At 47.8% G+C, this 71,343-nt stretch overlaps 1 protein-coding gene across 1 annotated transcript; it reads left to right on the top strand.

Annotated features, from left to right (window-relative positions):
* Positions 1-38,561: 38,561 nt before the first annotated feature.
* On the top strand, positions 38,562-69,242 carry LOC130478975 (neuroblast differentiation-associated protein AHNAK-like). Its single transcript, XM_056851239.1, has 13 exons — positions 38,562-38,609; positions 40,817-40,912; positions 42,378-42,440; positions 43,589-43,730; positions 46,190-46,371; positions 48,734-49,118; positions 49,755-53,405; positions 53,532-57,743; positions 57,870-59,189; positions 59,316-63,196; positions 63,299-64,250; positions 64,614-64,715; positions 65,514-69,242. Exons 3-13 carry the CDS (start codon positions 42,426-42,428, stop codon positions 69,215-69,217), a joined length of 18,546 nt encoding a protein of 6,181 aa, XP_056707217.1. The 5' UTR covers positions 38,562-38,609; positions 40,817-40,912; positions 42,378-42,425; the 3' UTR covers positions 69,218-69,242.
* Positions 69,243-71,343: the final 2,101 nt, after the last annotated feature.

Genomic DNA, 71,343 nt, shown 5'->3' with positions numbered 1-71,343 from the left:
TTCACTGGGTTCTGACTGGAGGAACTCCAGTTCCATTCCATTCTTAATTGGATTGCCTGGTGTTGGATTGCCAACTCCAGGTTCGAAAATTCCTGGACATTTGGGGGTGGAGAATTTGGGGGTTAGGGAGGAAAGGGACCTCCAGAGTATAATACCATACCGTCCACTCTCCAAAACAGCTATTTTCTCCAGGAGAACTGATCTCCGTAGTTTGGATATGAGGTGTAATTCCAGGGGATCCACAGGCCTCACCTGGAGGTTGGCAACCTTATGTTGGGAGCAAAGATCGTTTCAGGCTATTGGAATGAAGAAATAATTTTTAAAAGTACTCGATCATACTCCCTTTCAGAATATATAAAAGTCAGCAGTTACTCTGGTGCCTCCTATGTAGGGTTGCCAACTGACCGGAAAAAACCTGCTCATCCTGCGGTTGAGCCTTTAACAAGCTTGATCTGCATTCTGTGGAAATGAGCAAGTGAAAATTGTCAAGGCATAGACATTATGCACTGCTAATGGCTGCAGATCAAACCGCTCTTAAAGGCCCAGTTATAGGGGCCAGTTTGATAACTTGATTCCCATGGGAAATCCCATACTTGGCATTGTAAGCGTGTTAGTTGCCATATTCAGCAGCTCATAGCTTGCTTCCCATTATCAACAGGCGGCTGTGATCAGGAAGAACTAGCTGGGAAAGCAGACCTAGGAGAACAGTTGATTACATTTTGCATCGTGACTCTACCTCCTGACTCCTGAACTGGCTGTTCTTTACAACACCCCTCCCATGTTCTGACCTAGATATAAGGAATGATGGATCTTTAGTCTCATTTATACCCGATGAAGGGAGTTTTTGACTCACGAAAACTTATACCCTGGAAGTTTATGTTGGTCTTTAAGGTGCTACTCGACTCGGGCATTGTGCTACTGTGGCAGACTAACACGGCTACTCACCTGAGGCAATCAGGTAGTCATGATAGTGATTGGGTAAAATAGGTAATGTGAACTCACTCCAAAACTGTAATTGGGGAATGGTGCATATTGAACTCAGTGGCAGTTACTTCTGAATAGGTATCCACCTTGGGTTGCATGGTTGCAGTTCTGTGCGCCCTTACCTGGGAGTTAGCCCTTCTATTGAACACAGCAAGCCCCTCTGAGCAAGAAGGATTGTGCCTGGGCTACAAATCTAGACCCTATGGTGGGCAACTCATTAGCCCTGTATTATCCCTCCCTCCCTCTCTTCCTTCCTTCCTTCCTTCCTTCCTTCCTTCCTTCCTTCCTTCCTTCCTTCCTTCCTTCCTGGTTGGATTCTCCACTCCTCCACATGAGCGGCAGAAGCTAATTTGGTGAACTGGATTTGTTTTCCCACTCCTACACATGAAGCCAGCTGGGTGACCTTGGGCTAGTCACATTCTCTCAGCCCCACTTGCCTCACAGGGTGTCTGTTGTGGGGAGGGGAAGGGAAGGTGATTGTAAGCCGGTTTGATTCTCCCTTAAGTGGTCGAGAAAGTCGGCATATAAAAACCAACTCTTCCTCCTCCTCTTCTTCTTCCTCCCTCCCTCCCTTCCATTCCTTTTTACCTCAGCATTCTCCCCAGTGAGGAATGGAAATGACTTCCATTGCTTTCCTCCCATTTTGTCCTCACAGCAACCCTGCAAGGTAGGCTAGGCTGGGAATGCGTGATCAGCCCAAGGTCACCCAGTAAGCTTCCATGGCAGATTCGAATCTGGTCTTCCAGATTCTAGTTTTACCCTCCAGCCACCACATCACACTGGCTGATATGTGTAGAGAGAACAAGCGCAAGTATGCTAGCTGTGCCCGGGATCTCTGGCTGTGCCTCCTCCTGTGCACAGTCGCGCATTGTCATGCATGCAGGGCTGCTGTGGGAGGTGTATAATACCTAGAGAAGGCAGGCAGAGAAAGATTTGCTCTATCGTACAGATCGGCACGCTGCCCCCAATCCATTGCATGTTTACCCAAAAGGATGCGCCTGTGAGCAAGTACACATAAGACTCAAGACTCAAACATTGGCCAAACCAGTGTCATTACACATGGTCTGTTCTAGTCATATGATGCAGCGTGAGTTTTATTTAAAGGGGCACATGGACACATAAACCTTTGTTATTCCTGCCTCCACTGCATCCCCTTGAAGTCCTTCTTTCCCCCTCCCCCTGGACTGTGATACTGGACAAGAGCCAGGCTTGGAGAAAAATACCCAAGGGGAGTGAATGTATTGGAAAGCAGCAAGGGAAGGGGAGAGGATTCAGCAATCCTTTTCACCCTGAATCGCACCCTCCTTCCCTTTTAAAAATTTGATTGGTGCAGATCGGCATCTGAAGACATGGGTCAGCCACTGTGGCATGTGGCTTGAGCCTGAGACATAAGCTGTGTAATCAGGACCTTGTGATAGACATGTCATCATGTACAGTTCTGTAATAAGCATAATAAGGTTAAGAAGTATATCACAGGATCAGAGCTCTTGGCAACTCGGCAGAAGAGAACGCCAGATTTGTATTCAATTTGTGCACAATAACTTCCTATTCAAGGAAGTCCCGGATTCAGATCCCTGGTGTCTGCATTTTCAGAGATCTCAGGTGGTGGGCATTGAGAAAGACCTTGCCTAGAGACTTTGGAGAAGCACTACCAGTCACAGCAGGTAATATGCAGATAGATTGGTTTTGATCTATAGGCTGCTGTTTACTGTGATGAATTGTGGCTCAGTGGAAGAACTGAGGTTTCCAAGCAGCTGGAGGGTTGTGGGTGGGGACATGGTGGGTGATGCTTGCTGCTGCACTATGTCACTTTCGGTAAGGCATAGGGTTGCTCTAGGAATCGCTGGAAACTCTATGGTAAAAACCATAGAGTTCCTGGCAATTTCTAAAGCTGCCCTATGTTACTTCCAGGTTTTTAAAAGAACTGATGTTGCTCCCCACATGGCTGGAGCTGGGGGCAGGGAATCCACCCCCACTGGGAGCTTCGGAGTCTTAGGAAGAATGCATGCAGATGTTCAGTGATAGAGCATCCGCTTTGCATGCAGAAGGTCCCTGGTTCAATCCCTGTAGTTAAGAGATACCAAGTAGCAGCTGTTTGAGACAGACCTTTCTCTGTCTGAGTTACTCATTTCCCTTCCTTTATCCCTTAGCTCCTTGATCCATTGACCTTGAGCAGCGTACATCTAATGTTTGAGGGGTATAAGGACTAAAATAACTCTTGCCACTGACAACGTAGCCTTGGGATCCCTGTCACTTAATAAAAAGGCATTATGTCAGACACAGAGGCATCAGACTTATATGTTAAGAGGGGAGAGATATAACGTGATCGAAGTTCCTCATAAAAGCGGCATTCCAAGAGGGCATGAGCTAATGAATCAATCGAGCCAGAAGAGCAAGGACAGGTCCTGTCTGGGGTCTGAGTTACTCAAGAGCCACTGCCAGTTAGAGTAGACTTTCCTGGGCTAGGTAAACTCACGGTCTCATGGTATAAGACAGCTTCTTATCTTCATAAGCATCCTATGAAATATGAAAATCTACAGCACACTTATATTGTCACGATATTTGGGGGACTGTATTCCAAACCTGCCCTGACCTGGATGGCCCAAACTAGCCTGATCTCGTCAGATCTCAGAAGCTAAGCAGGGTCAGCCTTGGTTAGTATTTGGATGGGAGACCACCAGGGAATACCAGGGTTGCTGTGCAGAGGAAGGCGCTGGCAAAACCACCTCTGTTAGTCTCTTGCCATGAAAACCCCAAAAGGGGTCACCATAAATCAGCTGTGACTTGATGGCACTTTACACACACACATTCCAAACCTAGAATCTTCTTCCACATCTGGATTCATTATTTTTTTGCCCTGCCTGGAATTCTGCAACAACAAAAAATGCATCCCAAAATGAAAAATTCTGGGGTTTGAGGTTTCCCCACTATTACAATTTTATAGCTGTACACATATAAACATGTGAAGCTGCCTTGTACTGAGTCAGACTCTTAGTCGATCAGTATTGCCTGCTCAAGCTGGCAGCGTCTCTCCAGGATCTCAGGTCTCAGTCTTTCATATCACCTACTGCCAGACTGATTTTCTTACTAGACTTGTCCAGGATTGAACATGGGACCATTCTCAGCTTTGTATTTGTGAGTGTAATTCTTCTTCTTTATTATTATATTCTTTTTGCATGTTGTAATTTTCAGGAGGAAAGAGATGTTCGGTGGAGGCCTAAAGGGGGAAACTGGATCTCTGCTAAAGAGTTTAGGTGGGGACCGGTTTGGAGAAGCAACAGGCGGGCAGGCGGCTTAACCCTTCCCCATCAATTTCTTCACTTTCTCCAGCTGCTTTTCCCTTGTCACACTAGCCCTGTTTGCAAGTCACAGTGAACACAGGTACAATCTGGATACAGTGCACACTTGTGCACACTTGTGCACAGCTGATCGTGTGATGCACGCCCCACGTTTATCCAGGTGCCGGTCCCTGGTTTCAGTTGCAAATTGAACACACGTTGACTGTTTCTTACCAACAGATGAAGGGACTTCAATGCCATAGAGTCCAATTGCCAAAGTGGCCATTTTCTCAAGGGGAACTGATCTCTATCGGCTAGAGATGAGTTGTGATAGCAGGAGATCTCCAGCTACTACCTGGAGGTTGGTGACCCTAGGTTGCCAGGACTTCCACTATGACAGAAATGTACCTTTCAGCCCTCCTTTTTGCCTGTTGCCAGTGGGAGTGGTTGCAGGAGAATTTTTTTTTTAATCTAGCATTGCTTATGCCATGACATCACTTCAGGGAGACACCTGGAAATGGCATCATATTGCTCAAGGAATCACTGAAAATGCTATAGTATAACCATAGAGCTTCCAGTGATTCCTAGAGCAACATGATGTCACTTCTGGCTGGAGATCAGTTGTAATAGCAGGAGATCTCCAGCTAGTACCTGGAGGTTGGCAACCCTATTGGCTGCCTTGATTTTGATTGTAGACTTATGCAGACAGCATGCCTAGATATTAGGAAGAATTTTCTAACAGAGCAGTTCCTCAGTGGAACAGGCATCCTCGGGAGGTGGTAAGCTCTCCTTCCTTGGAGGTTTTTAAGAAGAGGCTAGATGGCCATCTGTCAGCAATGCTGATTCTATGACCTTAGGCAGATGTGGAGAGGGAGGGAAACTTGGCCATCTTCTGGGCATGGAGCAGGAGTCACTGGGGGTGTGGTGGGGAGGTAGTTGTGAATGTCCTGCACTGTGCAGGGGGTTGGACTAGATGATCTCGGTGGTCCCTTCCAACTCTATGATTCTATGATTCTAAGCTCTCCCCTAATCGGTTCCTGCACTTCTTTGCAAAGTTATTTCGGCCTTCTCGTTTTAATCATGGGCTAAGGCAGTGGGACTCAGGAGCTGATAGAAAGCCAGCCAGCTCTGCTTTGATGTGCCCGTTTTGACTATTTTTGGTGCCGCGCTTTCATAAAGTAAACTTGGCTCTTTGGTGGGGAGCCTTACATCGATCTCCAGCGAAAGCGTGTAAAAGATGAGCTCGGCCCCTACTTAAAAGCCGCCGTGGAGAGGACCGCATTCCACGCTGCAGCATGACTCTTTTTCATATGAAACGCAGCAAGGTTTGGCTGCCTGGGAGGGGCGTCGCCCCAGTTTCTCTTTTGCGCATTATTCTGGGCTCTGGAGATGGAGTATATTTTAAGTTCTATGATTAATCGTCTCGTTAGGGCAATGTTTATTCCCAGCGATGAGGTCAACGTGCCTCTGTGTCTTCTTGGCCGGACTTTGGGGTAATAACCACAACGAGATCCAGAAACCAGTGAATGATAAAGCTAAAATATATCTGATCAGCACAATCACGTTGGGCAGGACTCTGCAGCTTCTGATTCACTAATGTCAAACTGTGGGCCTTCCCATTGTTTGAAAACCTCTGCTATCCTGTTAGTAGGGTTGCCAACCTCCAGGCACTAGCTGGAGGTCTCCTGCTATTACAACTGATCTCCAGCCAATAGAGTTCAGTTCAACTGGAGAAAACGACCACTTTGGCAATTGGACTCTATGGCATTGAAGACCCTCCCCTCCTCAAATCCCGCCCTCCTCAAGCTCTGCCCCCAAAATCTCCCACTGGTGGCGAAGAGGGACCTGGCAGCCCTGTCTCCAGCCGATAGAGGTCAGTTGCCCTGGAGAAAATGGCCGCTTTGGCAATTGGACTCTATGGCATTGAAGCCCCTCCCCAGGCCTTGCCCTCCCCAGGCCCCGCCCCCAAAACCTCCCACTGGTGATGAAGAGGGACCTGGCAACCCTACCCGTGTATGGCTTCGATAAACAAGGAATATGGTGTAGTGATTGGCGTGTCAGAGTATGAACTGAGAAACCTAGGTTCAAATGCCTATAATGTGGGATAAGGCTGCTGCAGTCGTCTTGTTTGTGGGCTTCCTAGAGGCACTTAGCTGGCCACTGTTTGAACAGACTGCTGGACTTGATGGACCTTGGTCTGATCCAGCATGGCCTTTTTTATGTTCTTAGGTTAAATCCCCGTTCTGCCACAAAGCCGCTCTCTCTCAGCCTTGCCTACCTCACAGGGTTGTTGTGAGGATCAAATGGGAAGGGAGAGCCACATAGGCTGCCCTGAGCTCCTTGGAAGAAAGGTGGGTTTAAATTTAGGTTGCCGGCTCCAGATAGGGGAATTCCTGGAGATTTGGGGGTGGAGCCTGGTAAGGGGAGGGACCTCAGCAGGGTATGATGTCATAGAGTCCACCCATCAGAGCAGCCATTTTCTCCAGGGGAACTGATCTCTGTCACGTAGAGATCAGTTGTAATTTCGGGAGATCTCCAGGCCCCAAATGGAGGTTGGCAACCACAGTTTAAATGTGGTGCCTTCCACGGAGATAGATCACGATGAGTGGCCGTGTTAGTCTGCGAATAGCAGTAGAAAAGAGCAAGAGTCCAGTAGTACCTCAAAGACGAACAAAATTTCCGGCAGGGTACGAGCTTTTGTGAGTCCGAGCTCACTCCCATCTTTTCAAACCTCCCTGGGAGAACCAATCTAGCCTTACACAAAATTGACATAGGAGAGGCCAAACCCATAGCCTTATCTCCTTACAGGACGACTGGCCCTAATGTTACAAACATTGCCAAGGAGCTTAAAGAAATGTTAGACCTTGGACTGATAGTCCCTTCTGAAGGTCCTTGGGCATCTCCGGTTATCCTAGTACCTGAGCCGTGGCTCACGAAAGCTCATACCCTGCCAGAAATTCTGTTCGTCTTTAAGGCTGTACTGGACTCTTGCTCTTTTCTGTAGTTTAAACGTATTAGCTAGGCAGATAGAAGATGCAGAGCCCTGGTTTAGGGTTATTTCATGAAGCTGCAAGGAGCCTAATGTGTAGAGTTGCCAACCTCCAGGTAATAGCCGGAGATCAAAAGAATTTCCATGTAGACATTAGGAAGAATTTTCTAACAGTTAGAGCAGTTCCTCAGTGGAACAGGCTAGGGCTGTTGAAAAAAAAAATTCGGTATAGTTCGGCTTCGTCAAAATTCGGCCCGTTTCTATTCGGGCCGTGCCGAAGTCCGAACTCCCCAGCTTCGTATCCCCGGAAATTCGGGGGAATCCGGAGTTCGGGGGGAAATTCGGCCCCTGCGCGCCTTCAGGGGGATTCCCTGAAGCGCGGGGGCCCTTTAAACAAGCCCCTCTGCACTGTCTGTGCAGGCAGCGCAGAGGGTTTCCAGACCCCCCCCCAGCCCTGCCGGGACTCCCGGCAGGGCTGGGGGGGGGCTTTAAATAGATCTGTGCCTCCCGGCCGGGAGGCACAGATCTATTTAAAGGGCCCGCCGCTGGCCTCCAGGGAAGCTCCCTGGAGGCGCGTGGTGGGTCTTCAAACAGATCTGCGCCTCCCAGCCGGGAGGCACAGATCTATTTGAAGCCCCCCCCCAGCCCTGCCGGGAGACCCCCCCCAGCCCAGCTGGGACTCCTGGCAGGGCTGGCGGGGGGCTGGCAGGACCCTCTGCGCAGAGGGTTTCCAGACCCCCCCAAACTCTGGGGAAGGGGGTGGGGGGTTGCCAATCCCCTCTGCCCAGCCAGCGTTGGCTGGGCACAGGGGTTTCCAGACCCCCCCCGTCCGCCGGGACTCTCGAGAAGGGGGTGGGGGTTGCCAATCCCCCTGCCCAGCCAGCGTTGGCTGGGCACAGGGGTTTCCAGACCCCCCGCCCCGTCCGCCGGGACTCTGGGGAAGGGGGTGGGGGTTGCCAATCCCCTCTGCCCACCCGGAGAACATGCCAATAAACCGGGTAAATTATTAGCGTGGCAGCTTAAACATAAAGAGAGGAAATTACCAATATTAAAAATAAAGAGGGAGGGTAAAATAACAACAGATAAACAAAAAATTATGGAAACCTTTATAGATTATTACTCAAAACTTTATAGACAAAGTGCTGTTTCAGAGAGGGAAATAGAGATATATTTAAATCAATTTGAATAGCAGGAGATCTGGAGCTAGTACCTGGAGGTTGGCGACCCTAACAATGAGGCATATTATGGCCTAGGGTTGCCAGTCCCCCAGTGGGTGTGGGAGATCCCCCTACGGCTCCCATTTCCCACCACCGCTTTGAGCTCTCAGAGAAAAATTTTTAAAATAGCTGTCGTGCTTATGATGTGACGTCACTTCCAGGTAATGCCCAGAAGGGATGTCTCACCTCTCTAAGAATTACTGTCCCTCTCCACCCTCTCCAAGAATTTCCCAACCCAAAGTTGACAGCCCTAGCACTCGGGCCAAGAAGACTGCCTTCCTCTTAGTTAGCATGGTTTCCTTTATAGGGTTGCCAACGTCCAAGTGGGGACTGCAGTTCTCTCTGAATTTCAACCAGTCTCCAGATTGCAGAGATCAGCTCCTCTGGAAAAAAAAACCCAGCAGCTAGACTCTACGGTATCCCATCCCTGCTGAACTCTCTCCCTTCCCCAAATGCCACAATCCTCAAAGCTCCACTCCCAAATCTCCAGGAATTTTCCCACCTGGAGTTGGCAACCCCATTCCTTTTGGATTGCGCAGTGCAAAGAAACAAAACGCCTTGCAAAATGTTTTCTCAAAGCTCTGGCAGGGTCCAAGGAAGCCTGTGTGAAATGAATGGTTGCCGGCTAAGGTTACCAACCCTGGCTTGGGAAATTCCTGGAGAATTGGGGGTGGAGCCTGGTGAGGGTGGGGTTTTGGAAGGGGAGGGACCTCAGCGGGGTATAATGCCATATAGCCTGCCCCCCCCCCAAAAAAAAACAGCCATTTTCTCCAGGGGCACCTATCTCTGTCGTCTGGCGAAGAGTTGTAATTCTGAGAGATCTCTGGGAGCCACCTGGAGGTTGGCAACCCTCCTGTTGGGACAGATTTGAGGCCATTCTGAAAAGAAGATGATCAGAACTTGTCATCAACCCTAAAAGGAAAGCAACAAGAGGCGGAGAGGATTTCTTAATCTCTCCATAAATGTTAAAGATGAGGGGAGAACGTCATGCGGGAAGAGAGATGAAACGCTACTGTTCCCTTCAAATATTAACTCTGCTCTTGATGCGGTTGAATGGCGGCCCTCTCCGCACCATTTAACCTCAGTGGTGTTTGGTGACGCCTTTATTGTTCAACACCGAGCTCTGACAATAACTGTAAGCCTCACATCCGTATTACTTTTTTAAAAAAATGCCGTTTGACCTGTTCCGGTCCGCCTCACTCGACCGGGCAGGCAGTAGCTGCATGAAATCTGCCCTGTGTGGCTGCAGCCCTGGAAAGCTCCTCTTGAGCAGTCAGCCCTGCATTTAATACCTGTCATACAGCCGGTCCCTATTTACCAGAGACAGCCCAAAGACTTTTTAAAAAGGGGTGGTGGGCAATCCTGCGGCATTTTATAGACTAAGTGTGGCTTATGAAGAAGTAAGTCCCGCTTTATTCCATGGGAATTACTTCCAGGTCAGTGCACGTAGGATTGCAGTTTGAGCTCAGGGTAGAGTTGCCAACAACCTGGAGAAAAAAATGTGGAACTCCCTGCCCCAGGATGTGGTGATGGCTGCCATCTTGGAAGGCTTTAGTGGAGTGGACATGTTCGTGGAGGAGAGGGCTATCCATGGCTACTAGTCAAAATGGATACTGGTCATGATGCATCCCTATCCTCTCCAGGATCAGAGGAGCATGCCTATTATATTAGGTGCTGTGGAACACAGGCAGGACAATGCTGCTGCAGTCTTATTTGTGGGCTTCCTAGAGGCACCTGGTTGGCCACTGTGTAAACAGGCTGCTGGACTTGATGGACCTCGGTCTGATCCAGCATGGTCTTCCTTATATTCTTATGTGGGCCAGGTTTAGGGAGGGATCTCAGCAGGGTATAATGCCATAGAATCCACCCTCCAAGCAGCCGTTTCCTCCAGAGGAACTGATCTCTGTCATCGAGATCAGTTATGATTCTGGGAGATCTCCAGGCCCCACCTGGAGGTTGGCAACCCTACTTCAGGAACGGATGCCGTGCGTTCCCTGGCCTGGTCTCCTCCTCCCTTACCTTCTCCTCGCCACCTGTCACCCGTGTGGGAATGCCGTTGTTTTCTAGGGTGGTTTTTTCCCCAGCGCTGTCAGCTCCGGGCCAGAACTCGTATCATTATCGTCCCACCGCAGCAACATCCAGCTACGCAACTGGAAAGTGTGTGAGGTCTGAATGCGTCCTTTGTTAACGCCAAGCCTCAGCGAGGGAGCGCTGCCGAATGGTTTCATACATGCTGTGCATGTATAAGATACCTGATTCACATCGCAGAATGTGGCCAGAGGCATTTTTAGCTGAGGAGGGCGGTCTGAGACATCTGGGAAGAGTTTCTGTTCTGTAGTGAAGCCCAGGCGGGGAGCGGGGGGAGGTTGGGAAAGTGCTCAGACTTTCGGGGTTACCGCATTATGTATTCCCAGCGATGTATTAAGAGTTTGAAAATGATATAAAAAACATCGCTTTAAAAGGGTTTTTGGATGCCACGGCTAAAAAATGGTTGGAAGACGTCTTCACAGCTAAAGGGGCCAAACAAAGTGCGAACGGTATTTTTTATAACAGTTTCAAACTCTTAATACATTGGTGGGAATACATAGAAAGTGCGAACAGTATTTTTTATAACATTTCCAAACTCTTGATACATCGCTGAGAATACCTAGTGCGGTAACAGTGGGGGTTACCGCACTTTGTAAAGGGGCCAAACAAAGTGCGAACGGTATTTTTTATAACAGTTTCAAACTCTTAATACATTGGTGGGAATACACAGAAAGTGCGAACAGTATTTTTTATAACATTTCCAAACTCTTGATACATCGCTGGGAATACCTAGTGCGGTAACAGTGGGGGTTACCGCACTTTGTATTCCCAGCGATGTATTAAGAGTTTGAAAATGTTATAAAAAAAATCGCTTTAAAGGGGTTTTTGGATACCACGGCTTATAAATGGTTGGAAGACGTCTTCACAGCTAATGGGGCCAAACAAAGTGCGAACAGTATTTTTTATAACGTTTTCAAACCATTAATCCATCGCTGGGAATACATAGAAAGTGTGAACAGTATTTTTTATAACATTTTCAAACTCTTAATACATCGTTGGGAATACAGGTGCGGTAACAGTCCCTGTTTATCTAAACTATACCCATGTTCTGTGGCCTTTTTCAATTTTCAGCGATGAGCTGGAAAGCTAGAAATGTGGGGATTCCAGCCTTCAGGTAGGCCTGAAGATCCCTTGGAATTACCGCTGATCTTCAGAGGACAGAGATCAATTCCCCTGGAGAAATGTATAGCCCAGGATGTTAGAGTTGTATGTGTCCCCCCGCCCCAATTTGTCTATATTAGATTTTTTTTTTCCTCAGCCGCTCTGAGTCTCTGATGAGGAGAAAAGCAGGATAGCAATGCTTAAATAAATAAATAAATGGCTTCTCTTGCTAAAAGCGTTAGGCTGAAGGGACCACAGGTCTGACTTGCTTTCAGGGCCACTACCTTGTGGTCCACATGAGAATGCATCAACAGCTGCCACCATGGTTGGGAAACTCTTGCATGAGTATGTATGTAATATGGGCGCTGTGCTTAGGGGTAGTGTTGTGGTAACTTGGGGAAAGGCTGTATGTGCTTGTGAGAATCATGGCTGCTGAGCATATAGCCCCCAGTTAGGATTGCCAAGCCTGGGCCTGGCAATCCCAGGATCTTATGGGGGTGGGGCATGGGGAGGGGGAGCATCACGGTGATGTCAAGGCCCGGAAGTGACGTCACCATGTTGTGTGGCACTCTAGGAACTCTCCCAGTCTCTATGGTAAAGACTGTAGAGATTGGGGGAATTTCTAGAATGATGCAGACGTGGCAACCAGAAGTGACCCCTCCTTTTTTGTGCCCCCCCTTTTTTCTCTTGCTGCAAGAGCAAGCAGAGCGGAGGAGAACCTGCAGGGGCAGGACGTTGTCCCCCACAGGCAACCTCTCAAGCCAACCCCAGGGGAGATGCTGCCACCATGAACATGAGCAATTCTAAGTTGCAAGCGCATCATTCTTCTGCTCACTTCTGAGGCGCATTTAGGAAGCCATTGCAACATGGGAACATCCCACTTCTTAGGGTTGCCAACTCTGCTTTGGGAAATTCCTGGAGATTTGGGGAGGTGGAGTTTGGGGAGGGGAGGGACCTCGTCAGGGTATAATGCCATAGAGCAGTGGTCCCCAAACTTTTCGGGCCACCACCCTCTTGGTTGCCCCTACCCTATCCAGCAACACAGTTGAAAGGGCCCACCTCTAGCACCCCGCTGCTGCCCACTGCCATAGTCTACCCTCCAAAGCTGCTGTTCCTCCATGGGAATGGACCTCTGTAGTCTGGAGATTAGCTGTGATTCTGGGAGATCTTCAGGCCCCACTTGAAAGATGGCACCCCTACACTTCTAGCTTTCCAGCTCATTGCTGAAATCGACATAGGCCATGGAACTTTGGCATAGTTTAGATAAAGTCCGGGCACTTCCCAAAACATGTACATGTTTATCAGGAGCGCTGGGATACGAAAAAACCTTTCAGTACTTCAAAGGAGCCAACTTTTCCGTGTGATTGCCAGTACTTCCTGTCTCTAGCAGCCGTGTATTTCCTGCTGCTAATATCAGTCCAAAGCAGACAGAACAAAGATAGGCAGATAAGTCCGCCATGCCATTTTTTTGCGCAGGGTTTTTTGAAAGAAAGGCAAGGTTAGAGTGCCCGCCATTGTTCCGTGTAGCCCAGGGGAAAGGGGGTTGGTTTATTATTTTAACTGAACCGTTTCCATTATGCTAGAGAGGCTAACTTCAGTCATTGAACGGGACTTCCGAGAGTTCCTCGGAAATTGTGTCGGCACCAATGTTTCACACCTGCGTGAATGTAAACCACGGAGCTGTAATTGTGCAAGGAAAATGTGTAACTGATACTGGTGAGGGGCCTGGAGACCAAGTCCTATGAGGAAAGGTTGAAGGAGCTGGGGGGTATGTTTAGCCTGAAGAGGAGAAGTCTGAGAGGGGATATGATAACCATCTTCAAGTACTTGAAGGGCTGTCATAGAGAGGAGGGTGCCGAGTTGTTTTCTTTTGCCCCAGAAGGTCGGACCAGAACCAACGGGTTGAAATTAAATCAGAAGAGTTTCCGTCTAGACCACTGGTTCCCAACCAGGGGTCCATGGACCCCCAGGGGTCCACGAGAACTAAATTAAGGTCTGCGAAACAAAGTTATAAACCCATAATAAATTAATATTTTCAATTAAAAGTTCTCTATTATAAAAATATATATTCAAATATTATTCTAAGTTTAATGTTTCACTGACAGTTATGATTAAAGTTTATTTTCAAATTCTCAGAATTTTTATTTTGAACCTTGGGGTCCCTGCACCGAACAAAAAAGTCCTAGTGGTCCCTGGTCCAAAAAAGTTTGGGAACCACTGGTCTAGACATTAGGAAGTGGTTAGAGCTTTTCCTCAGTGGAACAGGCTTCCTCGGGAGGTGGTAAGCGCTCCTTCCCTGGAGGTTTTTAAGAGGCTAGATGGCTATCTGTCAGCAATGCTGATTCTATGACCTTAAGCAGATGATGAGAGGGAGGGCGCCTTGGCCATCTTCTGGGCATGGAGTAGGGGTCGCTGGGTGTGTGTGGGGGGAGCTAGTTATTAATTTCCTGCATTGTGCAGGGGGTTGGACTAGATGTCCCTGGTGGTCCCTTCCAACTCTATGATTCTATGACCCTCTGATGTTCCAGATGTCGTTTCATGGCTTTGCTTTTGTTTCTTTTAACAGCAGCCTGCCATGCATTTAAGCAGGTTTTATCTGCTTAATTGAGCAAGGAGGTATGATGTGGGAATGTTCACCTGTATAGGTGACCTTAGAGCAGCTCAGCCTCAGTCTTCCTTCCTCTCCATCTGCAATATGGGAATAATATCATTGGCTTTCCAGAGTTATTGTGAGGATTGCAACAAGACAATACATACAAAGTGCTCTGAACAGTGAAAGCTCTATAAGGCTAAGGCAGTGTGGTGTAGTGGTTAGAGTGTCAGACGAGGATCTGGGCGGCCCATCCTTACTCTGTCATGGAAGTTCACTGGATAGTAGGGTTGCTAGGCTGGCAACTACTGGGAGATTGGGGGGGTCATTGTCTATGGGGCTGACGTCACTTCTGGGAAAAACCTGGATGTGATGTCACATCTCCCTAAGAACTGCCAGAATCTCTATGGTAAAACCACAGAGATTTTGGCGGTTCATAGAAGACTGATGCAACTTGCAGGTTTTTCCCAGTAGTGACATCATTGCCATCTGTCCAAAAGCTTTTTTAAAAAAACACAGGAGTCATGCTGGGGGCCCCTGTGCTAGATATTTCCATGCATGTGTTATCGCTGCCACTTGCAGTTACACTGTTTCATGGGATTTGTAGTCTTAAGTGCTGTGTAGCGAGTTGTTTATGCTCATGAATGTTTTTTTCTGAAAGTGAAGATGGTTTGGGAGAAAGGGTTTCCAGTATTGCAAGAATATCATATTTGATCCTTGTGCATTTGAGGTTTGCTCATGAGAAGGCAGTTTGTCACACAAGGAGCCTTTTGCATGGAGCCATCTGAGAATAATTAAGTATCACTGGTCACCACCATCCCAGAAATTTCAGGTGATGTATCTCAGCATCAGAGCTGACTGAGTTTCAGAAGTCCCTGGGCAAGAGGAGCTCTTGTTAGGGTTGCTAGCCTCCAGGTGGGGGCTAGAGATCCCCCGGAATTACAACTGATCTCCAGACGACAGAGATCAATTCCCCTGCAGAAAATGGCTGCTTTGGAGGGTGGACTTCATGTCCCACTGAGGTCCCTCCCCTCCCCGCCCTTCCTAAGTTCCACCCCCAAAATCTCCAGGTATTCCACAAGTGGGAGTTCACAACCCTACCTCTAGTCCCACCCTGAGCACACTATCCCATCAGGCATCTGCATGTACAGAGCCTTCTGGAGGACAGAGTGGAGCATGACACTGCATTGTACACTGTACACTGCATTGGTCAGGCCACGCCTGGAGTATTGTGTGCAGTTCTGGAGGCCTCACTTCGAAAAGGATGTGGACAGAATGGAGCCAGTGCAGAGGAGAGCGATGAGGATGATCAGGGGTCTGGAGACCAAGACCTATGAGGAAAGGCTGAGGGAGTTGGGAATGTTCAGTCTGGAGAAGAGGAGGTTGAGGGGGGACAAGATTGCTCTCTTGAAATATTTGAAGGGCTATCACTTAGAGGAGGGCAGGGAGCTGTTCCTGTTGGCAGCAGAGGATAGGACACACAATAATGGGTTTAAATTGTGGGCGGAAAGGTACCACCGGCTGGAAAAGAAATTTTACACTAAGAGTTGTTTGGCAGTGGAATGGGCTCCCTAGGGAGGTGGTGATCTCCCCCTCACTGGCAGTCTTTAAGCAGCGGCTGGACAAACACTTGTCAGGGATTCTCTAGGCTGATCCTGCATTAAGCAGGGGGTTGGACTAGATGGCCTGTATGGCCCCTTCCAACTCTATGATTCTATGATTCTGTTACTTGTTCGGGACGCCAGCTGGGCAAAAAGGAGCACAAAAATTGTGTGCTGCTTCCACTGTGACGAGGGAGATTATTCCTCCCTTTCTTGATGGACTTGGATGATCAAAATGTCTCTAGCTGGCATATGGCCCTCTGGCAATACAGGGGCCTCTGCCGGCGCCCTGTCATGCCCATCCTTGGTGCCAGCCATGTGAGGCACAATCCCATTCACACTAGCGTTTCCCCATCTGGCTCATGTACCCTGCGTGGTGCCCGCCCAGCTGTGAAATGAAGTGGCACAATGAGAGAAGCACAACTAGAGGGCATGTAACAATGCAGGGCCAAATGTCAAAAATGGACAAGTAATGCAGAAACATTGGGATGTGACATCACCCCATGGGTCGGGAATGACCCGGTGCTTGCACAGGGGACCTTTACCTTAATGCAGAAACAGTACCTTGTTGGAAAGAGCTCTGCAGATATACCCACTGAAATGAGCCTCTTGAAAGGAAGATATAGGGAAGGGGCCGCGGCTCAGTGGTAGAGCCTCTGCTTGGCATGCACAAGGTCCCAGGTTCAATCCCCGGCATCTCCAGTTTAAGGGACTAGGCAAGTAGGTGATATGAAAGATCTTTGCCTGAGGCCCTGGAGAGCTGCTGCCGGTCTGAGTAGACAATAATACTAACTTTGATGGACCAAGGGTCTGATTCAGTATAAGGCAGCTTCATGTGTTCAAGATTTTATTTGTTTACTTAGGCCGTTTGTATACCTGGCCTTTTTCCAATCATACTCAGAACTCAACTGTAAGCTTGGAAGGGAGGCCTGGTTTAATCAGTTTTGAGTAACGCCCACCACTAGATTACTTCTCTAAATTAGAGAGAGGAAAAGCATTCACCTGGAACAAAATTTACAACCTCTAAAAATGAACGTATACATCAGCAAGGCTGCTGTGCCAAGCCTGATTTCCTTTTCTTTCCCCCCTAAAGCTCTAAACCGACACACAAAGTGCTGACAATGCAGATGCATACCGCATCTGTGATCTTCTAATGCTGCTGATTTATACCTCGGAAAGTCCACAGGGGTTGCATTGTATTTGGCAACAAACATTTGATTCTTCTAAAGAGAGAGGTGACTTCAGCAACTGGGTTGAACAAAGGGAAGAGTTTTCTTCAAGGATTATTGAGCATGCACAAGGGTCCACTTTGTTTCTTGCAATAGGTTCTTTTTCCTCCCCATCCCCGTCGTCTTGGGGACCTGTTAAGGTTGCCAACCTCCAGGTGGGGCCAGGAGTTCTCCCAGAATTACAACTGATCTCCAGACTATAAAGATCAGTTCCACTGAAGGAAATGAACATAAGAGCATAAGAAAAGCCATGCTGGATCAGACCAAGGCCCACCAACTCCAGCAGTCTGTTCACACAGTGGCCAACCAGGTGCCTCTAGGAAGCCGCAAACAAGACGACTGAAGCAGCAGCACCATCCTGCCTGTGTTCCACAGCACCTAATGTAATAGGCATGCTCCTCTGATCCTGGAGAGAACAGGTATGCATCATGACTACTATTCATTTTGACTAGTAGCCATGAATAGCCCTCTCCTCCATGAACATGTCCACTCCCCTCTTAAAGCCTTCCAAGTTGGCAGCTGTCACCACACCCTGGGGCAGGGAGTTCCACAGTTTAACTATGTGTTAAGTGGCATGTTTAGAGGAGGAACTATGGCATCATATCTCCAACCTGGATCTGGCAGCCCTTGTTGCAAATCTTCCTTCCTGACTGGAGTGAATTGCAGGCCAGGGAAATTTTGACCGTGAAAATGACATGGGGGAGAACAGTTAACTCCTCTCCTCGCCCACACAATGGGAGATCCAGTCACAGAACTGCGAGACGGTACACACACTATGTTCCTTACTAGGATGTGGAAATCGATATCACAGAAGGTATAATCTGGTCTACTCTGAAGAGATTGCTTGTTTTTCTAGCAATATACCTAAGCGCCTATTGTAAACAACGGATGCTCTAGACAAAACTAACTGGAGGTTTTTAAACAGAGGCTAGATGGCCATCTGACAGCGATGCTGATTCTGTGATTCTGACAGATCATGAGAGGGAGGGCAGGAAGGGTTCCGTCAGTGTTTGGCTCTCATGGCCCTTTCTTACATGCTCAGGGAAATGCCGATCGCCACTTTGGGGTCAGGAAGGAATTTTCCTCCAGGCCAGATTGACCAGGGATCCTGCAGGGTTTTGTTTTGGCAATCTCCTGGGCATGGAGTATGGGTCACTGGGGGTGTGTGGGGGGAGGTACCGTGTTTCCCCGAAAATAAGACATCCCCATAAAATAAGCCGTAGCAGCATTTCTAAGCATTTGCTTAATATAAGCCATACCCCGAAAATAAGGCACCCCGGGGCTGGTGTGGAGAAGACCAGGAGGAGCCCAGCTGAGCAGATGCAGTCTCCCGCGGCCACTTCAAAGGCCCGGCAACCAGCACGCCTGGGCCTCTGGGGGCGGGACCGGAAGGGGGTGGTAAGGGGAGAACGGGAGCCAAGAGGGAGGACAGTTCTGATTCCCTCGGAATAAGACATCCCCTGAAAATAAGCCATAGTGTGTCTTTTTGAGGAAAAATAAATATAAGACAGTGTCTTATTTTCGGGGAAACACGGTAGTTGTGAATTTCCTGCATTGTGCAGGGAGTTGGACTGGATGACCCTGGTGGTCCCTTCCAACTCTAGGATTCTATGGACATGCCAACAGAGGATCTTATACTGAATCCGACAAATGTTCAGTATAGGCGGCCACACAGTAATCTACTCGTATTAGAAGAAGAAGAGGAGTTGGTTTTTTATATGCCAACTTTCTCTGCCACTTAAGGAAGACTCAAACCGGCTTACAATCACCTTCCCCTCCCCACAACAGACACCCTGTGAGGTTGGTGAGGCTGAGAGAGCTGTGACTAGCCCAAGGTCCCCCAGCTGGCTTCATGTGTAGGAGTGGGGAAACAAATCCAGTTCACCAGATTAGCCTCCGCCGCTCATGTGGAGGAGTGGGAAATCAAACCCGGTTCTCCAGATCAGACTCCACCCCTCTGAACCATTGATCTTAACCACTACACCACACTGTCTATGCTTTATAAATACTAGCCCTATGATTCCGACAAATAATACACAACAAACTCCAATCGAAGGAGTCTTATTCACTATACATTGTTCACAATATTCATCTTTACATAGTCCTTAAATTAAGCTTGCTGTAACTCTGGTGTGAGTTACACTGAAGAAGTTTGTTCACGAAAAGGTAGAATTACTTGAGAAGAATGTCTGTGCCTTTGAAGACTGCCATTATGAGATTATGAAGTTTTTCCTACAGCTGACAATTACACTGCTTAACAGGCAACTGCTTAAATGGTAACTGGATGGCCATTTTGTGAAACGGGATGCTGGACCAGATGGACCACTGGTAGGGTTGCCAACCTCCAGGTGGTGTGTAGGAAAGAGGCACCTCTATGCTAGTACCTGGAAATCAGCATAGATGCGAAACGATGTATACAAAGTGCAAAATTTTATAACGCTACACAATAACACAGTACACAATATACTATATATAGAGATGTAACACAAACAACACGAATAAGTGCATCACCAACAAGCAATCAAAGAACAACATACAGTCCAAAATTTGTACAGTCCTGCACCAGATAAGTAATTAGCAATCCCTTAAAGGGTAGGTGTACATCGGTCTACATCTCCACCATCGGTCTACATCGCCACTTCGTGGAAACCTTCGTGGGACCAATGTTGACTGTATACACCTACCCTTCAAGGGATTGCTAATTACTTACCTGGTGCAGGACTGTACAAATTTTGGACTGTATGTTGTTCTTTGATTGCTTGTTGGTGATGCACTTATTTGTGTTGTTTGTGTTACATCTATATATAGAGTGTGTTGTGTTATTGTGTAGCGTTATAAAATTTTGTGCTTTGTATACATCTTTTCGCATCTATGCTGATTTCCAAACCTCCAGGTGGTGGCTGGAGATCTTCCTCTATTACAACTGATCTCTGTTGCCCAGAGACCAGTTCACCTGAAGAAAATGGCCGGGTTGGCAATTGGACTCTATGGCATTGAAGTCCCTCCCCTCTCCAAACCCCGCCCTCCTCAGTCTCCACCCCCAAAATCTCCAGGTATTTCCCAACCCAGAGAAGGTAACCCTAACCACTGGTCTGATCCAGCAGGGCTTTTTAAAAATAATGTTATGCCTTTGTTCATGTTTTGGAAGCTCTCTCTCTCTATAAGTGGCAAATCCAGTATTGATAATGTGCTCCAAAGAGCTTGTTTCTCACATTTTACTGTTTGTTACTTTCGAGAAATAGCTGACAAAACCAATGTTTGTCATTTGTGAAAGAGCGCATACACTGTAAGTATGCCTCAGGTTAAGGGGTTTCTACACCACTGTATCACATTTAAAAGTTCATTCTTTGTTTCAGCTCTGTTTGAGATATCTGTTTGTTTTCGGATGTCTCTAATCCAAACCCTGTTGTATTGCTTATGGGATGTCTCATCCTGTTGATTGTACTTGATTTTCACTATGTAATGGGCCTCCAGTCTCAGCAAGAAAGGCTGACTATAAATAACCGAAACAAATAAATAACCAAAATGAATAGCAATGAAGGATAGGATGAAACCATTAACCCCAAACATGCATGGGATCACCGTGTCTCTTGTGCAGTTCCTCAGAGAGCCTGGCTTTGTTATTTTCTGTACGCGGTTGCGGAGACAGGGTTGTAGGGCTGCCAACTTCCAACTGAGGCCTTGAGTTCTCCCAGAATAACTGAGCTCCAGATAGGGTTGCCAACCTCCAGGTACTGTAGGAGAGAGATCTTGTAGAAGCAGTCTCTGAGCGCAGCAATCTTCTTAAAAATGTATGAGGTGAAAACCCGTTCAAGAATTTAGGCTGACGAAGCCACCTAGTAGCGAAAACGATCAAAATCCGGAAGACGTTCCCATACCTTGCCTGCGTGTCTGCAGCCTACATGGTTTGCGTTGTTACACATATTTGATGATATTACTGAAGAAATATGTCTATCAGGACTAATCCGTTGCTATCGCTCATGACATGTTGAGGAATTGTACCACTTGGTATTGAGCAGGAGCTTTGAGAGACTGTGTGTGTATGATTTTTACTAACCTCCAGGTACTAACAGGAGATCTGCTAATACAACTGATCTTCAGCCGGTAGAGATCAGTTCCGTTGGAGAAAATGGCCGCTTTGGCAATTGGACTCTATGGCATTGAAGTCCCTCCCATCCCCAAACCCTGCCCTCCTCAGGCTCCACCCCCAAAACCTCCCACTGGTGGCAAAGAGGGACCTGGCAACCCCAGCTCCAGATGACAGAGGTCGGCTCTCCTGGAAGAAAAGGGTGGACTCTAAGGAGTTACATCCCTACCAACCCAAACCCCACCACGCTCCCCAGGGACCACCCCCAAATCTCCAGGAACTTGACTACCCAGAGTTGGCAACCCCAACTGCTGCATGAAGGGTAATTATGAATTACCAAGCAGGGCCGTGTCTTGGTAATTCAAGATTTCTTGAATGTGTCACAATTCTAATCGTTGATCGTCGATCACTGGGCACACCCAAATGTTTGCAATCAACCAATAAGAGGAAGGCCTTGCCTAAGGAACCTGATAGACTGGAATTGTAACCAAACAGAGGGTCTTAGCAGACATTAGGGTTGCCAACTCTGAGCTGGGAAATTCCTGGGGATTTGACCGTGGAGCCTGAGGAGGGAAGGGACCTCCACAGGGAATAATGAAGAAGAGTTGGTTTTTATACGCTGACGTTCTCTACCTTTTAAGGATAATCAAACCAGTTTACAATCTCCTTCCCCTCCCCACAATAGACTCCTTGTGAGGTAGGTGGGACTGAGAGAGTTCTGAGAGAACTGTGACTGGCCCAAGGTCACCCAGCTGGCTTCATGTGGAGGAGTGGGGAATCGAACCCGGTTCTCCAGATTAGAGTCCGCCGCTCTTGACCACTACACCACGCTGGCAGTCAGTGGCACAGAGTCCACCTGTTTCTCCAGGAGAACTGACCTCTGTCATCTGGAGATCAGTTGTAATACCAAGAGACCTCCAGTGCCCACTTGGAGGTGGGAAACCCCGCTTGCAACCCCACAGATGTGTACTCAATGTAGAAAACTGGAAGGGGGGTTACCCCCTCACTTAGTGCTGCAGCCCCATTCAAAACCAGGATCCCCCTTTGGCTACGTCTTAAAAACAAGACAGGCTGTGCCGCTGGGCTCAGACCCTTTGGCAGGGGCGGTTCCTGATTCTCCTCCCAGTGCCTGGCTTTTCTCCTTTCCATTCATTACATTCTCTTTGCACATTCCTGTGGTTCTTGGAGGCTGATGTATTTAAGACAAGAGATCTTAATGAACTATATGTGATTGTTTGTCTCTAAACGGATACAGACTGCAAAGCTTGTGTGTGTGTGTGTAAAGTGCCTTCAAGTCACAGCCAATTTATGGCCACCCCATGGGATTTTCATGGCAAGAGACTAAATTAAATCAAAAGAGTTTCCATCTAGACATTAGGAAGAACTTTCTAACAGTTAGAGTGGTTCCTCAGTGAAACTGGCTTTCTCAGGAGGTGGTGAGTTCTCCTTCCCTGGAGGTATTTAAGAAGAGGCTAGATGGCCATCTGTCAGCAATGCTGATTCTATGACCTTAAGCAGATGATGAGAGGGAGGGCATCTTGGCCATCTTCTGGGCATGGAGGAGGGGTCACTGGGGGTGTGGGGGGGGAGGTAGTTGTGAATTTCCTGCATTGTGCAGGGGGTTGGACTAGATGACCCTGGAGGTCCCTTCCAACTCCATGATTCTATGATTGTAACAGAAGTGGTTTGCCGTTGCCTTCCTCTGCATAGCGACCCTGGAATTCCTTGGTGGTCTCCCATCCAAATACTAACCAGGGCCAACCCCACTTAGCTTTTGAGACCTGATGAGATTGGGCTAACCTTGGCTCTCCAGGTCATCCTGCTTAGGATTCCTCCCATGTTGACATATATGTACGTAAGTGCCATCAAGTCGCAACCAACTCATGGCGACCCCAGCAAGAACCCTTCAAGGCAAATAAGAAGCAGAAGCGGTTTTGCCTTCCTCGGCAGAGCCTTCCTTGGTAGTCTCCCATCCATGTACTGATCTTGCTTAGCTTCTGAGATCTGATAAGATTGGCATATACCTGGCACTAAATATTAAACACATTACTATATGTAGTGAGTGTTTCATACCAGCTGTATTTGGAATGTGCGCTCCTGACTGTATTCTTGGGCAGATTCAGAGTGAATTGCTTCAAGTCTGAGGACTACTGAATATTAAAATGGGAAGGAGAACCATGCATGCTTCCCTAAGCTTCTTGGAGGAAGGAGAGGCTTAAAGTGCGATAAATCTTAAAACCTGAATTTCAACCTAACTTAGCGGTGATGTTCTCATCAAATTAAGTGTCCAATCTCTCCTGTGGCATTACGTCATTCTTACAGTTAGCCAAAGGGCCATGTTCTAGATATGATACTATTTCTGAACCATCTCCAAGGGACGACCCTGCATGGAATTAATTGAAGTGGTCCATCCAAGGAGTTGACAGGATTGGGTGTGGCAGTGGCAAGTTTATATAACACAGGCAGTGTGTCCAGGTGCAGACCTGACAACCCAAAGATAAAATCCAGTTTTGTTTTGTTTTTGTTTAAACCTTTGGGACAAATCCTACATTTCTAGGGTTTCCAGGTCCCTCTTCGCCACCGGTGGGAGGTTTTGGGGGTGGAGCCTGAGGAGGGTGGGGTTTGGGGAGGGGAGGGACGTCAATGCCATAGAGTCCAATTGCCAAAGCAGCCATTTTCTCCAGGGGAACTGATCTCTCTTGGCTGGAGATCAGTTGTAATAGCAGGAGATCTCCAGCTAGTACCTGGAGGTTGGCAACCCTAAACATTTCGCTGAAATAGGGTGTTAGGCCGAGAGAGCCATGCAGGCTAAGTGGAAAAAAGAGAGGATATGTTAGCAAATGGGCCCCAGCTGACAGGAGATGTAAGGCAAAGCCTTTTCTCCCCTGACTTGAGTTTCGGTTTCTTTTACTCTCTCCTTCTCCAAGAACGCCAAGTAATTTCCAGTCATCACAACTCCCTGCCGGTCGGGGAGGTGTTTTGGCCAACAAATCATGGAATGTAGATCTTTCTTCTTCCAAGCCACTCTGCCGTAGTTAACTTCAGCAGTGTGTGGCTAATGTTTCATGCAGTTAGGAAGACGCTCTGAACAGGGACAAAAGGAAGTGGGGATTTGATTTCTGCTGTAACGTTGCCCAATCTGGTTGGATTGCACTGCTGAACTTCTGCAGAATTTCAAATAATTCGTTGAGGGTTGAATCTTCAGTAGCAAACCAGAGGGTAGGATGTATGGGTGTGTGCTCACCGCCTCCTACTTTCTTGGCTTCTGCCGGCAGCATCCTTGCCAGATTCCTCCAACCTTGTATGTGTAGTAAAGGCAGAGAATATGCGCCGTTGGGAGGAAAAACAAGCAGGGCAGGGCCAGAAGCTCCTTCTCCTAATCCTGTTTGAGCTCTGAGTAGGCGCTGACAGATATTTTCAAATATTTCCTGAGTCAAGACTGTTGGTCTGTCAAAGTCAGCATTGTCTACTCTGACTGGCAGCAGCTCTCTGGGGTCTGAGTTCAGGGTCTTTCACATCACCTGAGCCCAGCATTGGCCGGGAGGGTGGGATAATAACCATAATCATAATAATCATACCACCTGATTTTTTTAACTGGAGATGCCGGGGATTGAACCTGGGATTTTCTGCTTGCAAAGCAGAGATGCTGTACCACTGAGCCACGGCCCCTCCATTATGCTAGTCAAATTATCTTGAATATATATGTACACTGTTGTCTTAGGCTGAGTCCTCCCATTAGTCCACCTAGCTTGGTCCTGTCTGCTCAGACTTGTAACAGCTCTCAGTTATCAGCCTCCAGGTTGGGCCTGGAATTCTCCCAGAATTACAACTTGATCTCTGCTTGATGTCTGAGCCACTGCTTATGTCTGAGCTTTTGCCAGAAGGCCAGAGGTTTGAGCATCACATTGTGAAGCCGAAATTGCCTCCAGCCATCTGTACTGCCTGTCTGCAAGGATGCAATAATACACCCACTGCCTGCCTTTCCTTGTCCTTTTTGACAACAGAACAGCTTCTGTGAATTACTACTGTTCACCTCCAGCTACAAAAGCTTCCAGTGGTGAAATTCCAGCGGGCCTACAAAGACTGGATTTCTAGCATTTCTTGATTTCTTGTTTTTAAAAGCAGGTTGTCCAAGTCTTCTTTTTTCTTCAGAATTTTGCTGGGGGGAAAAGTTAAGTTGACCGGCAGGAGAACAAACTGGTTATTTATGCATGTGTCTTCTGTGCAAAGTGGTTATTTATGCACGTGTCACCCTATGCAAGACCTCAACACCGGTCTTGCATAGTAGTCAAAGTACAGAAGCAATCGGCGAGGGGGTGGCAGTAGCATCGTTAGACTCCTTAGGATTTCAGATGTTCCAGATTTCTGCTTGAGAAGCTGTTTCAGTAATAAGACTTGTGTCATGTGAGGTAATAAAAGGACAGGTGCCTCTGAGCAAGTACAGAGTGAATTAGGTACTAGCTCGAGATCTCCTGCCATTACAACTGATCACCAGCCGATAGAGATCAGTTCCCCTGGAGAAAATGGCCGCTGTGGCAATTGGACTCTATGGCATTGAAGTCCCTCCCCAAATCGTGCCCTCCCCAGGCTCCACCCCCAAAACCTCCCACCGGTGGCAAAGAGGGACCTGACAACCCTAGGGGCAGCCATTGGTGATGATGTGATGCCGCCTCCAGGAATACCCAGAAGTGATGTCGTGCCTCCCTGGCCTGTTGAAAAAATAACAATTCGGTAAAATTCGGGTTTGGGTTTATTGGCCTTTTTTCCTCTTGGGAAAACCCAAATGCTGAATTTCCTATACCGGTAAAGGTAGAAATTCAGCTTTAAATTCGGGTTTCCAAAAAAAATCAGCCATTTAAATCCTATGGGGGCTTTCTGTGGCTTTCCGCAGAGCCTGGGGGGCATTTTTGCAGGTAGAGGTCCCAAATTTTCAGGGTAGCTAGAAGGGACTCTTCTTGAAAGAACCCCCAAGTTTGGTAAAAATTGGGTCAGGGGGTCCAGAGGTATGGGGTCTGGAAGGGGTCACCCCCATCCTCCTCCATTGAAAAGCATTGGCAAAGTGGCTGTGTTCAGAATCTTTAGTGTGATCTTTGCTTCCACTGTGACATGGGATACATTGGATACATTGTATCTCTATGGAGGCTCAAGGCAAACGTTCCCACTGTTTAAAGCCCAGCTTCTCCATTGAGATACATTGCAAAGATCACACTTCTAGCTACCCCGAAAATTTGAGACCTCTACCTGCAAAAAGCCCCCCCCCCCAGGAGCCGCAGAAAGACGTTCCCGAAAACTGGATTTTGTGGACTCAGTTAACCCGAACCTAAATTTTACCGAATTTGCATTTATTTGGTATTTTTTCAGTTCGGTTTTTACCGAATCAACAGCCCTACATCAAACAATACAGAAAACGATATTACAAAAGTAGAATATGGTGCAGCAAGACCAGGGTTATACGGACAACAAATAGATAATATATATACACAGCGGCATAGACTGCGGTCCTGTTTCCTTTGCAAGCAGGCAATGGCGAAGTCCACTCTCCAACCTATGCACACATATTGGAGCGTATGTCTAGAACCATGTATGTATGTACAAGTATATGCAGGCTTGGTGCTTTTCATGATCAAGTACCCAGAAAAACCACAGTTCTTGATCGCCCTGGAATGACACCTCCGTGTTTTTGCTGATGAAGAAAATTACTCTTAAAAATGCCATTATGCAATTCCATCTGGATTCCAGATACTGACAAAACACAGTCCTGATTTAAAAAGCAAAAACAGCTTCCCCAGAGAGCATTACGTGTGCTGGAACTGTTTAGGACAGAGGTTACATTGTGATTAAAAGCAAGTGTGAAGTCTGAGGACAGAGCTGCTAATGTCAACAAGAAACGGTTAAGCTTTTCCTGCCGAGGAGACAATAATGCCTCCAGCTGATCGTTTTAAAGAACAGAAGGAAAGCTGGACTAAACAGATCCTGTGTTGCCAACAGTGACTTGGCAGTGCAAAACTTGCTGGGTCATGTTTTCTTAGGCTTGACCAAAGTCAGTTATCAGTCTAGAAATAGCTACGGTCGTAATAACTTAAGAACTGCCTTGTGGAGTCAGATCCAGGTCCAGATAGTCCACTGTCGTCCAGCCAATGTGACATTTTTAGGTACTCACAAATAGCCTGGAGACATGACTGTCCCAACTGCAGCCTGTTCCGTCACAAAGACCCCACATGAGATAATTGTTTATATCTATATATCTAAAAGCGACATGTGACCCCCTCCCCCATGAACGCACGAACACATGAAGCTGCCTTCTACTGAATCAGAGACCCTTTGTTCATCAGAGTCAGTGTTGTCTACTCATACCGGCAGCGGCTCTCCAGGGTCCCAGGCAGAGGTCTTTCACATCACCTACTTGCCTAGTCCCTTCAACTGGAGATGCCGGGGACTGAACCTGGGACCTTCTGCTTGCCAAGCAGATGCTCTACCACTGAGCCACAGCCCCTGCCCTAAGAAATGAACACATGAAGCTGCCTTCTACTGAATCAGACCCTTGGTCCATCAAAGTCAGTATTGTCTACTCAGAACCTGGGACCTTCTGAATGCCAAACAGATGCTCTACCACTGAGCTAAGGCCCCTCCCTTCCCATCTACCTAAATCTGTGAATTGGGACCACACAGATGCTAAATGACTTTTCTGCAAACAGGAAGGACTCCCCAGGTTTGCAGAAAAATCGACAGGAGATTCAGCAATCAGGTAGGGGCCCTTGCTGGCGATGTACTGACATTGCTAGCAATGCAATGACATGACTTCTGGGATGACTGTAAGTGACATCATTGCATGGCCAACGACACTCTAGCGTTCGGCCAAAACTCTATGGGGTACTAGAGGGTCTCCAGAGACACAGTGACGTCACTTCCAGTCAAACCAGAAGTGACATCATGTTGCCAGCAATGCTTATCAGCCCCCATCCCTCTTCATTTTCCTCCTGAGTGGTAGCAGGAAAGGCCATTGGGAAGGCGGGAGGTTTCCTGCTGAAGTGGTAGATCTGGCACCACAAATCGTCGATAAACTTCTAGGCAATCTCTGACTTCCTGAGAACACTGTTTAAAAAACGCTGCTCTCACTTACAGCTCATAGAATCATACAGTTGGAAAGGACCACCAGGGTCATCTAGTCCAACCCCCTGCACAAGGCAGGAAATTCACAACTACCTCCCCCCCACACCCCCAGCGACTTCCCTACACCATGCTCAGATGGCGGCCAAGATGCCCTCCCTCTCATCATCTGCCTAAGGTCACAGAATCAGCATTGCTGGCAGATGGCCATCTAGCCTCTGCTTAAAAACCTCCAGGCAAGGAGAGCTTACCACCTCCCTTTCTCCCAAATGCTTGTATTATTTATACCACATCTTCCTTGTCTCTTTTTGAACAGAGATCCCCTTAGGAACACCGTGGAATCCTGCCCCTCCCATCTAATGTTTTTCCCTTCTTGTTTTTTCTTCTTTTTAATGTTCATGAAGGTTTGGTGCCAACAGAAGGTGTTTCCTTCTGCCACTGCCGCATATTGTTTCCTTGATTCCGATCTTTCAATCCTGGGAGACACAAAGTTGGTCGTAAACTTTCTTTGGACTCCTGGATTCAAGTGCGGTTCGCTATAGCAACAAACAAATGCATGACTTAGAATCTGGAAAGGAGCTATAAACACATATTTTTCCCCCTGATGCTGCCCAGACTTTGCATGATTTCTGTGGTGTTCCGTTGCTATACAACAGCTACCTGAGTTGGACCCTTCGGGCTTTCTAAGTATGAGGTCTTTTCTTGAAAATAGAGTTGTCCTCCTTTTTTCCAGGAATAGATCCTGTCAGCTCTGTTCACACATTATGAACAAACCAGAGTTTGTTTGTGACGAGAACAGAACTCCAGTTTATCCTCTGCACTGAAATTCCTTCCCTTATCCCTTTACCTGTGGTGCCACTATTGAAGATTAATTCCATTGGACCCAGTAACTGGGTTACTGTAAACTAAAATCCCAGTAACCAGAATTTTAAACTTCCTCAGAATCCTAGGTTCTGAGGTTAAGGCTTCCATTTTTTAAAATCCTCTCTCCAGGATCAGAGGAGCAGGCCTACTATATTAGGTGCTGTGGAACACAGGCAGGACAATGCTGCTGCAGTTGTCTTGTTTGGGGGCTTCCTAGAGGCACGTGGTTGGCCACTGTGAACAGACTGCTGGACTTGATGGTCCCTGGTCTGATCCAGCAGGGCTTTTCTTATGTTCTTAAAATCACAACAAATTGAGAGCTGGACAGATGTTACATTACATTCATGTGAACATCCATCCCTTAATTCTACGCCAGTAGATCTTCAGAGGGCCATGACCTGGATGGCCCAGACTAGCCCAATCTCATCAGATCTCGGAAGCTAAGCATGGTCGGTCCTGGTTAGCACTTAGATGGGAGACCACCAAGGAAGTCCAGGGTTGCTATGCAGAGGCAGGCAATGGCAAACCACCTCTGAACATCTCTTGCCTGGAAAACCCTATGGGGTTCCCATAAGTCGGCTGTGACTTGACGGCACTTTCCACCAACAGATAAGAATATTAGGAAGGCTGTGCTGGATCAGACCAAGGTCCATCAGGTCCAGCAATCTGTTCACACAGTGGCCAGCCAGGTGCCTCTAGGAAGCCCCCAAACAAGACGGCTGCAGCAGCACCATCCTGCCTGTGTTCCAAAGCACCTAAGATAATAGGTGTGTTCATGTTATCCTGGAGAGAATAGGTATGCATCATGACTAGTATCCATTTTTACTAGTAGCCATGAATAGCCCTCTCCTCCATGAACCTGTCCACTCCCCTCTTAAAGCCTTCCAAGTTGGCAGCCATCACCACATCCTGGGGCAGAGAGTCCCACAATTTAACTATGCATTGTGTGAAGAAGTACTAACTATGCGTTGAGTGAAGAAATACTTCCTATTGAGGGTTCCACCGTGATCTGAAGCTCATAGGGAAGTAACATTTCCAGGGCCTTCGTTACAGTCGCATCATATCTCTGAAGATAGTTTCAGAGGGTAGCCACGTTGGCCTGTGGGCTGGAAATCAGTTGTAATACCAGGAGATCTCCGGCTACTAGTCTTGTCCCTTTAATAGAGGTTTCCTGTTTGGAAGTGTGGGCAACTTAAATTTTTCATGGCATGGAGGTAAATAACATCACCTGGTAAATGACATCCCCTTAAATCTCTATTAAAGGGACAGGACATTTTTTTCTACAGGCAATTGGCAACCTCAGGCCAGCCTAGCTGTTTTCCTCCAGTCCAGTTTGGTCCTGGTCTTTGCAAAGTCTGGATACAAAGTCTGACTTTCCAAAGAAAGCAGCTGACCAGTAGGAGCTTGGGACAAGCGGTAACTTTATCAATTATTAGATCTGTCTTATGATCCTAAATGTTCTTGTTGTTCGCTTAAACATAAGTCGTTCTTTCTGAACAACATAATTGCTTGCTTAACGTTTTGGGTACATAAAGTTGTTTTGCGCATTGAATCACATGCCTAGAATATGCAGGGCCAAAGCCCTCTCCCGCTGTAGTTCAGGACCCACGGCTGGATCTCCTGTGAATTCTACTGCTGTGCAAAGCAGCTGTTGGGGGAGGGATCCCAAATAGAAAGCAATGCTGGGAGGTGATATCGTGATAGTGCATCTGCTTGGTATGCAGAAGGTCCCCGGTTCAATCCCCAGTATCTCCTGTTAGGAGGTGATGTGAAAGCCCTCCTCCTGAGACCCTGGAGAGCTTCTGCCAGTCAGAGTAGACAACGCTGATCTTGATACACCAATAGCTTGACTCAGAATAAGGCAGCTTCGTGTATTCATAGGGTTGCCACCTGCCTGGGAAAAAATGCCCTGCCCCTTGAAATAGAGCTTGAGGGGCTGTTATTTACCTTCATGCCATGAAAAGCTTCAGCTCCTTGTTTCCATTTAAAAAAAAATTGCCTTCACGTCACAGCTGACTTAGAGCAACCTGGTGGAGTTTTCAAGGCAAGAGGCGTTCAGAGGTGGTTTGCCATTGCCTACCTCTGCATAGCAAACCTGGACTTCCTTGGTGGTCTCCCATCCAAATGCTCACCAGGGCTCACCCTGCTTAGCTTCTGAGATCTGACGAGATCAGGCTAGCCTTAAGCCTATTTAGAAAAAAAAAAGACATTTTTTTCAAGGCACAAGAATAGCCCGGTTTCCTCGTTATCTGGCAACCCTACCATGTATTTAATTTCTTTCAATCAATTATACAATGCATTTACAGGTTGCAGCTCCAATAAGGGTCCAAAGTGCATTTTGTTTACCACCAAGTGGCTACTGAAGAGTTCCACAAACCAGGGACTAGGGGCTGATGAGAAAATGATGTTCCCAGGCAGACCTCATCCCTGGTCCCTGTTTTTTCTAGAAATTAAGCACTGAAACAGCTGCCTTACGCCATGAGATGCTTGGTGTCAGGGTATGGTTGCCAGCTCCAGGTGGGGCCATGGCTCAGTGGTAGAGCATCTGCATGGCATGCAGAAAGTTCCAGGTTCAATCCCCGGCATCTCCAGTTAAAGGGACCAGGCAAGTAGGTGATGTGAAAGACCCCTGCCTGAGACCCTGGAGAGCCACTGCCGGTCCGAGTAGACAATACTGACTTTGATGGACCAAGGGTCTGGTTCAGTATAAGGCAGCTTCATGTGTTCAGGTAGGAAATACCTGGAGATTTTGTGAGTAAAACCTGAGGAGGGCGGGGTTTGGAAAGGGGAGGGACTTCAGTGCCATAGAGCCCAATTGCCCAAGCGGCCCTTTTCTCCGCGGAATTGATCTCTGTCGCCTGGAGATCAGTTGTAATAGCGGGAGATCTCTAGCCACCACCAGGAGGTTGGCAACTCTCTGTCAGGGAGGAGCCCTTCACATCATCTACTCCCTGATCCTTTCAACAGGAGAGGTCAGGAATAAAGCCGAGTCAGAAAATTTATATGTCCAGGTCAATACTGTCTATTTTGAGGGCCAAGCTAGACGTTATACCATCCATGGGTCAGACCCGTGGATGCTAACACCATTTTAGAGATGAATTTGGCCATTTAAAAATGCTCCGAGGCTACAGAGGGATAGGCGATCTTGCCTTCCCCCCCCCATGCCTTTTCAAATGCGAAAACAGCTGGAGGGGGGGCTGTTTTGGCCCTTGAAAAAATGCACCAGGGAAATGAGCGCTTGGTCTCACTGCAGGCATTATCTGTGGGCACTTCTAAATGGGAGAGTTCTTCTCTAAATTGGCGTTGTCCAGACTCACGGACACTGTATAGGGCAGGGGTCCCCAACCTTTTTGAGCCTGCAAGCACATTTGGAATTCCGACCCGGCATGGCGCCGCAACAGAATGGCTGCCACAAAGGGACTGCCGCAGGTGCATGAGCCAGCCACAAAATAATTGCCACAGCTTAATCTCAGTCACACGGGGCAGATCCTTGGGCTGTGGTGGCAGCTGCTGCCAAAGGGACATTTTTTTAAAAATCTGCACAGCCAATCAAATCTCCAATAGTCAATCAGAAGCCTTGCGAGGCAAAAGCCTTACCTGGCCTCATGCACTTCCTAAAAACACTTGATGGGTGCCAGAGAAGGTGTCGATGGGCACCATGGCACCCACAGGCACCATGTTGGGGACCCCTGCTATATAGGGTTGCCAACCTCCAGGTGGTGGCTGGAGATCTCCTGCTCTTACAATGGATCTCCAGGCGACAGAGATCAGTTCCCCTGGAGAAAATGGCTGCTTGGGCAATTGGACTCTATTTTTTTATGGCATTGAAGTCCCTCCCTTCTCCAAACTCCACCCTCCTCAGATTCCACCCCCGAAATCTCCAGGTATTTCGCAACCCGGACCTGGCAACCCTACTGCTATAGCATCTAGTTTGGCCCTGGCGAGAAGTAGCTCTCCAAGGTCTCAGGTCTCCCTTCCCCATCACGTTCTGCCCAATCCTTTTAGCAGAGGATGCTGAGCCGTTCTACATGCAAAGCAGATGCTCAGCCCCTGGGTTGCAGCCCCTCCCCAAACACCGATTCCACTAAAGCGGGCCTCCTTCAGCCCCATGACCAATAAATACCTTGCCTTCAAGCAGCCCCGTTAAATGCCTGCTTCTCATTACTACATGAGTGTCAGATTTTTGCAACCATTCATGCCATTTATGGGATTTTTTTTTAAAAAACAAGGAGGTTAGAACAAGCTCATTACACACTTGGCCAATAAACTCCTCAGACTCATGCTGACACTTCCGAACTCTGGAGAGAGCAACCCCTGAGCTCCGTTTCTGACCATATTGGGGTTCTCCTCGGTTTAGCCAGTGATAGATGACTGACCTCCGGGGAAAAGGCCCCTCCTTAGAAAAAGGAGGAGGAGGTGAGGAGTTACAGAGGGTAGGAAACGGAGAAAGGAATCTTGGCTTGTTTAAAAGGGAATTTAGCGGGGAGGGGGGATTAAGGGGGTTTGGATCAAAGAGACGTTTCAGAGGTATAACGGAGGGAGGGAGACCAAAAGACTGGAAGGGGGCTAGAATAAATACAGAGGACTCGAAAAGGGAATTTCTTCTGACTTGCCATCTGGGATAAGGCTTCTGCCACTGTAAGAGTTCTAAGGAAGAAGAAGAGTTGGTTTTTGATATGCCGACTTTCTCTACCACTTAAGGAAGAATCAAACTGGCTTACAATCACCTTCCCTTCCCCTCCCCACAACAGACACCCTGTGAGGTAGGTGGGGCTGAGGGAGTGTGACTAGCCCAAGGTCACCCAGCTGGCTTCACGTGCAGGAGTGGGGAAACCAATCCAGTTCACCAGATTAGCCTCCGCCGCTCGTGTGGAGGAGTGGGGAATCAAACCCGGTTCTCCAGATCAGAGTCCTCCGCTCCAAACCACCGCTCCTAACCACTACATCACGCTGGCTCTCTAAGGAAGGCTGAAGTTCCACCGGTGTAGCGTGTCAGTGTTTTCAGTGCATCTGCTCAGCCCGCCATCCCAGTGCGTAGCTGGAATGGGAGGGTGTGGTGGTAACGCCGATAACGTTGTAGCGGGCGATTGGCACCCCTTTGCAGAACACTCCGGAGATAGGTGCTCCGTTGTGGATTGAATGCAACAATTGTGATCTTGCCACGATAAGTTTAGCTTTGCGGGGCTGGGGGACTGTAATTTGGTGAAAAGATTTCCAGAAGGCACATCTCCTAGTCATTCGGAGGGTGTGCTGTCTTGAGCGAGGAGAGAGAATGTGGAAATGTCTGGAGGTGTATTCTCGCCCGTGGCTGTGGCTGTAACGCATGCCAGGTCATGTTATTCCAGCGAAACGCACCACGGTGACTGGATTTGTTGTTCCTCAGAGGTGCCCTGTTGGAAAGGTTAGGAATCCTGAGATTTAAGGGAAACGGGCTTGATTTTCGTCTATGGGAAGATGGAGTTAATCAGCTCCTTTTTGGGAAACTAGCATTTAGAGAGGAGGGGGTTAATCAGAGGGAATCCCAACAATATCAGTGGAGGAGGTTATATACCAACCTCCAGGTACTAGCTGGAGGTTGCCATCCTCCAGGTATTAGCTGGAGATCCCCTGCTATTACAACTGATCTCACGTTTCTCACTTCCTGATAGTGTCTCTGAGGAAAGGAACACGAGAGGCTCTTCTTTGCACGTAGGGACTGGAAAAGTGAAAACTGTTTGATTTATCTGAAAAGTTCAGAGGCTCAATTTATTTAATCGGGGAGGGACTGTAGCTCAGTTTGTAGAGCATCTGCTTGGCATACAGAAGGTCCCAGTTTCAATCCCGGCATCTCCACTTAAAGGGACTAGGCAAGTTAAAAGGTAAAGGGCCCCGTGCAAGCACTGGGTCATTCCTGACCCATGGAGTGATGTCACATCCCGACGTTTCCAAGGCAGACTTTGTTTGTGGGGTGGTTTGCCAGTGCCTTCCCCAGTCATCTGATGTGAAAGACCTCTGCATAAGACCCTGGAGAGCCGCTGCCGGGCTGAGTAGACAATACTGACTTCGATGGACCAAGGGTCTGATTCAGTATAAGGCAGCTTCATGTGTTCATGTGTTTATTTAAAGAAAGAGACCCTGTCTGGTAGGGTTGCCAGCCTCCAGGTACTAGCTGGAGATCGCCTGCTATTACAACTGATCTCCAGCTTAGAGAGATCAATTCACCTGGAGAAAATGGCCGCTTCGGCCATTGGACTCTGTGGCATTGAAGTCCCTCCCTTCTCCAAATCCCGCCCTCCTCAGGCTCCACCCCAAAAATCTCCAGGTATTTCCCAACCCGGAGCTGGCTACCCTAGTAATAGTGCAGCATACTTAGCTTAGAAGTTCAGCCATGAAATCCTCCAATGGTGGAGGTGCAGAATTCACACAGCTGCTTAAATATCGGGGGCAAGACCACTAGATTTATGCAGGACTTTAGGCATAAGCATGCAAACTAGGGTTGCCAACCTCCAGGTGGTGGCTGGAGATCTCCTGCTATTACAACTGCTCTCCAGCCGGTAGAGATCAGTTCACCTCCTTTGGCAATTGGACTCTATGGAATTGATGTCCTTCCCCTCTCCAAACCCCACCTTCGTCAGGATCCGCCCCCAAATCTGCAGGTATTTCCCAACCCAGAACTGGCAACTCTAGTGCAAACACATACATACATAGTGATTTTTCCTCAACTTACAAAAGAGGGAAGGACTCAAAAGTATCAGAGAGGAGGAAAAATGAACAAGCAGACCCAGAGATACGCAGCTTGCGTGGTTGTACATTTTCATTTTTGCATTAACGTTAACACAGGCTGTAGTCCTAACAACACTTTCTTGGGAGTAAGCCCCATCGAATAAAATGTAGTCCTGCTCGGGATCGCTCCCACAGTCTTCTAAGTAAAAATAACCCAACTCTTCCATTCTTGCATTTTTAGCCATCCTGCTTTAGCACACCATGGCTGCACCTTCGAGATTGCCGTTTCAGAAAGCAAACCCTTTGGGGTTTGCTTTGTTAGCTGGAGGGCCTGGGGCTCATGAAAACTGTGCGCTCTATACCGTTTTAATGTAGCGTTAAGTAACCGCTTCCATTTGCAATTGGAACCAAATATCCAGGAGGAATTCTGCAAAGGGAGTGGAAGAGATCTTGAAATAAATTGCTGCGAGTCAAATCGTTATTTTGGTGTTTTTTCCTTCCCCAGACCTGGCACATTTAGCAGATAGATGGCCAAAGGTTGCTCCGGCCAAGCAATGTACTTAGGGAAAATAAAACAATTATGCATTTGTGAGCATCTTTGCTGCTATTCAGTTCTGCAAAGTGGAGGATGTAAACTAAAGAAGGTGAAGTTGTGCGTTCTCTGATCAAAAAATGCTAGGACGTTGTTATGAAATGGTGTTTTGTCTGTGTGCTGAGAAAACATTTCCATCCCAATCCCAAGTGGGTTTCCACGCACACAACTGATGTGGACACCAATGGCATGCTGTTCCTCGGGGACCCCACTGAAATGGGGTCCTCTTTTCGAGAGGATGGGGGCCATGTGTCCTCATCTGGGTCTATTGGATGTGAAACAGATCTGGATCAGTTGTGGCATCCCTGTGGCGGACATGGGACACTGTCATATCTAGCGGATCCCTAGCACTCTAGCTTCTGTACCACACTGTCTTGCACTCTGTGCTCTGAATAGATTCAGTTACCTGGTGCGTGGAAATGATCTAGTTTTGAAAGCAGCCCCATTCATACAATGGCATGAGAGAGTCTCCGGGAGAGGTACTTCATGTTTGAAAAACGAACCCTCTCTGTGTTTCACAGTCTTATGATATTAAAGTGTTCTGATCCGCAGAACTCCTACGGTCTCATTTCGAAAAACGTTCCCTTGTTTTGAAACCAGCGTCCAATGGAAATAGTTACAGGATGAATTGCATGGTGTTTGTAAGAAATGCTTTCAGACAAAGCCTCGCTTGTTCAGGATTTATGTAAAGAGTGTCCTTTGCCCAGATGCTTTATTTAGCAAGAGAGGCAAGATTTGCTCAAACTAGGCTGTCTATTTCTCATTTTGTTTTGTTTTCAGTGCCTTGTGAACTGAGGCTAAATGCCAGATATTGGGCCTGTGGCCTTAACAGCTCCACAGAGGAGTGCATTAGCCAGACCTGATGGGAGAACACTGCTGACTCATCTCTGGGACTATTGCAATTAAAGGAAAGGGGCTCATATTCAGTCGCTGAGAAAATGCACAGAGCCGCTAAGCATGCAAGCCTAGTGATGCCTGCTGGTTATCCACCAAGATGCAACCCCCTATCTGTCTGTTTTGGTCTGTGAAGGGGTCTGCGAAGGGTTCAATCCCCCACATCTCCAGTTAAAGGGACTAGGCAGGTAGGTGATGTGAAAGACCTCTGCCTGAGACCCTGGAAAGCCATGGAGAGGGGCCATGGCTCAGTGGCAGAGCATCTGCTTGGCATGCAGAAGGTCCCAGGTTCAATCCCCAGAATCTCCAGTTAAAGGGACCGGGCAAGTAGGTGATGTGAAAGACCCCTGCCCGAGACCCTGGAGAGCCGTTTCTGGTCTGAGTAGACAATACTGACTTTGATGGACCAAGGGCCTGATTCAGTAGAAGGCAGCTTCATGACCTCCTTCTTTCTTTCTTTCTTTTTAAAAAATTGCAATTCCAGGAAAGCACCAACACCAGGTTTATTGCCCCAGCATCCAAGAATCGCATACAGATACGGTATCATGCTAAACTGTGGTTTATAAAACACAATTTGATTAAACTCGGGTTAAGTGTAACATCTGAATGCTGGTCGCTTTCACAGTTCCTGGTTAGTGGGGTGATCACCACAAATTGCCATCATACATATAATAAATATTTCAGGGGTTAGGGAGGTTTCAGTGCATATGTCCATTATAATACTCACATTAATGGGTATAAATTATGGGCAGAAACGTACCAGCTGGAAGTTCAGCAGTGGAATCGGCTGTCTAGGGCGGTGGTGGGCTCCTCCTCTCTGGCAGTCTTCAAGCAGTGGCTGGGCGAACACTTGTCAGGGATGCTCGTCTAGGCTGATCCTGCATTGAGCAGGGGGTTGGACTAAATGGCCTGTGTGTGGCCCCTGCCAACTCTATGATTCTATGAAGCTGGAGATGGCGGGTTACTTGGGTGAAGGTGGGGGAGACCACTGGAAGGTAAAAGGCAAAGATGGAGGTTGGCAACCTTAAATACATACATGTGCACGGAACGCCACCGGTTGTTTACAGCCGCCCGTGACCACAGGTGGACCAGAAATGTGATGTTCCAGATTTGGTGCACATCTGAATTACACATCAGTCATGTGGTTTAGGAATTTTGTTTTGTTTTTTAACTGCCGTGGGTGGTACAATTGTTTGACATCTTACATGGTCATTCCAGCTTCTGGCAGGCAACTGAGACCAGACGACACTGAGGCTGATGGTGAGGCTGATGCAGAAGATGATTCAGTGAGTATCCTGCATTACTTTCAGTGATGTTTAATTCAGAGTCTGCCTTTGAGATCCAGGAGTCCAACTGAACAAGAGCTTGAACCACAACTCAAATTTGAATCCTTTTCCCCCCCTGCCTTGGAACAGGATCTGAACCAATATTCTCCTTACTTTACATTCTCCTTACTTCCTAATGCAGTGCTAGCTAGCTTGGTTTCCTTTTGGAGTGCACTGGAGATTCAAGACATGACTGTAATTCCTTGGAAGTAGAGAAGCTCTTCTACAGGACGGTGTCTCTGTTACCTCACATGAGATCCCCAGAGAGACAAAAAGGGACCTTGTATCTCAAGTGTTACCTCACATGAGATCTCCAAAGAGACAAAAAGGGACCTTGCATCACGAGTGTTACCTCACAGGAGATCCCCAGAGAGTCAAAAAGGGACCCTGCACTCCAAGTCCCTTCAGCCAACTCATAGCTCTCTCACACTCTCTCTCTGCCTTCCTGCTTTGATATGAGGGGAAGCAGAGGGGCAGGAAGGTCAACTTTATAATTATGTTATCTTGCATCTAGATTTACATTGCTATTTGACTGGCTGAATGACAAATTGGATCCATCTTTGACACTCCCAAAGCATGCATTAATTCAGTTAATTCAGTTAATTCAGTGACACTCATGGATACCGATAATAATTCTTTAGCCATAGTGTGTGGCCTGCGAAGAATGCCCTTTTTGTATAGAAATATGAGAAGCAGTCCTCCTGAGAGAGAATGCTTATTATGTCTGTGTAGGCAGCTATGCATACATATGAGGATCACTCCAATCCACTGGTTCTTTATCAGTGTGGGCGCTGTGGCATGTGGGTGACAGCTCCCTCAACCACCAGAATTGCCTGAGATTCTTCAACAGAGGGATATGTGCCAAGGGCCATGCCAAGGGTAACCTGGAGGGATTCAACAGAGGGATATGTGCCAAGGGTAACCTGGAGTTACCCCTGTGTTCAGTGTGAGTGGCCAAACCCCAGGCACAGCCGATTGCTATGTGCATACTGTTGCACTCACAGAACTCTAGACTTGTGGAAACATAGAGCTCGAAGGGACCTCAAGGGTCATCTAGTCCAACCCCCTGCTCAACACAGGAAATTCACAACTACCTCCCCCCTCCACTCCCCCAGTGACCCCTGCTCTGTGCCCAGAGGAAGGCAAAAAACCTCCAGGATCCCTGAACCAATCTGGCCTGGAGGAAAATTCTTTCCTGACCCAAAGTGGTAATTGGCATTATCCTGGGCAAAAAAACCTGACTCATCCCTTCCTGCCCTCCCTCTCACGATCTGCCTAAGTTCACAGAATCAGCCTTGCTGGCAGATGGCCATCTAGCCTCTGCTTAAAAACCTCCCAAGATGGAGACAGAGGCCAGTTTGTGTAGAAAGAGGGTGAAGATGAATTTATAGTGTGCTCTGTGCTACTTAGCTAATTTAAAATGGTAACTGTGGCTTTCGTTCCAAGCCAAAAAAATCTAAGAATGTAAGAAGAGCCTTACTGGATCAGACCAAAGGGTCCAACTAGACCAGGGGTGTCAAACATATGGCCCGAGGGCCAGATCTGACCCTCAAGCCAGCCGAGGCAGATACCTGCCCAAGTCCCAGTCTGGGCTGGCGAACCCGCTGTGGCCTTGCCAGCTGTGGAAGCCACCTCCCCTAGTCTTGATCTGGGTTGGCGAGCCTGCAGTGGACTTGCCAGCCGAGGCAGCCACACACATACACGCTCTGGATCTGGGCTGGTGAGGCATGGCCCAGCCCGACCAAGTGACATTCATGTCATATCCGGCCCTCGTAACAAATGAGTTTGACCCCCCTGATCTAGACCAATATTCTCTTTCCATCAATGACAAACCAGCTGCCTCTGAGAAACCCGCAAATAAGACATGGAAGTAACAACTATCTCTTGCTAATGGCTGTCTCTCCAGCATCCCGTATGCAGATAACTAATTCTCCTGAACTTAGTTTTCCAACCATGGAACTATATTGGACACCTTACATGTTGTATTTTAGTTTTTACACATTTCTTCAAAGGCAGCAATGTAACCATTTACATGAATTCCCCTTCTCCCCTCCCAGGTCCATAAAAGTTCAACTCTCCCCGTTGCAAAGCTTATAGCTCCTGAAATGATAGGTCTACCCATTGGCTAATGAGAATTGTTGTTCTCTGTTCCAACCCTGTTCCTTCAGGTCGATGAAGTGACAACGGAAAACATACGACCAAGACCACAAGGATCCTCTCCAGTATATGAGTACTGCATAGAAGACGAGTATTTTAATAAAAAAGTAAGGGATGATACAAAGGGATGCTTTGTATAATGCAGTTTTGTAATGATGACTGGCAGTTGGTCCAGGATGGTCCTTTGATGGAAGCTAATGATGAAAGATGTTCTCCTGATAGCTGAGGTCCTCTCTTGGGCTTTGGATGCTGGGTGACCATCCTTGTTTAAGCAGATGGCTAGCAATATTAAAATGCTTTTATCACATGTTTTTAATTGTTAACTGCCTTGGTGGCTCTTGTAAGGGCGGAAAGGCGGGATACCAATTTTGTAAATAAATAAATAAATAATGGTGATTCCTCAATTTTCTGGATCCCCCTGAATTTATTACTTATTTATTTATTTATTTAGAAAATGTTTATGCTGCCTGTCCAGGGACTTGCATGAGGCAGCTTACAAAATAAAAAGGACAAAACATTAAAATATATTATTGTTGCTATTTGGATTGGGTCCATGGTATGCAGAGTTCAGGAGCTTAGAACGCCACCCCTGCCCTGTTTTCCCAACCTGAGACGGGCTGGGGTGGGGCACCATTTGCCCTGTTTGGAGCTGCATATATACCAATGAGCTACATATTATGTCTTCTCAGAAGTACACATAGGTCGGTTAGGCTTTCACTCACGTTCGCCCCCAGTCTGTCTTGGTTGTTCCTTGGAGTTATGCATGAGTTTTACGTTCATTAGAGATGTCCTCGCTGCCAACCCTCACAAATCCTGGGACTTCCCATCCCTCTATTAACCCAATTCTTCCATCTCCCCTAAGCTCAACCCGGGTGAAATCCCCATGCATAAGGCAAAGCACAGGACAAGGAAGCTTGGAAAAGGGACGTTTCTCTCACAGAAAGAAGTACAGCCAATTACAAAGTGTGTCAAGAGGCGGGGATTCAAATGCTTCCTGCTTCCTGGGAGTTCTTTCTGAGCAGAAGAGAGGCATTTAGAAACAAGGCTTGGGTTTCTCCCCGACCCCATTCCTTTTAGGGAGCTCTGTTTTGCTTTTGGTTTTTAAAATTCTTTTTGACCCAGCACTTGGGTATCTGGGGAGGGACTTCTAAGCATGTTGCTTTCCCAATCTGAATTGGACCCATGTGTGCTCGGGAAGTGTGGAACTTCAAAAGACACCTCTCCCCCTCTCCGACAGCATGAATTAAATGACTTTTGCCCCCCAACGTTTGCCTTCAGAAGAATCCGAGGAAGGGATTTTCATGCTGTTGGCTACTGATTCTTCATTTTCCTGGGCAAACAAAGGGCTAATGAAATTCTGTGGGGAGACAGCCCATTATCTCAGGCCCCCGCAACAGGATCTTTTTGGAAACTTCAGCCGCTTAGTCATTTTAGCATACCTTTAATGAAGTGCACTGTCATCATCCGCCAAAAAAAAAAAATCACAGTCAGGGAGTACAGGCTGACAGCTGTTTGAAAAGCTTTGCAGATCCATCATAGCTAAGCTCTTAAGGATCACACTTGTCTTTCCAGCTTCAGCAAGATCTAGAGAACAGACAAAGAAGAGCTTCTTCCATCAAAATGAGCGATTCACAGGTGAGCTTCTGATACACGTCGGTCGCACCCTTTGACACAGAAGGGCATTGTGTTGGAGCATTTTGAAGGCGGTGAGCCTCGCCTTCTCACTGATACCGGCCCTGGGACTGAATATAGGCAGGTGTGTGTAAATATGGGCTTTGACGGTCAGCTGCAGAAGAATATTCATTTGATTGGGGTTTTATTTTTTTACCCTGCCCTTCGATCCTGAGGGATCCTCTAGGCAGTTGGCATAAAAAATAATAAAATACAATTGAACCCCCTGCCCCAGGATGTGGTGATGGCTGCCAACTTGGAAGGCTTTAAGAGGGGAGTGGACATGTTCATGGAGGAGAGGGCTATTCATGGCTACTAGTAAAAATGGATACTAGTCATGATGCATACCTGTTCTCTCCAGTATCAGAGGAGCATGCCTATTACATTAGGTGCTATGAAACACAGGCAGGACGGTGCTGCTGCAGTCGTCTTGTTTGTGGGCTTCCTAGAGGCACCTGGTTGGCCACTGTGTGAACAGACTGCTGGACTTGATGGGCCTTGGTCTGATCCAGCAGGGCTTTTCTTAGGTTGTTCTTATGTTCTTTTGCTTGTTTATTCCTGCAAACCAGTGTGATGAAATAGTAAGAATGTTGGACTAGGTCCTGAGAGACCTGTGTTAAAATCCCCATTCAGCTATTAAGCTTACCTGCTAACCTTGGGCGACTCTCTATCTCTTTCAGCCTGATCTACCTCATAAGGTTATTGTTGGGATGAGATGTGTAGGAAGTCCCCCCCCCCACAAATGAAAGTATTAGCAGTCACCACTATAAGGCCAACAAGCAGGGATATACCTAGCTGATGTTCCCAACATTTGTCTGGGGTTGTCCACACCTGCATGTAAATGTTGACAGCGAGCACAGTTTCAGGCATACACGGTAATGCAAATAATATTCAATATTGTTACCATCTATTTCATGCAGTGATAAAATCGTTAATTAAAAAAAACACTACAGGACTTGTTGCCGCTTTCGTGAAATCGAGCCATATTGCTTGGATACATACATGTCTCGTACACCAGTAAACGTTTGAAACAATACTTCTTGAGCATCGGTGGTTGCTGATTTTATGACATGAATTATTAGAAATGACATTTCATTATCTGTGGTGCCTAGGAGTCCATGGAGGTGACTCTGCACACAGAAATCGAATCTGGCGCCAGTGGATTTAGTGTGGCTGGTGGCGGAAACGAAGGGATATTTGTGAAGAAGGTACTCAAGGAGTCCCCAGCATCAAAGCTATTCAGTCTGAGAGAAGGTACAGTATTATTATAACTTGTTTTTATCCTGTTTTTTTAGGGAAATGCTAATAAATCTAATATTTAGATGTTGAACCAATTCATTCACATTTTTCCCATTGTGCATTCTAATACTTCGGGCCTTCCTACGCCGGAGAGCAAATTGAGATATGATAAACGAACAGCTGTAGATCTTAATTTGTACATTTTAATTAATCATCTTATTGACACGCCTTATTATGAAAAGGTGAGTCCAGCATGGTGTGTGTAGTGGTTAAGGGGTTGGGCTGGGATCTGGGAAACCCAGGTTCGAATCCCCACTCTGTCATGGGAACTTGCTGGGTGACCTTGGGCCAGTCACACATTCTCAGCCTCAACCTGGCAAGTGTTTGGATGGGAGACCTCCAAGGAATACCAGGGTCGAGATGTGGAGACGAGCAATAGCAAACCACCTGTGAATGTCTCTTGCCTTGAAAACCCTACAGGGCCTCCATAAGCCAGCTGTGACTTGACAGCAAAAACAAATTACGAAAAAAGCATTTTAAATAATTTAGGATGCGTTGCCTGGTCTAGTTCAAGAGCTTCGGCTGTAAACCTACATGGAAATTCTAGGTTATGCTCATACAGCCTTGTCATATGTAAATCTGGGTTTCTTAGTAGCACAGCCTGTTGCCGACATGATATTCAGTTTTAACAAAAGTCTGTAGCGGATTTCAGGTAACTAAAAACCAGATGCTTGATGGAAATTTAGGAATTTGGGAACGCGAGGCTGAAGTCTTTGGGTTTGCATACTTTGGCAAGGTTACTGAGATAAACTGGTGTGGCTATACACTTTGTGTGACCTGCGAGACAAAGCTATACAACACATTATATGATCATGATAGTAATCTTTGCGCAACGTGAAAAACGGGCTTGAGTGATATTGTCTCTAAACAATGACTGATCTTGACTTCATTTCCTATTCTCTGGATAAAGCCCTCCAGATAAAGCTAACCAAGCTTTATTTGTGTTATCTAGAGCCTCGTCTCTGTCCGTGCATAAGAACTTCCATAAGGAGGGGAACTGGTTCTATCCAACATCCTCATGTTTTAGTCAGTAAGGAAACTTGCCTTTCTCTGCCAAACCTAAGGATCAGTTCACATGACCAGCATAAAGCTGTTTTGTGTTTCGCGAGAGGAACATTTTTCCAAACACTGGAGGATAGGCACTTCCAATTGGACAGTATGAATGGTGAAAGTGTACTCATGGTGCAGGCCGTCGCTGTTTCATTTATTTTTTTTACCATCAAGTCACAATTGACATGGTGACCTCTTGGGGTTTTCAAGGCAAAAGACATTCAGAGGTGGTTTGCCATTGCCTGCCTCTGCATCATGACCCTGGTATTCCTTGGAGGTCCCCCATCCAAATACTAGCCAGGGTCAGGGCTGAGAGTGTGTGACTGGCCCAAGGTCACCCAGCAAGCTTCCATGATGCAAGTGGGGATTTGAACCTGGGATTCCCAGGTCCTAGGCCAAAACCTTAACCACTACACCACACCGGCTCTGCTATGTTCTTAGGAATTTTTTTTTCTGGTTAAGGGCAGACCCATATTCCACATGTATGTGCATCTTTCACAAATCTGGGATGCTCTTTATCCCAAGCACTGGTTCCTTAGGGGCTTAGATTTGTCCATGGAATTACCACTCCTACAAAGTCATCTCCATTCATACAAACGGAGGGGTGTCTCTTGCAGAGACACACTGTACATTTGAGACCATATGAAGCTCTAGGTCAAAAGGAGATGCTAAAAAGTTTAAAGTACTAGAAACAAGCAGAAAGGTCCAATATCCTTTCCATGAGATACTCTGGTGGTGTTGGAAAGTGTCGTCAAGTCACAGCTGACTTATGGCGACCCCCGTACGGTTTTCGAGGCAAGAGACCTTCGGAGGTGGTTCGACATTGCCTGCCTCCGCGTGGGCTGAGAGTTCTGAGAGAACTGTGACTGGCCCAAGGTCACCCAGCAGGCTTCCTGGGGAGGAGTGGGGGATCGATCCTGGCTCTCCAGATTAGAGTCTGCCCCTCTTAACCACTACGCCACACTGGCTGTCTGAGACACTCTGAGTCTGACACAAAAGAGAAGATGTGCAGAGGTAATCTTGGAGACGGCAGATGGTTATAGGGAAGGTGTCAGCTTACTAAGTACACAAGCTAAAAAGTGAAGGAGAATCTAGAGAAACAAGATTTTACATACCATAGACTAATTATACACAAAGACTCTCACGAACAGATTGTAGGAACTAGGGTTTCAGTAACACTGGAATGTGGATTTCTAAATCATGTAACGGTACTTTCAACTGGATATTTCATTCTGAGGATTTCGAAATGCACTTCGGGAGAGTGCACCGAGCATGAGCCCATGCAGAGCTCTCTTTACATAAACTGGGAACCAATAAACCAGGTTTACTATCTTAAAACCCTGTTATTTGCTGCTTCCTTGCAGGTGACCAGCTCTTGAGCGCCACGATATTTTTTGATAATGTCAAGTATGAAGATGCCCTCAAGATTTTACAGTATTCCGAGCCGTACAAAGTGCAGTTCAGCCTCAAAAGAAAGCTCAGTGAAAAGGAGGATCTGGACACGATACATTCTTCGACGCTATCCAAAAAGGAAAAATTAAGCCAGGTAAATGTACGTCTGTGAAAGGATGCTCAGGGTCAAGCTGTGAGCCACGGGTGGGAGGGGGTTCGTTTCGTTCAGTGCAATTTTCATGCTGCTTTTTTCAGGGGAAGTGCAGTTGGAGGGAATATGGCCTCTGAGGTGGGGATGATGTATAGGCAGCCTCTGTTTTTGCTGCAGTTCTTTGACTGTGTAGGAGGCACAGGATTCAGCTTCCCAAGAATATCAACTTCCGTATTTACAAGAGGAGCATGTTTTCACTTTATTTAACAAGTTGCAACTTTTTTGTAGCCCTTCCAAGCTGACAAGGCTCTCAAAACAGTTTAGTAGGTAAAACCATTTAAATGTAATACTGTGTATAAACCCCTCAGCAGATTTTAGCAGATCTACAAAACAGATCACACCGTGTAATAGTAAAGCGCCAGACTCACCCCCATCCTGCCAACATGACCATAAAAGAAGCAAATATAGCCCATCCACAGTTAAGGCGGGGGCCTCTACTTACTCGGGGGGGGGCTCCTAAGTATTAAGAAAAATATGTGAGGGTCAAGGTCTCTGTAGTGGGAGATCTCATGGAATCGGCCCCCATTCCCCACAGCCGCTTATCTGGCCAGCAGAGAAAATATTGGGGGCAAGGGGTTGCCAGCATTGGAAATGCCATGTCACTTCCTGGGCAAAACTGGGAGTGGTGTCTTTACATTGTGCCAATGCTCTAGAATTCTCGTTGTGGGTAGATCCTAGAGCATTGGTGCAACGTGATGATATCGTTGTGCCAAAAGTGGCTTGGCGTGTCACGCCAATTCCAATGCAACTGTCCTTGCCCCAAAGGATTTCTTGGCAACTGGCAACCCTATTTTGCAAATTAAATCAAGGTGGGGGAACCCTCTCAAAATGGTCTGATGAGTACTGAATTGCTCCAGGGGTCATGGGATGATGAGAACAGGACAATTCAACTAAAGGAAGGGAATGGGGAGGAACCCGTAGCCTGCTCAAGCTGCTGATACGATCTTGGAAATAGAGATGGGAGGGGGCAGCCAAATTTCCTGATAGTTGCCCTTAACATGATACCTCACTGGCCTCCCATGTCCTCCCCACTGATTCTAACAATTGCTGTCCCACAAGTCATTGAAAATCGATTACAATCAAATAAAAATTATATCCATAAAAATTCTTTTACAAGCCTCCAAAAGGAGGGAAATGAAGACAGATGAGAAACGGAAAGCTCATTTCATAGCATTCAGGCAACTGCCGAAATGCTTGGTGGATTTCAGTCTTGTATACACTTAAGAAGGGCCTTACTCACTGATCTCAGTGAGTAAGAAAATTCTTCTAGGAGCCAAAACTTCCCAAAGGACTTTTGGTTCCACACCATTAGGGTTTAAGATGTCAAAATTAGCACTGTGAACTGCCTGGAACTAGAAAGGAAGACAACGCAAATTTTGGACCACCAATGTAATTTTCTCCTTGCTCACTCCCATCTGGCTTCAACATACTGTGTGTGTGTAAAGTGCCTTCAAGTCACAGCCAACTTATGGCGACCCTATTTGGGGTTTTCATGGCAAGAGACTAACAGAGGTGGTTTGCCAGTGCCTTCCTCTGCATAGAAGCCCTGGTATTCCTTGGTGGTCTCCCATCCAAATACTAACCAGGGCTGACCCTGCTTAGCTTCTGAGATCTGACGAGATCAGGCTAGCCTGGGCCATCCAGGTCAGGGCATCTGTAGACTGCAGACCAGTTGTAATTACAGGAGAACTCCGGATCCCACTTGGAGGTTGGCAACTCTACTTTTAACATTACAATAAAGGATGTTAACTGAATCCCACAGTAATTGTGCAATCAGCTGGCGATATCTCTTGAGTAAAATCCAAAACTGCTGCGAGAGTCTTATCCATCTGTGTGTAAAGTGCCTTCAAGTCGCAGCTGACTTATGGCAACCCCTTATGGGGTTTTCAAGGCCAGAGACTAATAGAGGTGGTTTGCCAGTGCCTTCCTTTGCATAGCAACCCTGGTATTCCTGGGTGGTCCCCCATCCAAATATTAACCAGGGCTGATCCTGCTTAGCTTCCGAGATCTGGCTATACCATGCTGCCGTCCCTCTGAACAGTCTCATCTCACTTAATTAACCCAAAATGAGAAGTGTGTAATAAGTAAATCAAAGGTTAAAGCAACTTCTACAAGTAGCAACCTTGACCACCTTTCTGTCCCTTTTTATTTCTGCCTCACAACTAATAGTAGATACTACAGGCATCACACATAGGGTACTGGCAAAAAAAAAAAACAGTTGTGGGGAGAGCGAATTATGAATTGCAACATGTGATCATGTATAAATAATTTCTGGAGCTAATATTTCAAATTCTTTCTCTCTCAGGGAAAGGAAACTCTGGAAGTATCAGAAAAGACCATCACCGAAGAAGACAAAGCCACTTTGATTGTAAAACAAAGAGTGGGAAGACAAAAACGACCAAAGAAGGATAGACTCTCCTGGCCAAAATTCCAGTCAATCACCGGTAAAAAGATTTTGGGACACAGAAGATCTCGTAGCACATCAGATGCTTATGAGCATGCTATTCCAGATGTCTCACCAACCAGCACAGACACTGAATTTGTGCCAGAAGAAATACATGCTAAAGTTAAAAAAGGAAGTCAAAAGAAATTAAAATTCCCTAGCATTGGATTTAAGATGTACAGAACTAAGCAAGAGATAGAAGAGAAGACTAAATTGGAAGGAAAAGCATGGACGGAGTATGAATACAGTGCTACAGGAGAACCCTCAGAAACCATAAGAGTAGAAGATCCTACTTCCTCGACCCAGGATAAGAAAACAAGAGAACAGTATGATGCAAAAAAAGATACAAAAGAAAACAAATATGAACTAATTTCCCAAGCAAAAAAGTGCCCTGAAGTTGAAATCACTACAAAAAAACCAAAAGAAAAGAAACAAAAATCCAGAGGGGCAACAAAACCAGACGCTACAATTATAACGTCACAGATCACAACTTCTGCATTAGAAATAAAAGATTCACCCACAAAACAAACATCATTTCCAAAGATGCGAAAAAAGAAACAAAAGGGATCTCTGGAAAAAATACAAAGCAAAACAACAGTGGACTATGAGCAAAAAGAAAAAGAAATACAAATGGAAATCAAAGATGCCACAGCAGCAGTACCATATCAAATTAAACAACAGGCTGAAATCACACAATTGCCTCATGACGTTAACATGGCAAAAGGGACAATCTCTTTAGATCTCAAGGCTGCAGCACTTGAAATTCAGACACCATCAGCTGAGATACCTATTGAAGGCAGTGATTCAAAATTAGAAGGTGGTGATACGAAGTTCAAAATGCCTACATTCCACATGCCAAAGTTTGGCATTTCCCTTCCCAAAGGGAAAGCTGCTGTTGAGGGGGAAATCACCGTACCTTCCGTAGAGGTTGAGCACCCCACAGCCAAACTGAAAGGAGAAATAACTGTACCGTCCATCGAGACTGTCAAAATGCCCAAGATGAAGGGGCCCCCGATGGGCGTCACCCCCTCGAAAGTCGAGGGAGATGTGAAACATCTGGAAGGAGAAGTTTCCGTCACAGTGCCCAAAGCAGAAGGGAGCGTTGAGGGAGGCGGTATGCAGATAAACATGCCAAAATTCAAAATGCCCAGCATGGGCTTCTCCAAACCAGACATCAAAGGCCCGAAAGTAGACTTAGACCTCAGCCCGCCAAAGGTTGACGTCACTCGTCCCTACGCTGACGTCAGTATATCCAAAACTAAACTGAAAACAGGAGAACTTGCGGCCGACATCAGCATCTCAGCTCCTGAAGTCAAGATCCCAACAGAGCAGGCCTCCTTGGAACTCAAGGCACCAGAATTCCAAATCCAGGTACCGTCAGCTGAGTTAGCTATGGAGGTCAGCGAGGCGAAGATTGAGGGCATAGATGGCAAGTTCAAGATGCCTAAATTCCAGATGCCAAAGTTTGGCATTTCCCTTCCCAAAGGGAAAGACGCTGTCGAGGGAGAAATCACCGTACCTTCCGTAGAGGCTGAGCTCCCCACAGCCGAACTGAAAGGCAAAGTAACAGTACCGTCCGTCGAGACTGGCCTAAAGGTGTCAGGACCCCAGATTGAGGCCCCGAGCGTGCAAGTGGAGGTCGGTGAGAAGGGCAAAATCAAAATGCCAGATGTCAAGATGCCGAGTGTCAAAATGCCCAAGATGAAGGGCCCCCAGGGGGGCGTCACCCTCTCGAAGGTCGAGGGAGACGTGTCACTACCTAAAGTAGAAGCTAAATTACCGGAAGGGGAAGTCTCCGTCAAAGTGCCCAAAGCGGAAGGCAGCGTTGAGGGAGGCGGGATGCAGATACACATGCCAAAATTCAAAATGCCCAGCATGGGCTTCTCCAAACCAGACATCAAAGGCCCCAAAGTAGACTTAGACCTCAGCGCGCCAAAGGTTGACGTCACTCTTCCCTCCGCTGACGTCAGTATCTCCAAACCTGAACTGAAAACAGGAGAACTTGCGGCCGACATCAGCGTCTCAGCTCCTGAAGTCAAGATCCCAACAGAGCAGGCTTCCTTGGAACTCAAGGCACCAGAATTCCAAATCCAGGTACCGTCAGCTGAGTTAGCTGTGGAGGGCGGCGAGGCGAAGCTTGAGGGCATGGATGGCAAGTTCAAGATGCCTAAATTCCAGATGCCAAAGTTTGGCATTTCCCTTCCCAAAGGGAAAGCCGGTGTCGAGGGAGAAATCACCGTACCTTCCGTAGAGGCTGAGCTCCCCACAGCCGAACTGAAAGGCAAAGTAACAGTACCGTCCGTCGAGACTGGCCTAAAGGTGTCAGGACCCCAGATTGAGGCCCCGAGCGTGCAAGTGGAGGTCGGTGAGAAGGGCAAAATCAAAATGCCAGATGTCAAGATGCCGAGTGTCAAAATGCCCAAGATGAAGGGCCCCCAGGGGGGCGTCACCCTCTCGAAGGTCGAGGGAGACGTGTCACTTCCTAAAGTAGAAGCTAAATTACCGGAAGGGGAAGTCTCCGTCAAAGTGCCCAAAGCGGAAGGCAGCGTTGAGGGAGGCGGGATGCAGATACACATGCCAAAATTCAAAATGCCCAGCATGGGCTTCTCCAAACCAGACATCAAAGGCCCGAAAGTAGACTTAGACCTCAGCGCGCCAAAGGTTGACGTCACTCGTCCCTCCGCTGACGTCAGTATCTCCAAACCTGAACTGAAAACAGGAGAACTTGCGGCCGACATCAGCGTCTCAGCTCCTGAAGTCAAGATCCCAACAGAGCAGGCCTCCTTGGAACTCAAGGCACCAGAATTCCAAATCCAGGTACCGTCAGCTGAGTTAGCTGTGGAGGGCGGCGAGGCGAAGCTTGAGGGCATGGATGGCAAGTTCAAGATGCCTAAATTCCAGATGCCAAAGTTTGGCATTTCCCTTCCCAAAGGGAAAGCCGCTGTCGAGGGAGAAATCACCGTACCTTCCGTAGAGGCTGAGCTCCCCACAGCCGAACTGAAAGGCAAAGTAACAGCACCGTCCGTCGAGACTGGCCTAAAGGTGTCAGGACCCCAGATTGAGGCCCCGAGCGTGCAAGTGGAGGTCGGTGAGAAGGGCAAAATCAAAATGCCAGATGTCAAGATGCCGAGTGTCAAAATGCCCAAGATGAAGGGCCCGCAGGTGGGCGTCACCCTCTCGAAGGTCGAGGGAGACGTGTCACTTCCAAAAGTAGAAGCTAAATTACCGGAAGGGGAAGTCTCCATCAAAGTGCCCAAAGCGGAAGGCAGCGTTGAGGGAGGCGGGATGCAGATACACATGCCAAAATTCAAAATGCCCAGCATGGGCTTCTCCAAACCAGACATCAAAGGCCCCAAAGTAGACTTAGACCTCAGCGCGCCAAAGGTTGACGTCACTCTTCCCTCCGCTGACGTCAGTATCTCCAAACCTGAACTGAAAACAGGAGAACTTGCGGCCGACATCAGCGTCTCAGCTCCTGAAGTCAAGATCCCAACAGAGCAGGCTTCCTTGGAACTCAAGGCACCAGAATTCCAAATCCAGGTACCGTCAGCTGAGTTAGCTGTGGAGGGCGGCGAGGCGAAGCTTGAGGGCATGGATGGCAAGTTCAAGATGCCTAAATTCCAGATGCCAAAGTTTGGCATTTCCCTTCCCAAAGGGAAAGCCGCTGTCGAGGGAGAAATCACCGTACCTTCCGTAGAGGCTGAGCTCCCCACAGCCGAACTGAAAGGCAAAGTAACAGTACCGTCCGTCGAGACTGGCCTAAAGGTGTCAGGACCCCAGATTGAGGCCCCGAGCGTGCAAGTGGAGGTCGGTGAGAAGGGCAAAATCAAAATGCCAGATGTCAAGATGCCGAGTGTCAAAATGCCCAAGATGAAGGGCCCCCAGGTGGGCGTCACCCTCTCGAAGGTCGAGGGAGACGTGTCACTTCCTAAAGTAGAAGCTAAATTACCGGAAGGGGAAGTCTCCGTCAAAGTGCCCAAAGCGGAAGGCAGCGTTGAGGGAGGCGGGATGCAGATACACATGCCAAAATTCAAAATGCCCAGCATGGGCTTCTCCAAACCAGACATCAAAGGCCCGAAAGTAGACTTAGACCTCAGCGCGCCAAAGGTTGACGTCACTCTTCCCTCCGCTGACGTCAGTATCTCCAAACCTGAACTGAAAACAGGAGAACTTGCGGCCGACATCAGCGTCTCAGCTCCTGAAGTCAAGATCCCAACAGAGCAGGCCTCCTTGGAACTCAAGGCACCAGAATTCCAAATCCAGGTACCGTCAGCTGAGTTAGCTGTGGAGGGCGGCGAGGCGAAGCTTGAGGGCATGGATGGCAAGTTCAAGATGCCTAAATTCCAGATGCCAAAGTTTGGCATTTCCCTTCCCAAAGGGAAAGCCGCTGTCGAGGGAGAAATCACCGTACCTTCCGTAGAGGCTGAGCTCCCCACAGCCGAACTGAAAGGCAAAGTAACAGTACCGTCCGTCGAGACTGGCCTAAAGGTGTCAGGACCCCAGATTGAGGCCCCGAGCGTGCAAGTGGAGGTCGGTGAGAAGGGCCAAATCAAAATGCCAGATGTCAAGATGCCGAGTGTCAAAATGCCCAAGATGAAGGGCCCCCAGGTGGGCGTCACCCTCTCGAAGGTCGAGGGAGACGTGTCACTTCCTAAAGTAGAAGCTAAATTACCGGAAGGGGACGTCTCCGTCAAAGTGCCCAAAGCGGAAGGCAGCGTTGAGGGAGGCGGGATGCAGATACACATGCCAAAATTCAAAATGCCCAGCATGGGCTTCTCCAAACCAGACATCAAAGGCCCCAAAGTAGACTTAGACCTCAGCGCGCCAAAGGTTGACGTCACTCTTCCCTCCGCTGACGTCAGTATCTCCAAACCTGAACTGAAAACAGGAGAACTTGCGGCCGACATCAGCGTCTCAGCTCCTGAAGTCAAGATCCCAACAGAGCAGGCCTCCTTGGAAATCAAGGCACCAGAATTCCAAATCCAGGTACCGTCAGCTGAGTTAGCTGTGGAGGGCGGCGAGGCGAAGCTTGAGGGCATGGATGGCAAGTTCAAGATGCCTAAATTCCAGATGCCAAAGTTTGGCATTTCCCTTCCCAAAGGGAAAGCCGCTGTCGAGGGAGAAATCACCGTACCTTCCGTAGAGGCTGAGCTCCCCACAGCCGAACTGAAAGGCAAAGTAACAGTACCGTCCGTCGAGACTGGCCTAAAGGTGTCAGGACCCCAGATTGAGGCCCCGAGCGTGCAAGTGGAGGTCGGTGAGAAGGGCCAAATCAAAATGCCAGATGTCAAGATGCCGAGTGTCAAAATGCCCAAGATGAAGGGCCCCCAGGTGGGCGTCACCCTCTCGAAGGTCGAGGGAGATGTGTCACTTCCTAAAGTAGAAGCTAAATTACCGGAAGGGGAAGTCTCCGTCAAAGTGCCCAAAGCGGAAGGCAGCGTTGAGGGAGGCGGGATGCAGATACACATGCCAAAATTCAAAATGCCCAGCATGGGCTTCTCCAAACCAGACATCAAAGGCCCGAAAGTAGACTTAGACCTCAGAGCGCCAAAGGTTGACGTCACTCGTCCCTCCGCTGACGTCAGTATCTCCAAACCTGAACTGAAAACAGGAGAACTTGCGGCCGACATCAGCGTCTCAGCTCCTGAAGTCAAGATCCCAACAGAGCAGGCCTCCTTGGAACTCAAGGCACCAGAATTCCAAATCCAGGTACCGTCAGCTGAGTTAGCTGTGGAGGGCGGCGAGGCGAAGCTTGAGGGCATGGATGGCAAGTTCAAGATGCCTAAATTCCAGATGCCAAAGTTTGGCATTTCCCTTCCCAAAGGGAAAGCCGCTGTCGAGGGAGAAATCACCGTACCTTCCGTAGAGGCTGAGCTCCCCACAGCCGAACTGAAAGGCAAAGTAACAGTACCGTCCGTCGAGACTGGCCTAAAGGTGTCAGGACCCCAGATTGAGACCCCGAGCGTGCAAGTGGAGGTCGGTGAGAAGGGCAAAATCAAAATGCCAGATGTCAAGATGCCGAGTGTCAAAATGCCCAAGATGAAGGGCCCCCAGGTGGGCGTCACCCTCTCGAAGGTCGAGGGAGACGTGTCACTTCCTAAAGTAGAAGCTAAATTACCGGAAGGGGAAGTCTCCGTCAAAGTGCCCAAAGCGGAAGGCAGCGTTGAGGGAGGCGGGATGCAGATACACATGCCAAAATTCAAAATGCCCAGCATGGGCTTCTCCAAACCAGACATCAAAGGCCCGAAAGTAGACTTAGACCTCAGCGCGCCAAAGGTTGACGTCACTCGTCCCTCCGCTGACGTCAGTATCTCCAAACCTGAACTGAAAACAGGAGAACTTGCGGCCGACATCAGCGTCTCAGCTCCTGAAGTCAAGATCCCAACAGAGCAGGCCTCCTTGGAACTCAAGGCACCAGAATTCCAAATCCAGGTACCGTCAGCTGAGTTAGCTGTGGAGGGCGGCGAGGCGAAGCTTGAGGGCATGGATGGCAAGTTCAAGATGCCTAAATTCCAGATGCCAAAGTTTGGCATTTCCCTTCCCAAAGGGAAAGCCGCTGTCGAGGGAGAAATCACCGTACCTTCCGTAGAGGCTGAGCTCCCCACAGCCAAACTGAAAGGCAAAGTAACAGTACCGTCCGTCGAGACTGGCCTAAAGGTGTCAGGACCCCAGATTGAGGCCCCGAGCGTGCAAGTGGAGGTCGGTGAGAAGGGCAAAATCAAAATGCCAGATGTCAAGATGCCGAGTGTCAAAATGCCCAAGATGAAGGGCCCCCAGGTGGGCGTCACCCTCTCGAAGGTCGAGGGAGACGTGTCACTTCCTAAAGTAGAAGCTAAATTACCGGAAGGGGAAGTCTCCGTCAAAGTGCCCAAAGCGGAAGGCAGCGTTGAGGGAGGCGGGATGCAGATACACATGCCAAAATTCAAAATGCCCAGCATGGGCTTCTCCAAACCAGACATCAAAGGCCCGAAAGTAGACTTAGACCTCAGCGCGCCAAAGGTTGACGTCACTCTTCCCTCCGCTGACGTCAGTATCTCCAAACCTGAACTGAAAACAGGAGAACTTGCGGCCGACATCAGCGTCTCAGCTCCTGAAGTCAAGATCCCAACAGAGCAGGCCTCCTTGGAACTCAAGGCACCAGAATTCCAAATCCAGGTACCGTCAGCTGAGTTAGCTGTGGAGGGCGGCGAGGCGAAGCTTGAGGGCATGGATGGCAAGTTCAAGATGCCTAAATTCCAGATGCCAAAGTTTGGCATTTCCCTTCCCAAAGGGAAAGCCGCTGTCGAGGGAGAAATCACCGTACCTTCCGTAGAGGCTGAGCTCCCCACAGCCGAACTGAAAGGCAAAGTAACAGTACCGTCCGTCAAGACTGGCCTAAAGGTGTCAGGACCCCAGATTGAGGCCCCGAGCGTGCAAGTGGAGGTCGGTGAGAAGGGCCAAATCAAAATGCCAGATGTCAAGATGCCGAGTGTCAAAATGCCCAAGATGAAGGGCCCCCAGGTGGGCGTCACCCTCTCGAAGGTCGAGGGAGACGTGTCACTTCCTAAAGTAGAAGCTAAATTACAGGAAGGGGAAGTCTCCGTCAAAGTGCCCAAAGCGGAAGGCAGCGTTGAAGGAGGCGGGATGCAGATACACATGCCAAAATTCAAAATGCCCAGCATGGGCTTCTCCAAACCAGACATCAAAGGCCCGAAAGTAGACTTAGACCTCAGCGCGCCAAAGGTTGACGTCACTCTTCCCTCCGCTGACGTCAGTATCTCCAAACCTGAACTGAAAACAGGAGAACTTGCGGCCGACATCAGCGTCTCAGCTCCTGAAGTCAAGATCCCAACAGAGCAGGCCTCCTTGGAACTCAAGGCACCAGAATTCCAAATCCAGGTACCGTCAGCTGAGTTAGCTGTGGAGGGCGGCGAGGCGAAGCTTGAGGGCATGGATGGCAAGTTCAAGATGCCTAAATTCCAGATGCCAAAGTTTGGCATTTCCCTTCCCAAAGGGAAAGCCGCTGTCGAGGGAGAAATCACCGTACCTTCCGTAGAGGCTGAGCTCCCCACAGCCGAACTGAAAGGCAAAGTAACAGTACCGTCCGTCGAGACTGGCCTAAAGGTGTCAGGACCCCAGATTGAGGCCCCGAGCGTGCAAGTGGAGGTCGGTGAGAAGGGCAAAATCAAAATGCCAGATGTCAAGATGCCGAGTGTCAAAATGCCCAAGATGAAGGGCCCCCAGGTGGGCGTCACCCTCTCGAAGGTCGAGGGAGACGTGTCACTTCCTAAAGTAGAAGCTAAATTACCGGAAGGGGAAGTTTCCGTCAAAGTGCCCAAAGCGGAAGGCAGCGTTGAAGGAGGCGGGATGCAGATACACATGCCAAAATTCAAAATGCCCAGCATGGGCTTCTCCAAACCAGACATCAAAGGCCCCAAAGTAGACTTAGACCTCAGCGCGCCAAAGGTTGACGTCACTCTTCCCTCCGCTGACGTCAGTATCTCCAAACCTGAACTGAAAACAGGAGAACATGCGGCCGACATCAGCGTCTCAGCTCCTGAAGTCAAGATCCCAACAGAGCAGGCCTCCTTGGAACTCAAGGCACCAGAATTCCAAATCCAGGTACCGTCAGCTGAGTTAGCTGTGGAGGGCGGCGAGGCGAAGCTTGAGGGCATGGATGGCAAGTTCAAGATGCCTAAATTCCAGATGCCAAAGTTTGGCATTTCCCTTCCCAAAGGGAAAGCCGCTGTCGAGGGAGAAATCACCGTACCTTCCGTAGAGGCTGAGCTCCCCACAGCCGAACTGAAAGGCAAAGTAACAGTACCGTCCGTCGAGACTGGCCTAAAGGTGTCAGGACCCCAGATTGAGGCCCCGAGCGTGCAAGTGGAGGTCGGTGAGAAGGGCAAAATCAAAATGCCAGATGTCAAGATGCCGAGTGTCAAAATGCCCAAGATGAAGGGCCCCCAGGTGGGCGTCACCCTCTCGAAGGTCGAGGGAGACGTGTCACTTCCTAAAGTAGAAGCTAAATTACCGGAAGGGGAAGTCTCCGTCAAAGTGCCCAAAGCAGAAGGCAGCGTTGAGGGAGGCAGGATGCAGATACACATGCCAAAATTCAAAATGCCCAGCATGGGCTTCTCCAAACCAGACATCAAAGGCCCCAAAGTAGACTTAGACCTCAGCGCGCCAAAGGTTGACGTCACTCTTCCCTCCGCTGACGTCAGTATCTCCAAACCTGAACTGAAAACAGGAGAACTTGCGGCCGACATCAGCGTCTCAGCTCCTGAAGTCAAGATCCCAACAGAGCAGGCCTCCTTGGAACTCAAGGCACCAGAATTCCAAATCCAGGTACCGTCAGCTGAGTTAGCTGTGGAGGGCGGCGAGGCGAAGCTTGAGGGCATGGATGGCAAGTTCAAGATGCCTAAATTCCAGATGCCAAAGTTTGGCATTTCCCTTCCCAAAGGGAAAGCCGCTGTCGAGGGAGAAATCACCGTACCTTCCGTAGAGGCTGAGCTCCCCACAGCCAAACTGAAAGGCAAAGTAACAGTACCGTCCGTCGAGACTGGCCTAAAGGTGTCAGGACCCCAGATTGAGGCCCCGAGCGTGCAAGTGGAGGTCGGTGAGAAGGGCAAAATCAAAATGCCAGATGTCAAGATGCCGAGTGTCAAAATGCCCAAGATGAAGGGCCCCCAGGTGGGCGTCACCCTCTCGAAGGTCGAGGGAGACGTGTCACTTCCTAAAGTAGAAGCTAAATTACCGGAAGGGGAAGTTTCCGTCAAAGTGCCCAAAGCGGAAGGCAGCGTTGAGGGAGGCGGGATGCAGATACACATGCCAAAATTCAAAATGCCCAGCATGGGCTTCTCCAAACCAGACATCAAAGGCCCGAAAGTAGACTTAGACCTCAGCGCGCCAAAGGTTGACGTCACTCTTCCCTCCGCTGACGTCAGTATCTCCAAACCTGAACTGAAAACAGGAGAACATGCGGCCGACATCAGCGTCTCAGCTCCTGAAGTCAAGATCCCAACAGAGCAGGCCTCCTTGGAACTCAAGGCACCAGAATTCCAAATCCAGGTACCGTCAGCTGAGTTAGCTGTGGAGGGCGGCGAGGCGAAGCTTGAGGGCATGGATGGCAAGTTCAAGATGCCTAAATTCCAGATGCCAAAGTTTGGCATTTCCCTTCCCAAAGGGAAAGCCGCTGTCGAGGGAGAAATCACCGTACCTTCCGTAGAGGCTGAGCTCCCCACAGCCGAACTGAAAGGCAAAGTAACAGTACCGTCCGTCGAGACTGGCCTAAAGGTGTCAGGACCCCAGATTGAGGCCCCGAGCGTGCAAGTGGAGGTCGGTGAGAAGGGCAAAATCAAAATGCCAGATGTCAAGATGCCGAGTGTCAAAATGCCCAAGATGAAGGGCCCCCAGGTGGGCGTCACCCTCTCGAAGGTCGAGGGAGACGTGTCACTTCCTAAAGTAGAAGCTAAATTACCGGAAGGGGAAGTCTCCGTCAAAGTGCCCAAAGCGGAAGGCAGCGTTGAGGGAGGCGGGATGCAGATACACATGCCAAAATTCAAAATGCCCAGCATGGGCTTCTCCAAACCAGACATCAAAGGCCCGAAAGTAGACTTAGACCTCAGCGCGCCAAAGGTTGACGTCACTCTTCCCTCCGCTGACGTCAGTATCTCCAAACCTGAACTGAAAACAGGAGAACTTGCGGCCGACATCAGCGTCTCAGCTCCTGAAGTCAAGATCCCAACAGAGCAGGCCTCCTTGGAACTCAAGGCACCAGAATTCCAAATCCAGGTACCGTCAGCTGAGTTAGCTGTGGAGGGCGGCGAGGCGAAGCTTGAGGGCATGGATGGCAAGTTCAAGATGCCTAAATTCCAGATGCCAAAGTTTGGCATTTCCCTTCCCAAAGGGAAAGCCGCTGTCGAGGGAGAAATCACCGTACCTTCCGTAGAGGCTGAGCTCCCCACAGCCGAACTGAAAGGCAAAGTAACAGTACCGTCCGTCGAGACTGGCCTAAAGGTGTCAGGACCCCAGATTGAGGCCCCGAGCGTGCAAGTGGAGGTCGGTGAGAAGGGCAAAATCAAAATGCCAGATGTCAAGATGCCGAGTGTCAAAATGCCCAAGATGAAGGGCCCCCAGGTGGGCGTCACCCTCTCGAAGGTCGAGGGAGACGTGTCACTTCCTAAAGTAGAAGCTAAATTACCGGAAGGGGAAGTTTCCGTCAAAGTGCCCAAAGCGGAAGGCAGCGTTGAGGGAGGCGGGATGCAGATACACATGCCAAAATTCAAAATGCCCAGCATGGGCTTCTCCAAACCAGACATCAAAGGCCCCAAAGTAGACTTAGACCTCAGCGCGCCAAAGGTTGACGTCACTCTTCCCTCCGCTGACGTCAGTATCTCCAAACCTGAACTGAAAACAGGAGAACTTGCGGCCGACATCAGCGTCTCAGCTCCTGAAGTCAAGATCCCAACAGAGCAGGCCTCCTTGGAACTCAAGGCACCAGAATTCCAAATCCAGGTACCGTCAGCTGAGTTAGCTGTGGAGGGCGGCGAGGCGAAGCTTGAGGGCATGGATGGCAAGTTCAAGATGCCTAAATTCCAGATGCCAAAGTTTGGCATTTCCCTTCCCAAAGGGAAAGCCGCTGTCGAGGGAGAAATCACCGTACCTTCCGTAGAGGCTGAGCTCCCCACAGCCGAACTGAAAGGCAAAGTAACAGTACCGTCCGTCGAGACTGGCCTAAAGGTGTCAGGACCCCAGATTGAGGCCCCGAGCGTGCAAGTGGAGGTCGGTGAGAAGGGCAAAATCAAAATGCCAGATGTCAAGATGCCGAGTGTCAAAATGCCCAAGATGAAGGGCCCCCAGGTGGGCGTCACCCTCTCGAAGGTCGAGGGAGACGTGTCACTTCCTAAAGTAGAAGCTAAATTACCGGAAGGGGAAGTTTCCGTCAAAGTGCCCAAAGCGGAAGGCAGCGTTGAGGGAGGCGGGATGCAGATACACATGCCAAAATTCAAAATGCCCAGCATGGGCTTCTCCAAACCAGACATCAAAGGCCCGAAAGTAGACTTAGACCTCAGCGCGCCAAAGGTTGACGTCACTCTTCCCTCCGCTGACGTCAGTATCTCCAAACCTGAACTGAAAACAGGAGAACATGCGGCCGACATCAGCGTCTCAGCTCCTGAAGTCAAGATCCCAACAGAGCAGGCCTCCTTGGAACTCAAGGCACCAGAATTCCAAATCCAGGTACCGTCAGCTGAGTTAGCTGTGGAGGGCGGCGAGGCGAAGCTTGAGGGCATGGATGGCAAGTTCAAGATGCCTAAATTCCAGATGCCAAAGTTTGGCATTTCCCTTCCCAAAGGGAAAGCCGCTGTCGAGGGAGAAATCACCGTACCTTCCGTAGAGGCTGAGCTCCCCACAGCCGAACTGAAAGGCAAAGTAACAGTACCGTCCGTCGAGACTGGCCTAAAGGTGTCAGGACCCCAGATTGAGGCCCCGAGCGTGCAAGTGGAGGTCGGTGAGAAGGGCAAAATCAAAATGCCAGATGTCAAGATGCCGAGTGTCAAAATGCCCAAGATGAAGGGCCCCCAGGTGGGCGTCACCCTCTCGAAGGTCGAGGGAGACGTGTCACTTCCTAAAGTAGAAGCTAAATTACCGGAAGGGGAAGTCTCCGTCAAAGTGCCCAAAGCAGAAGGCAGCGTTGAGGGAGGCGGGATGCAGATACACATGCCAAAATTCAAAATGCCCAGCATGGGCTTCTCCAAACCAGACATCAAAGGCCCGAAAGTAGACTTAGACCTCAGCGCGCCAAAGGTTGACGTCACTCTTCCCTCCGCTGACGTCAGTATCTCCAAACCTGAACTGAAAACAGGAGAACTTGCGGCCGACATCAGCGTCTCAGCTCCTGAAGTCAAGATCCCAACAGAGCAGGCCTCCTTGGAACTCAAGGCACCAGAATTCCAAATCCAGGTACCGTCAGCTGAGTTAGCTGTGGAGGGCGGCGAGGCGAAGCTTGAGGGCATGGATGGCAAGTTCAAGATGCCTAAATTCCAGATGCCAAAGTTTGGCATTTCCCTTCCCAAAGGGAAAGCCGCTGTCGAGGGAGAAATCACCGTACCTTCCGTAGAGGCTGAGCTCCCCACAGCCGAACTGAAAGGCAAAGTAACAGTACCGTCCGTCGAGACTGGCCTAAAGGTGTCAGGACCCCAGATTGAGGCCCCGAGCGTGCAAGTGGAGGTCGGTGAGAAGGGCAAAATCAAAATGCCAGATGTCAAGATGCCGAGTGTCAAAATGCCCAAGATGAAGGGCCCCCAGGTGGGCGTCACCCTCTCGAAGGTCGAGGGAGACGTGTCACTTCCTAAAGTAGAAGCTAAATTACCGGAAGGCGATGTCTCTGTCAAAGTGCCCAAAGCGGAAGGCAGCGTTGAGGGAGGCGGGATGCAGATACACATGCCAAAATTCAAAATGCCCAGCATGGGCTTCTCCAAACCAGATATCAAAGGCCCGAAAGTAGACTTAGACCTCAGCGCGCCAAAGGTTGACGTCACTCTTCCCTCCGCTGACGTCAGTATCTCCAAACCTGAACTGAAAACAGGAGAACTTGCGGCCGACATCAGCGTCTCAGCTCCTGAAGTCAAGATCCCAACAGAGCAGGCCTCCTTGGAACTCAAGGCACCAGAATTCCAAATCCAGGTACCGTCAGCTGAGTTAGCTGTGGAGGGCGGCGAGGCGAAGCTTGAGGGCATGGATGGCAAGTTCAAGATGCCTAAATTCCAGATGCCAAAGTTTGGCATTTCCCTTCCCAAAGGGAAAGCCGCTGTCGAGGGAGAAATCACCGTACCTTCCGTAGAGGCTGAGCTCCCCACAGCCGAACTGAAAGGCAAAGTAACAGTACCGTCCGTCGAGACTGGCCTAAAGGTGTCAGGACCCCAGATTGAGGCCCCGAGCGTGCAAGTGGAGGTCGGTGAGAAGGGCAAAATCAAAATGCCAGATGTCAAGATGCCGAGTGTCAAAATGCCCAAGATGAAGGGCCCCCAGGTGGGCGTCACCCTCTCGAAGGTCGAGGGAGACGTGTCACTTCCTAAAGTAGAAGCTAAATTACCGGAAGGCGATGTCTCTGTCAAAGTGCCCAAAGCGGAAGGCAGCGTTGAGGGAGGCGGGATGCAGATACACATGCCAAAATTCAAAATGCCCAGCATGGGCTTCTCCAAACCAGATATCAAAGGCCCGAAAGTAGACTTAGACCTCAGCGCGCCAAAGGTTGACGTCACTCTTCCCTCCGCTGACGTCAGTATCTCCAAACCTGAACTGAAAACAGGAGAACTTGCGGCCGACATCAGCGTCTCAGCTCCTGAAGTCAAGATCCCAACAGAGCAGGCCTCCTTGGAACTCAAGGCACCAGAATTCCAAATCCAGGTACCGTCAGCTGAGTTAGCTGTGGAGGGCGGCGAGGCGAAGCTTGAGGGCATGGATGGCAAGTTCAAGATGCCTAAATTCCAGATGCCAAAGTTTGGCATTTCCCTTCCCAAAGGGAAAGCCGCTGTCGAGGGAGAAATCACCGTACCTTCCGTAGAGGCTGAGCTCCCCACAGCCGAACTGAAAGGCAAAGTAACAGTACCGTCCGTCGAGACTGGCCTAAAGGTGTCAGGACCCCAGATTGAGGCCCCGAGCGTGCAAGTGGAGGTCGGTGAGAAGGGCAAAATCAAAATGCCAGATGTCAAGATGCCGAGTGTCAAAGTACCCAAAATTAAGGGCCCCCAGGTAGATGTCACCCTGCCAAAACTCGAGGGAGAAGTGTCTCTTCCTAAAGTAGAAGCTAAGCTACCAAAAGGAGAAGTCTCCATCAAGGTGCCCGAAGCGGAAGTCAGTGTTGAGGGAAGCGGGATGAAGATACACATGCCAAAATTCAAAATGCCCAGCATGGGCTTCTCCAAAACACACATCAAAGGCCCGAAAGTAGACTTAGACCTCAGTGCGCCAAAGGTTGACGTCACTCTTCCCCCCGCTGACGTCAGTATCTCCAAACCTGAACTGAAAACAGGAGAACTTGTGGCTGAAATCAGCGTCTCAGCCCCTGAAGTCAAGATCCCAACAGCGCAGGCCTCCTTGGAACTCAAGTCACCAGACTTCCAAATCCAGGCACCATCAGCGGAGGTAGCTGTGGAGGGCGGCGAGGCAAATCTTGCAGGCGTGGACAGCAAGTTCAAAATGCCTAAATTCCAGATTCCAAAGTTTGGCATTTCCCTTCCCAAAGGGAAAGCCGCTGTCGAGGGCGAAATTACCGGACCTTCCATAGAGGCTGAGCTCTCCACAGCAGAACTGAAAGGCAAAGTAACAGTACCGTCCGTCGAGGCTGGCATAAAGTTGGCAGGACCCCAGATTGAGGCCCCGAGCATGCAAGTAGAGGTCGGTGAGAAGGTTCCAGAAATAAGCGGTGAATTTTTATCTGTTGACACTGATTTCAGTGCTACGGAGATAACAGTCGATGGCTCAAAGGGGAAGATGAAAATGCCAAGATTTCACATGCCAAAGTTTGGATTATCACGTACTAAAGATAAAATGGTAGAAAGCAAAGGTATTGCTTCCAAAGCTGACATTGACATACCTGGCATAGACACTGATGTGCAAATCCTGGATATCAGAACAATTGAGTCCTCTGAAATGGAGGGAGATGTTTCAGACCTTAATGTTCATGCTTCACCAGCAAAAGGGCTCCAGAGACCAAAAACTGATATTCAGATATCAGGTATAGAGGTTTCTTTTCCATCTGTAGATGTTTTGGTTCCCGAGACAGAAGTGAACATCCAGGCTCCAGATTTAGATATCAAAGGTTTAAAAATGGAAGCCAGTGAGAAAGACACAACTGAAAAAGAAAGTAAGTTTAAAATGCCAAAATTCAAGCTGCCGTCTTTTAACTGGTCTCCCAAAAAAGAAGCAAGCATTTCCGGTCTTGTTGATGCAAACTTGGAAGACCCCTCACTAAAAATTTCAACAAGTGAGCAAGAACCTGAATTAACCCTGACTGTAGAAGAAGTTGATGATGAGGTCATTGAACTGCATAGTCATGTTTTTATTGATAAAGACAGTGAAAGGAGTAAATTTAGACGGCCACAGTTCAGCATGCCGAAATTATCTCTTCCAAAAATGAAGGGTTATAAAGCTGAAATGTCAGTGTCACCACTGGAAAGTGACTTTAAAGTATCAGAGCAACAAGATCAAGGAGATAGTACACTGCAGATCCCAGAGAAAGAAATCAGTGGAGAGCATGCTAAAAAAGGCATAAAAGTGCCCAAAGTTAAACTCCCAAGCCTAGAGCTTTCCAAACCAGAAATTAAAGCTCCAGATGTTGACATGGCGGTCAGCTTACCGAAAAGTGACATCCAATTCCCTACATCTGATGTCAGTCTTTCAAAACCTGGATTAAAATTGGGTGATGTTGGGGTTGATGTTAGTACAGTAAAAATGGAAGGACAGTCGGCTGAGCTATCTTTAGATGGGGCAGAGATTAAATTGGAAGGTGTGGAAGGAAAGATGAAAAAGCCCAAATTCCAAAGGCCCAGGTTTGGGATTTCATTTTCTAAAGGAAAAGTTCCTGACACTCAGGTTAGTTTACCGTCAATAGAGGCAGAGGTTCCCCAGCTGAAAACAACAACAGATATTGCTGATATTGCAGTGGAAGCATCAACATTTGAAGCTGAATATGCTGTAGCTGGTGGAGAAACATTTGTGGATGAAAAAATAAAAATCCCTCCAATTCCTAAAGCGGTCAAGACTCCTGCACTGGACATAAAGTTCCCATCAGCTGGGCTTTCTATGCCACCATCAGAAAAAGACTTTCAGAATTTAGCAGACATATCGAAGGAAGACAAACCAGAAGGAGATTTGAGGACTGGGATTTTAGATACAGAAGAGAAAGAAGGACACTTCAAAATGCCAAAATTCAAATTGCCGTCATTTAGTTGGTCCCCTAAAAAAGAAGCAAGCCTTAAAACAGACGTAAAAGATCCTTTGGAAGAACCTAAAATCGCACTGCCAGAGGATACAGATGCAGAACTGACAGTAGTTATATCAGAAGATCAAGGGGTCCAGATGGACCTTGATGCTGAGATGTCTTCAAAGAAAGGCCAGGCGAAAAGGCCTCATTTTGCCATGCCCAAAATCTCTCGCCCTAAGCCAAAATTACCTAAATCACAGGCCAGCCTATCAAAAGTAGAGGCAGATATAACTGAGGAAAGAGAAGGAGTGCTGGTACAAATACCTGATATTGAAAGCAGTTTTACCACCCGTGATGAAGAAGCAACAGAAATAAGTATTAAAATGCCAAAAGGAATATCAAAACCAGAAACCAAAATCGATATAGGCGCTAAAGTACCTGCAGCTGTTGTTAAAGTTCCTATGACTGATCATTCATTTGAGCTCAAGAGTTCGGAAAGAGGATTTGAAGGAACATCCAGTGAAATCGATATGGATACTGCAGGTCAGAAAAGTGACAACTTTGAAATTAGACTTCCAAAACTCCAGATGCCAAAGTTTGGAATCTCCGTTTCTGAAGGGGAAGTGCCTAAGAGTGAGATTGTCATGCCGGTTATGAAAAGTGAAGCATCCAAACGACAAGTGACAACAGAGAGACTTGACGGAGAAGCACCAGTCCTGGAAGTTCAAGCGGATACTGCTGATGTCGAAATGAAGGGTTCCTCTGTGAAAATCGAAGGGCCGCCCATGCCCACAGCTGAAACCAAAGCCCCTGACATGTATACGTCTAGCCTTAAGGAGAAGGATATCGATGCAAAAGGAGAACATGAAATTCAGACGGAGGAGTCTCAGGGCTGGTTTAAAATGCCCAAGTTCAGAATGCCTTCGTTTGGCCGGTCGTCTTTAAAGGATAAAAAAAGTGATGCTAAGGATGAGAGTAACCTCGGGAAGGCTGACATGCAAGTTGAAATAAAGACCCTTGAAACTGCAGCACAGTCTCTCCATGCGGACACTGAGTCCTGTTCTGGAAAGGACAGTTTAGAAGGCAAAGTCACATTTCCTCCAGTGGCCATTCCAGAGGATCAAGGCAGTCTTCTGCAACCTTCGGGGAAAATAGATATTAAATTAAGTGTGGAGGGGACTAAAACATATGCTGATGTAGTTAAACATAGTGCTGACGAACAACTGCAGAAGCCTCCATTCTCCGGCCCTAGAGATGGGCTGAGTAGTTCAGAAGTGGGGTATTCTGTCGAAACAAAGAGGTTAGACATGGGAACTGATGCAGCAGCATCCACTGAAATTAGTGTGGATGGAACAGAAAGGAGAATTGGCATAGCTGGTCCAAAAGTAGAGGTCGTTGTGCAAAGCCGAGATGCAGCAGCAAAAACTGAGAAGACGTCGAGTGAAACGAAATCACCAAAAAAGGACATTCAAGGACAAGAAAGTGTGTTCAAAATGCCAAAGTTCAGCGTGCCTTCATTTGGATGGTCTACCCCAAAGAGCGCTGGCAAGGTTGCTGAAGATATACCTAACCTGGAAGAGCCCGAGGCAGCCCTGCCGGAAATTAAAATGGAAGTTTCGATGACTGATGAAGACTTTGAAATAATAGAGTTGCCTGTTGAAGGTTTTGAAAAGGAAGCGCCCACAGAAGTCGAGGTGAAAGCAGAAGAAAGAGACAGGTCAAGTAAAGCAAAAGCATCTAAATTCAAGATGCCAAAGTTTGGCAGTCTGCGTTCCAAATCACGGGACGCAGAAGTTCATGCTGATTCACCAAAAGCACAAGCTGAGGGATCACTAGCTAAAACTGAAGGAGGCACATTAGAAGTCCAGAGTCAAAAGGGAGAAGGGTCTGTTGACCTAAAATGTACAAAACTAGATACAGTGGACAAGGTATCTGAAGATTCAGAGCTAAATTTCCATATTCCAAAATTTAAAATGCCCAAGTTCATACACAGCACACCCACAGCTGAAGGACAAGTTTTGTGTTCAGAAGGAACAACAGATGAGAAATGTGCTGATATTGATGGTGCATCTCTACTGGAACTCAGGACTAAAGTCCTCGAAGAGAAAGCAGACCAGACAGGTTATGATATCCAGAAATCCACAGCCAGGATTACAACATTAACTGAACCTGCTATTCAGAGAACAAAGGTAGAAAGCAAAGTGCCATCTAAAGAGTCTGTGTTTTCAGAGACCTCAGTATGCATACAGAGACCGATGGAACTTAGCACTGGTTTTCCTAAAGAGCAGATCGATACCATGGGTACTATTATCCATAAGTCGGTGGCTAAAATTACAACACTGACCGAACCAGACATTCAGACAACACACCTTGAGATTAAACTCCCATCTGCAGATCCCTTTACTCCAGATGCATCAGTGCACATTCAAGGGCTTCGTGGCGAGAGTAAAGAAACAAAGATAGAAGGGACGTCGGTGCTTGGTTATGATCGTGAAAGTCAGGAAACGTTCTCCACTCAGATAGTGAGAGAATCTGAGATTCCACCATCAGAAATCAAAACTGCAACCTATGGGTTTTCTCTGCTGAAACTGAAGATGCAGGAACCACACTTGAGCGTAGGTGTACCAGTCAAATATTCTTCTACGGAAGATATGAGTGAAACCTTTGAGAGCGAAGATTTCCAGCCAAAGCTTTCAGTTGAAAGTTCAGGAATAACAACACAGAAGACTGTCTCTGTTGGATTTAAAGTATCTGACAAGGGCCAAGGTACATCTGGTGATTTCAGTGAAGGAGCATCTTCCACCGCAAGGTTGACAAAACTGAAACCATTTACTGTTGAAGTTCAATCTTCTAGTGAATTTGCAGACAGTTATTTTGATAAGCAACCAAAAGAGATATATGTTTCTGCTGTCTCCAAAGATGATGAAGAAACGAAAACTTCCGAAACTGGAGAAGAGCCCACAGAACAAAAAGAAAGTTCAGATAGCAGCAGTTCTTCGGGCAGGTTTAAATTATGGTTTCCATCTATCGGGTTTTCTTCCTCCGTTGATGACACAACCACAGATTCCAAAGCTGAAAGCCAAACAACGTTTCCAGAAGAAACGCAACCCAAAGACCCATCTACAACAGACAGTGACTCTGCTAAGCAAACTGGGTGGTTCAGATTTCCCAAGTTAGGTTTTTCATCTCCAACAAAAAAAGTCAAGGAAGTTGACAAAGAAGAAGAGTCGGATCCAAAAAAGAGGAAACCTCAGGGTGAAGAAAGTCCAACAGAAAAAACTGAAATGTTTTTTGATGCCCAAGAAACTTTACCACCAAAAGAGATAGTTGCAGAGGCAGAAGAAATCTCAGCCATTGTTTCATCTTCAGCAAGAACCGAATTGATACTACTAGAGAAAGAGAAAGCCGCATCTCAAAGTATTCCTGAAGAGCCATCGAAATGAGTGGGCTTCTCCTCAGCATTCAGTCATACATGAGAAAATATGATGGTGGAAAAACCTTTCAAAATAACCAAAAAAATATTGTCTACTTTCCAGCAAAATGAGAGAGGAATATTGTCTAATTGCTTAAAAACACTCAAATGAATATATTAAGCTACAGTAGTGTTCCGAAGATCATGACATTTATTGCATGGGATACGTACATAAACAGGCCAACCAAACTACTGATAAAAGGTGTTTGTCGTTCTAATGAAGCCAACAGATATATTTTCTGCTAATGTGCGCAGAAATCTTCTTTCTTCGAGTGGAACAATGACAGAACAAGAGAGTAAACATGAGCATGTGAGAAACACAGCAATGATTTTGTTCTAGATTATTTGCAGAGAATAGTAAGAAGCTAATGCTGGGAGAATTTAAAAAAAATTCTTTGTTAGATTTTTATTTTTTTAACTATTTCTGCTGCTATCTTATGAAAAAATATATATTTTTTCATTATCTTAAAGAGCAATAGGTTCATTCCGGGATCATTTTAAAACAACATAGACCAAACGTAAATAATAATGTAGATATTACAATGCTTATTCTTTTCCGGTTTGGAAGTAGGGTAACATTTTGCTTCTTCTTTTAAAAGCTCAGCGTCTCTGACGGGGAAGTATAGATATATGTATACACAGATTTTCAGCATTATCAGTCATCTACAGCTCAGTTAAACAGAAGTATTAAGAAAAAAAGTAAAGCAATTTATATCTCAACCCTAACCCTTTGCACCAACAGACCCGTATATGATTTCCTGCAATAGTTGTATCGTAATGTCCTTCTTGATGGTGGTTGTGAATATAACCCAACCTGAGCATTTGAGCGCCAAAAAAAATATATCTGAGGTCTGCTTCAGAAATTACTTTTCATTATCAATTCTCTGAACTGCCCACATTTTGAGAGCTGTGTCAGTGTGATATTTAGAGAGTTTTATGTCTGCCAGTTCGTATCAGAACTTGCTGCATCAGGGCGCCTTGTAGCCATATGAAAAAACCTTACTCGTTGTCATTCCTGGCCATTCCACACTGGGATAAGTTGTGCTTGTCTATCTACTGTATTGTGTGGAAACCAGCGTTTGTAACGCTGCTGCAGATGTTTCACGCCTTTGCAAGGGAGTGTCAAACAGTGGAATCCTGTACAAAGCAAGTAAATTCCAGCCACAAGCTGGAAGCTGACGCAAAAAGCTTTTCCTTTTGGGCTAGTGTACCACTGGGTGTTTTTCTAAGTAGGCTCCCCGTTTTAGGGTGAACACAGGATGAATGACAGATGATGACGAACGATCTTACCACAGTGTGCATCTAACAACTTCTTAATTTGTTCCTTTACATTGTCCTTTCATGCAGTGGGTTATTTCTGTGAACATAAAAGTGCCTTTTAGTCATTGTGACTAATAGCCGCTGATGGACCTTATCCTCCAAGAATCCGCCTAATCCCTTTTGGAAGCCATCTATGCCCATGGCCACCCTTCCTGTGGCCATGATTCTCACTGATTACTCTTTGAGTAAACAGGTGCTTCCTTTTGTCTGTCCACTCCCAATCGGCTTCATTGGGTGCTTGTGGGTTCTAGTATTAGGAGACAAAGCCAAGTGATTCCTGTTCACCCATGCATAATTTTGGCATCTTCCCTCAGTGTGGTGTAGTGGTTAAGAGCAGTGATTTGGAGTGGTGGACTCTAATCTGGAGAACCAGGTTTGATTCCCCACTCCTCCACATGAGCGGCAGATGCTAATCTGGTGAACTGGGTTGGTTTCCCCGCTCCTACCCATGAAGTCAGCTGGATGACCTTGGGCTAGTCACAGCTCTCTCCAAACTCTCACAGGGTGTCTGTTGTGGGGAGGGGAAGGGAAGGTGATTGTATTCCCTTTTTGAGATATGGGGACCAAAACTCTCCAACCACATTCTAAATGTGGCCATGCCATAGGTGTATACAAGGGCATTGCAGAACGAGCTGTTCTGTTTTCAATCCCTTTTCTGATAGTAACACAGAATTTGCCTCTTTGCAACTACTTTTTAAAACTAAGAGATACACCACGTCAAAATGGCCTTCTCTATACCACTGCAAGTAGTTACCACTTGTCAGTGTTCATCTTTAT

The sequence above is a fragment of the Euleptes europaea genome, chromosome 6 (assembly GCF_029931775.1).
Source record: "Euleptes europaea isolate rEulEur1 chromosome 6, rEulEur1.hap1, whole genome shotgun sequence".
NCBI lineage: Eukaryota > Metazoa > Chordata > Lepidosauria > Squamata > Sphaerodactylidae > Euleptes > Euleptes europaea.
This window is presented reverse-complemented; position numbering and strand designations above follow the sequence as displayed.

Coding starts and splice junctions, on each gene's coding strand:
- LOC130478975 (XM_056851239.1), top strand. Junction 49,119..49,754: donor ATGGACGGAGTATGAATACA/GTGCTACAGGAG, acceptor CCCTTCCCAAAG/GGAAAGCTGCTGTTGAGGGG. Junction 53,406..53,531: donor GAGCGTGCAAGTGGAGGTCG/GTGAGAAGGGCC, acceptor TTCCTAAAGTAG/AAGCTAAATTACCGGAAGGG.